General features: G+C 40.0%; 4 protein-coding genes and 1 long non-coding RNA gene across 7 annotated transcripts; 2 read left to right on the top strand and 3 right to left on the bottom strand.

The window, feature by feature from the left end:
* Positions 1-3,424: 3,424 nt before the first annotated feature.
* On the top strand, positions 3,425-6,110 carry si:ch211-222l21.1 (parathymosin). Its single transcript, XM_063472991.1, has 5 exons — positions 3,425-3,619; positions 4,236-4,307; positions 4,718-4,781; positions 5,006-5,079; positions 5,162-6,110. The coding sequence occupies exons 1-5, from the start codon at positions 3,569-3,571 to the stop codon at positions 5,231-5,233; spliced, it is 333 nt and encodes a 110-aa protein (XP_063329061.1). The 5' UTR covers positions 3,425-3,568; the 3' UTR covers positions 5,234-6,110.
* Positions 6,111-6,421: 311 nt separating this feature from the next.
* Positions 6,422-14,510, bottom strand: slc45a1 (solute carrier family 45 member 1). Of its 3 annotated transcripts, none has more exons than XM_063473949.1 (10): positions 14,356-14,510; positions 13,298-13,738; positions 13,096-13,188; positions 11,960-12,184; positions 10,931-11,835; positions 10,674-10,827; positions 10,376-10,552; positions 10,053-10,258; positions 8,320-8,545; positions 6,422-7,143 (listed from the first exon to the last, which is right to left on the bottom strand). In XM_063473949.1, the coding sequence occupies exons 2-10, from the start codon at positions 13,716-13,718 to the stop codon at positions 7,115-7,117; spliced, it is 2,436 nt and encodes an 811-aa protein (XP_063330019.1). In that variant the 5' UTR covers positions 13,719-13,738; positions 14,356-14,510; the 3' UTR covers positions 6,422-7,114. The 3 variants fall into 3 exon arrangements, with proteins under 3 accessions (XP_063330019.1, XP_063330021.1, XP_063330018.1); XM_063473951.1 differs by having other exon boundaries at positions 8,423-8,545; XM_063473948.1 differs by having other exon boundaries at positions 6,422-8,545.
* A 3,082-nt stretch (positions 14,511-17,592) lies between these two features.
* Positions 17,593-35,613, top strand: prxl2b (peroxiredoxin like 2B). The gene is made up of 7 exons (XM_063473947.1): positions 17,593-17,782; positions 18,135-18,339; positions 18,569-18,620; positions 19,675-19,738; positions 19,832-19,907; positions 28,663-28,781; positions 32,358-35,613. The coding sequence occupies exons 1-7, from the start codon at positions 17,720-17,722 to the stop codon at positions 32,382-32,384; spliced, it is 606 nt and encodes a 201-aa protein (XP_063330017.1). The 5' UTR covers positions 17,593-17,719; the 3' UTR covers positions 32,385-35,613.
* On the bottom strand, positions 22,696-27,207 carry LOC134627066 (uncharacterized). The gene is made up of 3 exons (XR_010093867.1): positions 27,046-27,207; positions 26,054-26,234; positions 22,696-23,439 (listed from the first exon to the last, which is right to left on the bottom strand). It is a non-coding gene; the product is annotated as an uncharacterized LOC134627066 (long non-coding RNA).
* A 612-nt stretch (positions 35,614-36,225) lies between the features above and the next one.
* mmel1 (membrane metallo-endopeptidase-like 1) lies at positions 36,226-55,083 on the bottom strand. Its single transcript, XM_063472990.1, has 24 exons — positions 54,964-55,083; positions 50,596-50,772; positions 50,182-50,226; positions 49,813-49,872; positions 49,523-49,684; positions 49,342-49,422; positions 48,822-48,917; positions 48,181-48,299; positions 47,155-47,220; positions 46,634-46,768; positions 46,249-46,338; positions 43,792-43,928; positions 43,596-43,689; positions 43,390-43,518; positions 42,700-42,798; positions 42,534-42,617; positions 42,346-42,449; positions 42,029-42,087; positions 41,758-41,877; positions 41,469-41,602; positions 41,277-41,342; positions 41,077-41,172; positions 40,546-40,622; positions 36,226-39,205 (listed from the first exon to the last, which is right to left on the bottom strand). The coding sequence occupies exons 2-24, from the start codon at positions 50,750-50,752 to the stop codon at positions 39,106-39,108; spliced, it is 2,310 nt and encodes a 769-aa protein (XP_063329060.1). The 5' UTR covers positions 50,753-50,772; positions 54,964-55,083; the 3' UTR covers positions 36,226-39,105.
* Between the last annotated feature and the right edge of the window lie 3,062 nt (positions 55,084-58,145).

Here is a 58,145-nt window from a genome sequence, read left to right as displayed (position 1 = left end):
ACTGGCAACACCTGTACAGTTACCAGGTAATGTTATAGAACAATAAACTTAACATAATTAAAAAAAAATTAAACTTACATGAGACGGAAAATGCATTTTTAAGTAGCAAGCCTGTAGACCAAAGCACAACCCTTTGATCTCTCGCAACGTAATTACACTCTTCATAATTGTGTTTCAGCCGAATGTGAGGTGAATGACAACATAAAGCCTGGAGGCTTCTTTAGAATCAGTGGCTTGAATGTTGGCATGCACAGAGACGATAACTGAGGCAGCATGGGATTAGATTTTGGAAGGTCTTAAAATTAGAGGGTGAACATATAGTTGTGTTGAGATATTCTGCTAGGGTGTGTTGAGACAAGCACAAGACACAAACATTAGTAAGACTTTCTAGAAATGTTTGAAATTCAAATGAAAATTATACATTATGTGAAACACATGCAAATATGGCTTGTGAAATGGCGCAAACGAGTGGAAATGACACCACATTAAACATAATTTAAAAATGAATTCTGAGCAAAGTGGTGAAGGCTGGTGAAGGTTAAACAGCCTCAAAGAGGAGGATTTTTAGCTGTGAGTGTAATGGCACATATGTGGAGATTTTACCTGAGATAAAAATATTTTCCTTTGTATTCAACTGACAGTGAAGCAGTGACCAGATGTAGGCTTAAATTACAGACTTCGAGGCCCACAACGTGGTTTGCTACCACTTCCTTTGGTTTAACTGCTCGATGAGCAACTGCAGTGATGGCAAAGTAAGTTCATCTCAGAAATATTCTGAAGTAGAGCGCGTATAGTTTGGTTGGAGACATCACGCGGCAGTACCAATTTTTTTTTTTCTCTTAGTCAAGAGGAAATATAATTAGAAATTAAAATATAGCACCTCATATCAAACTGCAGACAGTACTATGGCAATACGTGACACCAAAATCCCTCTACATACAGTACTGTATAAAAGTCTCAGGTCACCTCTCTTTGCTATATATTTTTCTTCCAAGGAGTCAGACTTTCTCGTAATTTTTTCAAGTGGTCTTGAACAATAGTTCTCCAGGTTTTCTGAAGGTCTTTCTGAAGTTTTTCTTTGGAAATTGGCTGCTTTTCCACTAATTTTCAGTCCAGTCCTTCTACCTTCACCATTTTCAAAGGAATGTTTTTTGTCTGTTAACACTGACCTATGAATCATTTCAACATAAAAAAAAAATGACATCTAACTAAAGGGATGTGTACATATGACACATATGTGTACATATGGCACTCAGAATTGGGAGATTTTAACACAACCTAGCAAAGAACCCATTATAAATTGAATGTTAGGCACTTTGTTACTAGCAAGCTGTCACAAAACAGTTTGACAGACATATAATAGTATTTTCGCACCAAGCTGATCCCCAAAGAGCTGTTAGTGGAAGGCTTGACATATCTTGGCATTGTATGCATGTCTGTGCCAAAACATATTGGAGAAACTGAACAAGTTGAGCACAGAAGAAGAAGCAGCAGGCCTAAAAAGTTATCTGGAGGTGACAAACAGCATCTGAACGTCAAAAAAGACCAGCAAAGATCTGACGTGGGACCTGAGAGATACCTCTGGAGCTTCAGTTGATCCACCTACTGTTCACTAAAGCTTAAAAATTGCTTCATTCTTTCAATTCTCAAGGAAGGAAAAATGTGGCAAAAAGATGAGGTATGTCAAATTACACAATAACTAGACTGAAAATCAGTCACAACAGGTCTCATGGAGTGATGAATCCAAATTTGGTTTGGGGCTGCATTTCAGGCAATGGAAAACCTCTGATTGGAAATGGCTTCCGTTTTCAGCATAACAGTATTCCCAAGCATGCTGCGCATACCTGGATATAAAACACACAATGGAACACTATCAGTCATGAATTAGACTCCCCAGAGCATGGACCTCAACGTTGTTGAAGCAGTGTGGGATCATGTTGACAGAAAACTTAATAAAAGGCAGCCAGCATCCAAAGAAGAGCTTTGAATGTTCTGCAAAAAGTCTGAAGAACTACTCCTGAAGACTACTTAAAGAAATTAGAAGAAAGCTTGCCCAAGAGAGCTCAGCCCCTGTTGAAGAATAAAGGTGGTCATTACCAAATATTGACTTTCAAGCTTGCTACAGTTGTACAAACTCAGTTTTTGCCTTATATGCTGTATTTCCACATATGTTTGCACATTTCAATAAGTCGCTGCACCTAGCTCCCATTTTCCTAGAAAAATATAAAGAAGATAGGGGTGACTTTTGCAGAGTACTATATAAGCTACTGTATTCATGGGTTGAATGGCATAGCTTTTCATTGTTTGCATTTATAGCCTATGTAATAGCCTATGTAAAATTTTATTTTAAATATGAGCTCATGCTCGCTCTATACTTTCCCACTAAAAAGGAAGTCTGTATTTTTATTTTTATTTTTTGACAGTGTAATAAAGGTTACAAGTTCATGTGACAGCTATAAAGGCTTTCACATAACTGTAGGCACACCACACCCTATTACTATCTTTTATAAGCTCACAAATCACATACCACATACAATGTTTAACTGATCTCCCCTCCTAGCTTTGCAATAAATACATACTGAGGCAGATAGCGGTTTGTACATTTTTTAAAGTACTAATTGATCACCTTCACTGTTTTCAGTAAGAAAAACAAATAAAAAAACAAAACAAATAAAAATGTCACTATTCATTCGATAGTTCGACGAGACATTCAATTATAAATAAATACAGTCCAAATGCACAGCATCTGTGGAAATAATTAAACTTTCATTTTAAGATGTATGTTAGGCTTTAGGGTTGCGGGGCATAGTGTTGCTGTTTAGATTACAGTTGTGGTCTTAATTAATTAAGATGTGTGTTGAAGTTATTGAAACAGAAGTGACTTTGATCGGGTCTTGTAAAGGAAAAAATGAAAGTGTAAGAACACTCAGGCGTGAGCACATTTCGTTAAAAATGTTAAATATAGAAAGGAGGAGTGGCCGTCTGCTTTCAAGCCCGTCACATTATTCCTTTTTGCATGTAATTTGACACCACATCTCTGCGGAGAAAGAGCGCTGAGACAAAAGATATTGCCCTTGGGTCTTTCTGTGTATGAATAAACTTTTACAATCCATCAACTTGAAACAATATTAATAAATAATACATTCTTATTGATTATTATAACTTTCACAGTATTCATTGTTCATATTTAAGTGAAAAAACCAAACGCAAAGTGAAGGGCAGTGGGGGGGGGGGGGCGGGGGGAGAGAATTATGGTGTAGTGCAGCGCTTTAAAAAAATTGACCAATCAACGGTGAGATAGACCAGAGGTGGGATTCGTTTTTCAAGATTGAAAAGATACTCATCCAATCAAACATCCCGGTGGTCGACATTGTCCAATCAGGTGTAGGATGGAGCCGCTGTATCCAACGAGAGTGGATTTTCAACGAGCTCGAGAGAAAAGCGGAGACAGGCAGACATCGTTTCTCTCTCAGCGTCTTTGGACTGCTCACACGGAGGCGAAGAGACAAGAAATAATTATTCTTTAGATCGGGAATATAATTAGCTAAATTAATACACAAAATTAACCATGGCCGACACAGCTGTTGACACAACCGCCACTGCAGAGGTTACAGCCAAGGTGCGTTTCATTCACCTTTTTTTCCCCTTTCTTTTTTTCTTCTCGGCTGAACCGTCGTGTGGAAAGATTTAGAAAACTTGTACAAGTTGTTACAGTGTTTATGTTTCTTTAGCTAACTACGGCTGAACAAGTGAGTTATTTGACGGCAGCAGCAAAGCTTGTAATTAACGTTAGTTCATGTAAGTTAAACCAGTAACTTGTCTTAAATATCACATGGCGAAAGCCATACTTCGTGGAGACGATTCATTTAGCAGTTTTCAGCATCGACGACTAATTGCTGTGACTGGAAACTGAAATGTGTGTGATGTGGTTTGGCTTAAAAATGTCTTGTTAAGCAGACAAAGCGGCACAAACGGTACAGCTGGTGGAGCGGAGCTGCCGCTGTGGGCGGGAAGCCACAGCACGGTTACACTGCTGTGTAACTGCGCGGCATGGGGGTGAAAACGACCAGCATTCCCGCTTAGTTTTAATAAAAGAACACAAGATTAATACTGTTTTCATCGTGTGTGTTTTTTCTTAATCCCAGCTCGTAATCAAACTCGGACGTGGGAGTAACATTTGGCACTTAACTCTTTTTCTTAACTGAACATTGATCAAAGGGGCTTTTATTTTGTAGGAGCTGAAAGAGAAGAAAGAGGCAGAAGTGGAGGAAAAGACCGATAACGGGGACGCACCTGCCAATGGCACAGTAAGTTGGAGCCGAGAGAAGCAGCCTCATGGCCTTTTGTCTTAGCGCCCCTCATCATGCAGGTGTCGCTGCACCCGCCTCCCCCCTCCTGTTCAGCTGCTCTCCACACTGCTTTGTTTGGGTTGTGAAATGGCAGATGTTCGCTAGCAACCCTCTGGACGTCTCCATTGGTTTTTCTCTACTCTGAGGTTTCCCAGAGCTTGGTAGCTAATCCTCTGGGAGTGTAATAACAGCTCACTACACATTGCCTTTTAAAGAATCCCCAAAGGAGCCTGTACATGCAAGTCTGTGGGAGCATTATTTAAAATATGCTCGGGATGCCTTGTTATTCTGCTAATAATTTGTTTACATAATTGAAGGCCAGTCATTGCATACCCTTACCAGACTGATGTTTCCTCTGCTTCATCCAGAACGGTGCTGAACACAGTGACAAAGTGGAAGAAACCACAGAGGAGGAGCACAAGAATGGGGAAGGTAAGTTAATTTTAAGTGCTACTAGTGTTTTCTGAAAGATTGGAATTGCAACTATATGTGTACTGTATTCAGATTTTACTGATTTGCCCTAGAATTGTTTCTCTTGTGTGGTACTGACCTCAAAATCTTCCTTTTTTAATACAAGTGAATCTTGATATGTTTAAAAAAGAAAATGCGCTGGAAGTGAGGGCTGTAATTTCTGAAGTGACAAACTGTCCTTATAGGGAATGCAGAGGAGGCGCCCCCTGCTGAGGAGACTGATGCACAGCCTGTGAAGCGTGCAGCTGAGGAGGAGGAGGTGGGTTGTCTTCGGGCCTTAAGTATGCAAGTTTTAGTCTTGGTTTTGGCCTTGCTAATGTGACTCTTCTTTTTTCCATTAGGAAAAGGTGGAGACAAAAAAGCAGAAGACAGAGGAAAATGGGGATTCGAAAGAGGCAGAAGTGGAGGCTTAGGTCTCTGTCCTGCTACTTGTTTGCAGCACTGTCTTACCAACCTGGTCAACATCGTGTTGTAGAGCTTGTGCTTTTTTGTATCTTTGGAGAGAAATTTCTTTTTGTTTGCTCCCATGTTATCACATTGCACTGGAGTCTTGAAACATAGTGGCCCTGCATCCTTTTTTTTTTTTTTTTTTTTTTTTAATGAAATGTTATTTATTGGTCTTTAAAATGAGCTCTTTTTTCCTACTTGTACAAATCGGGCCATGCCACGAGATCAGTTTTTGTTTTGTTTTTTAAATTTCCTGAGGTTTGATATCAGTATGTTAGAAGCACAATCTCTATTATGTCAGTGCTGACCAGATGATTCATACATACAGGCAGCTGCTCACCTCCAAGGCTCATGTTGACCTCTCAGATACACTTAAAGGACCAAAGATAAGTTTTAAGCAGGGGATAATGGACAGTTGTTAGCATTATTAGTTAAAAGGCATAATATTTTGTGTTTGAGCTGCTACTTAATCTTTGGCTGCCCTGTTAACATAGCAGATGGTGCAAATGAATTAAAGGGGCTCTGTCTTGCACCTCCATGATTAGATAGTTTGACCCCCTGATTCCCCCCAAACTCCCCAGTTCTGTGGAGGCAGGATTTTGCAATGTTAATTAACCCCTCTTAAATCTTAAAGCTTTGGTCATTTGTTCTGTATGCATTCCACGCAAGTTTGTACCATTTATACTTTGTTTCTCTTACATTTTCAATGAGTGTTATGTTATGGTTGGGTAGCTCAGTTTTGTGTACAAGACTGCCTTTTTCAGAACCAGAATGACATTCGGTTACTTCAGCCACTGCTTTGTATATTCTGATTAACAAATAAATTGTCTTTTTACTTAAGAATGTCTTTAGTGTGTGTTTATTATCTGTTAATAGCTCATCATTGGTGCTTTCTTAAAAAAAACAAAACATGGTTTTATAAGTGGATGATGTCACTTGACCTATTTTTTTCTTAACATGGAAAATGGCTGGCTTAGATGCAGGAAAGAGGAATAATTTCACTTGGTAATGGAAAAGGGTGAACAGAATCAATGGATTACTTTCTTGTGTACACTTGCTCCCCCATGTGGTGTAGTTGAGAAGTTCACCCCATCATTAAGGGAAGCTACAACTGATGTGGCCTGCAACAAAATAATTGACACAGGAGTCAAGCGTGGCAAAAAATGATCATTTTAGTTTTAACTTAACCCTGAATAAAAGTAGCTTTTACAGTAGCACTGCTAATACTGAGCAATAGGTGGTACCATGTAACACAAAAACTGTGTTTTAATTCTTTCCCAAGCAAGCTGCAACAGCATGATCCGCACATTTACGGTTTCCTCAGAAACGTTAGCGTGGCGTGCATCTGGTCAGTCCAGCAGGCTTTGATAGTAGGCAATTACAGACATTCTTCTGGGGCACCTGCATGTTGAGGTGCTCAGTCAGTGGAACCAACACAACGAAAAGCTTGTTTGAAGCCCTGAAATCAGGCTTGGTGCCTGTGTTTGGCTGAACAGACAAAGCGTACCGTTTTGCCATGAAAAAATAAACTGCATGTACCAGTTTAGTGATGTAGATGGCTTCTCGATGATGGAAAAAGGAAAGAGGTTTAAAACGTCCAGCTAACAAACGAAAAGTCATCACTATACGTCACTGATGGACTGAGCATAGTGGAGCGGAAGCCTACTACCTTAAGCATGCGCCCTAATGATGACGATAAGCATTCGCCGCCGCTGGCTGTGAACCCCCACAGTCTTTTTTTTGCTTTTGTTAAATGCTGTCCACCTTCAGGGTTACCCATCATTCACATGAGTCTTCTCTCTGTTTTCTCTTCTTCTGTTTTGTTCGGTTTCCGACTGATTGCTGATTCAGACCCCAGTTTCAACTTCTCCTCTTCCTGATAATGACAAGAATCACTGTCATTATTACAATGGTATGGCCAGGAGTAGGGTAACAGCTCACAGGGCTGTCCATGGCTTAGTGAGGGCCCAGACAAGAATTAGCCACCAGTACACATTTCTCTGTGTTTTTTGTACGAGTACGCGTGTCATCCTATTAGACACTGCTCTATGATGATTAAGTAGTTGACATTGTACTCCTATTTGGACTCTTGATTAAGAGTCACCCAGCACCAAACTGAAATTTTGGGGATAGCACACTGGTTAAGTCTCATAATGACTGGATAGTGTGGAAAGTGTTGTTTGTATTTGCTGTTAAAATGTGGAGAATGTGAAGGCCTTCCAGACTGTGATTAGGCATAGTTCGGCTTCACGTGAATATTAAGTATGTGTTTGCTAAATTATGCAATGAGAGATCTTGAATTAATAAAGAGGAATGAACGGTGAGCCTGAATGGCTACTGGCAGCACATTCAATTAGTCAGAAAATCCTGCCTAAGGTGTAGTATACTAACTCAGAGAAACAGGCAGGTAGACATTCCCTTGGCCATATGACCAAAACAAAACGTTAACACAGGGCTTTAAGAGATTACACTGCAGCTCATGCAGACGTTAGGCAACTGATAAAAGGAAGAAAAAGAGAGGGAAAGCAGTGGTTAGCTTGCGCATACTGGTAAACACTTCTATCCTAAAAACACCAACAAATGAGCAAGAAAAATGATGCAAGAGTTTGACAGCAAAGAATCAGACACAAGAACGGCTTATCTATACTCACAGGAGTCACTCAGAGACACACACATTCAGAGAGGTCACACATTCATTTGCAAAAGTTAGGAAAAAATGCATGGGCACACACACTGTATGAACACGCTGGTCATGTATAAACAAAGACTGGAGAGGTGGCCAATGTCTGTCTGTCTGTCTGTCTGTCTAGCTCTGAGAGGAGCAGTGCTAAATTGGTGTAAAACAATATATGAATCTGTGCTGTACAGTGTGCGGCAGGATTTACAGTGCGTCTGTCGCACTGTGAAGGTCAACACAGCAGACACTAAAGCAACAGTGCTGTGGAGTGAGTATGTGTGTGCGTGCGGTTGTGTGTGAGGTAAAAATAAATTTGTAAGAGGCTTTTCTAAATGTGCACCAATAGTGGCTGGGTCTCGCTTTCGGGGGGCTCACCCTCAGGGGGGGGCAGCTGGTACACCACGCAGAGAGAGGAGTACAGGCAGCCCACGAATGACATCAGGCTTGCAAAGTACATGACTCCCTGGGCCCCACCCACCAGGGAGGTCAGAGGTCCCATCGCCACAGAGACCAGGATCTGAGCCAGGAAGTACTGGCAGCTGAGCAGAGAGATGTCCACCCCCATCCCTCGTCTGGTCCCTTCCTCCGATGAGCCGCAAAACTGAAAGACACAATTGGTTTAATTACAGTGTGGGAACAGTCTAAGCACTGCAAGCAAGTACTCAGCAAACATGCTAGCTGGAAGGTGATGTTCTAACATGTACAGCAGTGGACAAAGCAAGAAAGCAACACATTTTACAGGAGAGGAGAAATCAAACACTCTTGTCTTTTTTTTGTAATGATACTATGTAACTATGAAGACAGCTGCATGATGTCAACTCCATGTAAATCAAGTAGAAAAAAGTTTGTTTGTTTGTTTTTTTGAGTCATTTATGGTTATCTACATGTAAATTCTGCCTCATTTGTGTCATGATGAACTTGGACTCTCACAACCACTGCCTCTTTGCTCCCTGAAGAAAAGCATCCAGAGTAAGAGTTAGGAAATCAAGTTATTCTTGTGTTGTATGTATTTTTTTAACTCTTAATAAATAAAGATTTCTTTGTTTTGATTTTTGATCTAATCAGTAAACAGATAATACAAAACAATCACTGAAAACAAAATTTCTCTCCAACAATGATATTCAAGAAGCATCTAGTCTTCTTCCCACTGAAACATTTGCTGGGTAAAGCTGTAAAAGACTTTGACAGTGTGCTCATTTGTTTTCTTCTGACATTGCTAAACTAAATATGAAGCTACAGCCAATACACGTTATACAAAGCTTTGCTTTAGATAGTGCTGTGGGAAAAGGTCCTAAAATCTGAAAATGGACCTTGAGCACTTTTGGGTCCCTTAACTGGAAGTTAGATTCTAGATGCTTACACGGGCTTTTATTCTACAACATAAAATACATAGCTAAATACTCAACTTCTTCTTCTTTTATCTGTCTCAGAGAAGGCGTTTCCTAAAAAAATAGCTAAATGAAACTCCAGAACTTAACTTGATCACAGCAAAATATGAGAGCTTTGTGGCATAATGAGTTTATAGTAAAATCTACGCATTTTACAGCTTTTAAAAAATCCTAAACTTTGCGTTAATTGGGAAAAATGATCTCCCTGAACAAAACTCATGTTCATTTCCCAGAAAGGTTATTTTCTGCAGTAATTCAAAAGGCCTAAAAATTAAATTGGCTCTTTGATGAATGAACCAGGGTGATGCTAATGTCTGGCAAAAAGTACCCAGAAAAGCACTCTACTGTAGAACGTCCAAGAAACAGTGAGACAGCAAATCTGGCTCTATGCAAAGCTAACATAATAGGACTTCCTGCAACTCTAGAGCTTAAAAAAAGCTGCTTCACAACAATAAAGTTTTATTTTTATATTTCATTTTTGTATGATTTGGAATAAAACCTCTAGTTATTCAGCTCAGAGGCAGATTTTATTACCCCCCTTTCTTTAACATTAAGCTAAATTAACTGGCTGATGGCTGTGGCTTCATAGCCATCAAACAAACACGATAATGGTAAGGTGATCATATAAATTTTGATCTATTCTTTTACGTTCACACAGGAAAAATATCGTCCAGCAACTATAATTAGGTAATTGCTGCACTTATATATATCGATACTGACCTGAGGGCTCTGGTAGTATTCACACAGCAGAGAGTAAGGCAGCGTACATAAAGAGGAGAAGAGCACCCCGTAGGTGACACAGAGAGAAAGTACCACGTAGAGGTTGGTGGATAGTGTGGCAAGGCCGGTGCCCAAACCAAATGCCAAGTAGGCGAAAAAATATAGCGTGCGAAGAGAGAAACGCTCCTCTAGTTTCTCCAATATGGCTGAAAGTTGAAGAAGGGAAAGCAGAGAGAGGTTCAGTGTAAGACGAAGCAGTGCACAAATCCAACCAGGGTAAGGAATCACACCTGCCAGATGTGATGTGATGTGTGAGTACTTACCTGAGTAGAAAGCAGCACTGAATGCATAGATGCACATGCCCCAGCAGCCCATGCTGACACCAGCATTGTAGCGTTGGTAAGCCTCGGAGTCGTGGGGTGCTTTGGGATCTCCTTCAAACACAACCTCCCCCATGAAGTCAGTGTAGAAGAGCAGCATCCCTTCAAAGGACAACCAGCCTAAAGCACAGATTGAAAAAAAATCACGCTTTTATGAAATTAAATGCAAAACAGGTTGATTTTAAGGTTCGGCAGTGTAGAAAAAGAGATACATTTCAATTAAGTTTTTTTTTTTACTCACCTAAAAAATGATTAGTGCATAAACTCCGCAAAGAGGGAGGCATCCTGTAGATGGCTATACACAGCAGCTTCATTGACATTTGGGATTCTCCACTCTCCACATTCTCACTTAGATCACTCTCATAGCGCACTCCATTGAGCAAAATGTTCGCAACCTTCATTGGAGGAGAAGAAAAAAACACATGACATCATGTTTAAAAAGCTCTGTTCTGGCTTCTCACAAAACACCTTCTGTCAAATTCAAAACATGCATCTGACCTGCTGGCTGAAAGTCACTGTCCTCCTACGTCCATTCTCCAGCCCAACAATCTGTGTCGCCATGGGCTCTTCCATCAGCGCGAGACTCTGAGGTCGCTTCAGGATGCCAGCCGTGGAGCCCCGGTGTGACCCCGCAGCAGTCTGAGCCCCAGCTGTGACCTGAGATGCTCCGTGAGATTGTGCATCTCCAGCAGGCTGAGGCCCTTCTGCATCGTGTGCGTCCCCAACTGGATGAGACACCACATTGGCCTGGGTCTGTCCTGCACCTGCAGGGTGGTTCCCTGGCCCCTGCGTGAGCCCGTCTGGGGGAGGGGAGTCCCCTGGAGGCAGTGGCACAGTGGTGGAGCTGGGGGGCAGAGCTTGTGGTGTCTGCTGACCTGTGTAGCAGTCTATGAGCACACTGTCGATGTATGAGGTTCCTAATGAAGAGGCAAACTCATTAATGCCAGTGAGAGAGCTGTCCCTACTAATAAAGCTGCCATACTTTGGAGTGAGGGGGCTTAGGGGCGATATGGGGCTATTGAGGCCCGCACAAAGACGCGCACTTGCACTGCAAGAATGGGCCAAGGGGTCAGGATTACATGGGTGAGACTTTAAAAAATTGTAGCTGTAGAGACCGTCCTCGTCTTCCTCATCTAGTCCCAAATCTGGTCCAGGGTGGACGGGTGGGGAGGGGGGAAGAGGGAGGCTAGGGCTTTTCAGGCTGTTTTTGCTTGAGTTCTTGTTCGGCTGGCTCTTTGGTAAGGGCCGTTCAGGGATGCTCATTAGAGTCATGGTTGTGGCGATCACCAAAGTGACGCTCGTAAACAGGTATATGACCCGGAGTTGACCTCCCATTGACCTTCCAAACTGTGTCTGGTCCCAGTTGATGCCACCTACAATGTAGCCAAATCCACCTCCTAGTCCTGAGTAGAGAAATGAAACCACAAAATACTTGTAAAGCTACATTTCTAATGTTTTCTGCAAAATTATCTCAAAAGGACACATGTTACAGCTTCAGCTTTCAAGGCTACAGAAGTATTTTCCTACCTGCCAGTAACGCGTGGATGTTCAGTCCCCGATCTTGGTCCTCTGGGCTGCACACATCCATCATATAAGCATGGCTTGGGTTGTCAGCTGAATCAGCACTGAAGTCCATTAGAACCACACCACACACTGTCAGGACTATTCCCCACTTGTGATTTGATGCTGTGTCAGCCAGGACGCTCCCAATATCCCGTCCATTGAGAACCAGAGTAAGACCAATCAGTGCTCCTACAATGCAGAGCAGAAGAAGTGGCAAAAAATTAACATGAGCACCAAAGCTAGATGAACTAGATGAGAGCTAGATGAAGGTGGAAGACCTGAATGTCTCCTGAACTCTGGGTTTTCCAATTTTTTGATGTAGAGCATAACAAATGGTTACATGTTTTTACTGGCTGTGTATAATCTTTGGCCATCAAAATGATGTGGCTATATATTTAAAATAAAATTGTGATCTTGCAGTCAATATGGAGAAACAGTACAAGTTCCCAGGTGGATTGATTCTGAATTACATTCAACACAGAGACACAGCCAATTATCTTATAACCATTGAATCTGAACTGTCTGGGAGTTTACTTGAGCTCTTTACTGAAAACCAGATGAAGAGTTGCGCCTTATGGTGGGATGTTTTTCACAGTGGTTTTATTTAAAATGTATCTGAGATGTTGTATGTCACACTGTACTAGCATGGCATGTATAGAGTGTAACAGAAAAGCAGTAGACTGAGTAGGTATGTGTATAAGTTCCCCTGTGTTATGCAACCACACTTAGGTGCTTAGGTGGAGCACATGTATTTTGGTGGACCTGTGGCCAAGTTCCTATCTATGGTCTTTAGTTATGATTATCCAACCATGGTTTTATTTGAGCATTTTACAGGAATGAACTGCTTATTGATTGAGCTGCATCAGAGGAAATGCAGGATTTGCTTTGAGGCCACAGCTGCTATGATTTTGACCATTCTTCTAAATAACAGCAATAAGAAACATGTTGTAATGCACTTCACAAAAGTGCTAACATTTGAGGTAACGATACCATATAATTGCAGATTATTTACCATTTGATCAACACTGTCACTTGCAAGCTACGCAGCTTCACATAATTGCATTTCAAAAACACTATGGTACTGCTTTAACTCGTCTTACCTATTGCCAAGGCAAAAATAAAAGGTCGTCTTCGCCCAAACCGGGATGTACAACGATCACTCCATGCTCCTATGAGAGGCTGAACGAGGAATCCTTCAAGTCAAAACGAAATGCAAAGTTAGAATCCATACAACTAGGATTCTTATTATACATTACATATGCCTGTACAGCAGCTAGTCTTCTACCTCTGCTGCTTACTTACCGAGAATGGGGCTAATAAACCACACCAAGCTGTAGAATTGATCAGGCAGGCCCATCTGTAAAAGCACTGGAGTCACATAAGCTGTTTCCATGGCGTAGCTGAATTCAATCCCGAACAATATGCAGCCATTGAAGAGCAGCTCCTGGAAGGTACGTCTCGGGGGAAGCTCACTGAGGTCCAGCTGGTCCAGGGGACAAGGTGTGTTGGGTGGCGGAGGAGGCGAAGGTCTTATCAGCTTCCTCCGCTTTGGCTGTCTTTGGAAGTTGTTGGCTCTGTGACTGAGGTGCCGAGTGGTGGAAGTTGGAAAGCTGGCAGTTTTGGGAAGTGAGCTCCTCCAGATACCTTCCTGAGCTGTGGAAAACCTCCCTCCTGGACTGGCCAAGAGGGGGTCACTGGGGGTGCCCATTCCTGGAGATGACATCTCTCTCAAGCCAGCAGCAACTGGAACATATTAAAGGGTGATGCCAGTGATGAATTACAAGTCAGACATGCGCAAAAGTTTGTTTGGACTTGATTCAAGATCAGCACGGTCTAGCACAGCATTAACTTGGTGATGCTAATGGTTATGTAGTGCGACCAAGAGGACACTGCAGTCATGTGCAGACACCGTCGGTGGGCACGACGCACTGCAACCAGTGCGCATGCTGTGCGCAAAGCCCATGTGCTCTGCGTGGCTGACTACAGCAGTGTACTATGCGGCAGCGCTCATGACGCCTGTTTCCATTTTAATTTTTCATGTAGGAAGCTCAAACAGGACACAATGTAAGCGGTGTGGATGTCAATGACGGCTTTCAGGACACTCACAAGGATAACGCATCATTATCGCTCACATTTAATAGAAATACTTGACTGATAGCCTGCCGACCCAGAGCCTTTTTTGCTTTTTAAAAAAAAAAAAAAATTTTTAGAGACATGATCCTCGATGTTTTCTTCTGTTTGCAATAGACTCTTACGGTGACGATTAGGCAATCGATCTACTGTGTAAGAGGATGCACAGAAATTTAAATAAATAAATAAATAAAAAGCGTGCAAATTACGACGTGAAAGAGGATAATTACCTTTTCGGGGCGGCTCGTCATTTATTGCGGCATACTGTGTAGATAACCACAGCAACCTTTGTGATGTATAGAAACCGTAGTATGAATTACAGGAGTCATGATTGTTTTTTTGTTTTCCTTTGATGCAGTCATCCCCCCGCTCTCTCCTTCGTCCCTTCTCCTTTCCCCTCTCCTCATCCCCCTCCGTCCCCCCTCCCTTCGCGTCTTCCTCCCGGTCTCTCCCGTGACGTCACGCCCCTCCCTGCAACATCAGCACAGAGGACCCATCTATCTGCATACAGCACTACTCCAGTATGAGCCTAGTACTTAGCAGCAATATTAATGTAATAATTACATTCCAAAGTCAGGTAAACAGGTTAAATAAATTGCACTCATTTTTCTTTTATAGGAAAAGAAATTCACACCTTTATTTTATCATATTGGTTAATCTTTGTTTAATTATGCATCCTTGAACTACTTTTTTATGTCTTTCCTGCTTTTTAACTGAAACTTTGACTTGCTAAATAGTTTTTATTTTATTCAACTGTGACTTTTCCGATAAGAAAGCAGCAGGAAATCCTAACTAACCCACACATATAAATGCAGACAGCTCAGCTTTTTTCAGTTTTCTGTGTGCATCGTGAATGTGCTTGTATACTGTTTTCCTGTCCACGATGTTTGTGCAGATCTTTCGCCTTTTTTTTCAGTCAGATAGTCAAATGGTGTTGCATTGCTTCCTGTCCCTATAGCACGTATCCACAGCGCATCAGGGTGTGGCCCATTGTGTGCACTGCCTTTTTAGTATGGCATGTTTATGAAGGCTTCACATTGCCGCCGGTTGGGTAATACATGTGACACACCCACCAGAGCTAGAGTGAAATCCTAGGCTACATCAAAGAGTGTTGCATGGCCTTTCAAACTGTCTATAAAACATGTCTTTCAGTCTAGAAAATGTGCAACCCCCCCACCCCGAGGTGCTGCTGGCACAGTTAGACCCCTCATTAGCAGTGAGTGAGAGGACTGTGTTAAAGGAAAGGTCAAATAGCTGCAGAACCTTTTGCTAGGAGACACGTAGAGCTGTCATATCAAGAAAACTCAGGTCAACTGTAGCTGGCCTAAAGTCTCGTGCAAATTCACACTTTTTTGCATTATGACATTTGAAAATGCCTGTTTTGTAAAACAGTACTTGTTCTGCATGAGCAGTCCCACCTGAATTAGATGTTTGGCACTGACAGAGGGAAATAACAGCAGATGGGGGTTTCAGTTTGGTGTGTCGTTGAGGCCGCTCCCAGATCAGCAGGTGGATGTAAGGCTGCTTTCTTTAACAGCTCCTTCAAGATTTAAGGAGTCGACCGCCCTTTATTTAAAATGGCAGCACGAAAGATAGCACTGGTCCCTGCAGAAATACTAAAGTGGTTTTAGGGCCACCTCTGATAGCAAGCTCATTATGTCTAATTGACTTGTAGCAGGTTAATCTGGCCTGCCGGATGTTCACCTTGGTACATGAGAGATGGAAACACCCCCGTAGGTATAGTGTATTAAATTTATTGTTACTGAGGTTGATATCTTTTTAATGAAATGGTTTCTATTTGGGGAAATGTTAGATTGAAGGCTGATTTATTTATATAATCATTTCCCAGCAACAGTTGTTTCAAGTTGGTTTATATTGTAAGCTAAAGATCTTAAAAGAGAGAAAGAACCCCCAATGACCTAATGAGCAAATTGGCAACAGCAGGAAGGAAGAACTTTTTTTTTTAACAGGAAGAGACCTTCAGCAGAACAGACTTAGGCAGGGGCAGCCATCTGCCTTGACCAGCCTGAGCAGTGAGCAGAAAGAGACCGCAAATATTATACATCTTACACACATCCCATCGATATAGAAACAGATTTTTTTTTGTTTAAGGTAGCAAGTAACATAGTCAGTGATGTCTCATAACACAATGAAGTAGAAAGAATAGAAAATGTTACTTTCCTGGTCACAAGAGAGAACAGTCTGAAAAGAATAATATTTTTTCTCTACATTTAAGACATGAGCAACTGAGAAATATACAGAGGAAAAAGGTTTTGTTACATTGTGTAATTGGGCTGATCTACAGTAAGTAGAGAAACTATTTTCTTCTAAAAATCAGTAAAATAAGCAGCAGAAAGTGAAGACAATAGCATCTTAAATGTGTGCATAGGAATTTAATCATTTCAGATTTTTTTTCCCACCTTTGTCAAAAGTATCTCTGCAGTGGGGTCAACCACACCAGCCAAGACCCCAGGTGCAGGCTCTGCAAAGATGTCCCTTGGACAATCTAGCACATAACAGCAGGGCGCAAGATGCCAGCAAGCAGGGGATACATGGAACACCATAAGCAAGTGTCTGGCATAGTATACAAAAATATCTGTGCCGAATATGGCCTCGAAGTCTGGAGGTCAAAATAGCACATCCCCCCTAGGGTGGTTGAGAATGACCGAGTTAAGATCCTGTGGGACTTCCAGATACAAAGGGACAAACTGGTGATGGGTATCTAATCAGACGTGGCAGAGGAAGAGGGCTATAGTGCTAGATGTAGCTATACCAAGTGATAGCAACATCAGGAAGAAGAAACATAAGAAGCTCGAGAAATACCAGAGATGAGAGAAGAGCTCGAAAAGATGTGGAGGGTGAAGGCAACAGTGGTCTCGGTGGTAATCTGAGCACTCAGACAGGGACCCCCAAACTAGGCGGGTGGCTCCAGCAGATCCCAGGAACGACATCGGAGATCTCTGTTCACAAGGGTAGAGGACGGATAAAGACCGCCCACAGGGCCTGAGGTGATTTCAGATGGAGTGGCACAACTTGCTGTGGAGTTAATAGAAAACAGAAGGCTGGGACATGGGATGAACTTAAAGAGCTGTAAAATTGATATGTAATTGACCGAAGAGAGTAAACAGAGACCATGCAATAAAATCCCACCTTTGAGCTCACCTGTGCTGAGCCTTACACAACATATAGATATTACCAGGACTGTAGGCACAGAGCATGGGTTCAGCTTAAAATTGTTCCTCCTATGCTTCACGTGTGCATCAACAGATATCTTAAAACAACAACTACTACACTGTGTTGCAAAAAAAAGAAAGAAAGAAAAGGAAAAAGAAAAAAAAAAGCTGTTTGTAGTACTCTCTGCACGTGCTGAAAGCGACTCGTAGCACGCCCCTTGATTGGCTATGTTTTCTGTTCCAGCTGAGTATGATTGGAGGTTCGTGTTGAGTGGGCGTATACGGATGTAGATGTTTTGCAACAGTTTATGCGGGTGTAACAGACGTCTTTACTGTACAGTCACTCACTCCCGAAGCTTGTCACCTTGATCTGTGAACTTAATTCGTGGTTTTTTGGACTCTTTTACCCGGCTCGGAGAAAATGGCGTCAGTCGACCTTGCTAAAGTTGGAAAAAACTTACTGAAGAGCGGTGAAAGCGAGGAGGTGAGTTACGTAGATGGGCGGCTGCTGAGGGTTACAGCTGTGGGCTTTATTTTCGTTTCGGATATACTTGCTTCGCTTTTAAAGCCTCCCCCCCTTTTTTTATTTTTTTAAATGAAGCTGTGATATGAAGTAGCAGACTTGTTACCCCGCCGAGGCAGCTAAATTAAACCTGTGTATCCCCCCCTTCCCCAGCACTGAAACAACTGCTGAGTAACGAGGCCTCTAGAGTGACATAATGATGATGTTCACTTGTGACATAACGTTTCATTTGCACATATAACAGACTGGGCCAGCTCCTTATATGTTTATTGTGTGTGTGTGTTTTTGCTGTTTCTTTCGGCTTGTCTTTCAGAAAGTAGAGCTCCAGTCTCTGTGGCAGGACCAGCCGGTGGTCCTCTTCTTCCTGCGCAGGTTTGGCTGTCAGGTATGTCGGTGGACGGCATCAGAGATCAGCAAACTGGAGCCAGACCTGAGGGCCAACGGGGTAGCGCTAGTGGGAGTCGGACCAGAAGAATTTGGACTCCAGGAGTTCAAGCAAGGAGGCTTTTTAAAAGGACGTAAGCATCCTTAATCATTCAATGCAGTGCATACTAATTTATTTATAAAAGCTGTCGAAAAATTAGGTTACACCAGACTAGAGTGTCAAAGAAAAAAATGGCCTTCTATAACTGACTAGAGCTTCCCTGCTGAGAGCATTCAAAATTGTCAGCAGCCACTCCTGCTGTGTGATTGTGAATAATCATTAATCAGCTTCCTTTTTTTTTTTTTTTTTTTTTTTTTTTTTAGCCCTTTATGTGGATGAACAAAAGAAATGTTACAAGGATCTGGGCTTCAAACGGTGAGTGCAATAAATGTAGAGAGCTAATGTCAGGACACCAAGAAGGTTCTGGGTCAAGGGTGTCAAACACAAGGCACAAAGACTCCAATCTGGCCCACTGAACATCTTTGGAAAAAAATTGAGGACATAAATTTTTGAGTTTTAACTGTATTTTCATAAGTTTTGTATGTTTTCCTACTGATAAAGACCCCCCGAAGAGACAACACCAAAGTAAATATGTAATACTTGAACGAATAAATAATTAATAGAAACTTGTGATTTTTATAGTGGGTTCACAGTAAAAAAAGAATCAACAAAATGTTTCCATTTTATAACTAAAGGGCAGTCTGTGCAATGAGCTAACAGAATTTTCTTCTGCAATATTACATATTTATTTCTTTCAATTCAAGCCCAAAGCAGCATTTTTTTTAATCATGTAGAAAAACAGAGATGTAATGTTTAAATTACACTTCTTGCATTAAAAGATCTCGGGAATTAAATGTATAGTTAAATCTCTTTACACTAACAGAAAGAAGAGTTTCACCCATTCTGACCCACTTAGGATTAAAGTGACAACCTTGTTCTGGGTTTTAACCTGCTGGGGCCTTTATGTGTGGGGTTTACATGCTATTCTTTGTTTTGCATGGGTTTTATTACAATCAGTGTTAAATTAACTAGCTGTTGTAAATTAGCCAAGCACCCCGGCAGGCGATTGTCTGCATGAGCTGTTGTCTTCGTATTTGTTACCCAGGGTGTACAGTGCTTCTTGCCCTATGACAGCTGGGGTAGTTTTCAGCACTACCTCTTGCAAACCTAAAATGGATAAGCTCCTAATGCTTTGACCAGGATGTGATTTGCTTTAAATTGTCAAACTTACTAATAAAGGAGTAACTTAAACAGTATTGATCTTGACTCAATTAATTCATTATAGTAAACAAATTTCACCAACCCAATCATTTTAAAACCTCATCTTGGGATGTCATAACAGCAATCAAGAAAACATTTATCAAATCAAATCAAATGCACAAATATTTAATGATCTGTAATGGAAAAGCTGTATTCTTTTCCCATTCAGGTACAACGCTTTAAGTGTGGTTCCTGCAGCATTGGGGAAAAAAGTACGAGATGTAGCAGCAAAGGTAGACATATTTGTCACTTTCAAAAATGAATTAAAAATAAAAGAGCAGTGGTACACGGTGACTTTTTCAAGCTGATTATTTTGCTTTTTTCAGGCCAGTGCTGAAGGAATCCAGGGAAACTTCTCAGGAGATCTGCTCCAGAGTGGAGGCATGCTCATTGTGGCCAAAGGTAAACTGGGTGGACACCAGTGGGGTGGAGGGGTGCAAGGTTCCATTTTAAGATTATATAAAAGTAAGTGGAAAGGCACTGATTGTTTAAACCTTTACCAAATAAAGATGACATTATGACCACCTCCTCTGTACCCCTAATTACAAGTTTTGTTACCTCAGTCTATATCAATAAAGATGTGGTTTGACAACTATTAGCACAGGTTCCAGGTTTTAGGGGCATCCATAGTAAGCTGTATAGGCAGAGATCACCCTCGCTAACTTCTGAGGAAAACCCAGGTATTTTGTTCTGGAAGCAGGCCTGAAGTATGACAGAAATGGCTCAGTTCAGTTCAGTTCAGAGGTTACCCCTAGTACCCATTCAGGAGATAAGGAGTTAAAACATATGACAAATTAGAGGATTTTCCTCATAATTCACCTTGTGGTATGGCACTGAGTACAGAAAAGGTGTTCTGTCATTTTAAGTTGCATTTTTGTGGTGTGTCCTCTAGAGGGCAGTGCAGCATCACATTATGGTGATGCAGTCAGGAGCCGCATTTACTTCTAAATCCAGCTTTCCACTATGGAGGACCACAAGAGCCACGCGCATCGAAATAAAAATTTCTGTGCTTTAATAATGAATTGTAGAATAAATTCTGCAATTGTAAATTCATTTTTGAATTCCAATTTAATAAACTGCATTTCAAAATCCTTTTTCCAATTGCATTTCAAAATCCTTTTTCCAATTGCACTTTAATAAACTGCATTTTAAAATCCTTTTTTCAGTTGCACTTTAATAAACTGCAGTTCAAAATCCTTTTTCCACTTGCAATTTAATAAACTGCAGTTCAAAATCCTTTTTCCACCTGCAATTTAATAAACTGCAGTTCTAAATCCTTTTTCCACTTGCAATTTAATAAACTGCAGTTCAAAATCCTTTTTCCACCTGCAATTTAATAAACTGCAGTTCAAAATCCTTTTTCCACTTGCACTTTAATAAACTGCAGTTCAAAATCCTTTTTCCACCTGCAATTTAATAAACTGCAGTTCAAAATCCTTTTTCCACTTGCAATTTAATAAACTGCAGTTCAAAATCCCTTTTCCACCTGCAATTTAATAAACTGCAGTTCAAAATCCATTTCCCTTTCCTGTTCGCTCCGGGATTAGCTGCTGGATTAGCTGCTGGATTAGCTGCTGGATTAGCTCTTCGATTAACAACTTGCTGGAGGCTATTCAAATTAGCCACACCGTGGGATGTAAGGAGCTCTCTGATTGGTTGGTCAGACACAGGCTGTCTGCCAGCCTGGATTTTTCTAGCTCATAGCTTCGCCCTGCTAAGAAGCGTGTGTGCTTGTACAAAGGCCGTTCAGCCTCGGGATTTACACTCGGCTCGACACGGATATGTGAAGAATGAAGGGACCCTGCAGCGAAACGGAGAGCGCAACCTCTGACTGAGTGCCTGTCTACACAGTCTGACCACCTGTTGAAGGTAAGGTGCTAACATGGCTAACGCTAGCATCACCGCACGTAGCCCCGTTATTTTAAGGACATCTTAGTTTATGAAAGTTTTACGTCGCAGCTGTACGAGCTAGCTACGTGTTTTGTAAGCTGCTGTGCTCTTCACAAATAAAGCTGGAAGCAGCTCAGACTGTTAGAACCAGCACTGAGCCCTGTTACATTTATACAGTGTTAGAGCAATGGCTGCAACCTACAGCCTTTAAACTAGCGATTAAAATGCTGACAGTAAACTCGTCAGTCCAGATGTTACCACATTACTTTGTGATACTTAAAACAACTGAGACAGGCTGATTAAAATAACAGCTGTCAGTTCTCTCATTCCTTATATCAAGACTGGAGATCACACTACTGATTTCAGTTCATTTAATATGTGAGTGCACAGATTCATTCTCAACTGGACATAAATGATGATCAAAGGTTGTATATATGATGAATTCATCAAATCCCAGCCTCTAACACAGTGCGCTGAATCTTAGCTTTGAATGTCCAGTATATTCTAATCAGTGCAATGTAAGCATTCACTGAACCTACAGTATCTACACCTGTGTGGCAAATGTGTGGTAAAGATACAGATAATGAAATTTAATTATTAATACAATATACATCATGAAAAATGAAAGCTGAAATTGATTCAGTTTAGTACTTTTCTCTCTATGCTCTGTGATTATAAAGGCCTTAAATTCTGTGATATATACTGTAAATGATTTTCACAGAGGTCTTAAAGTACTTAAATCACTGCTGATAGTCTGGTTGTTTATATTTTCACATGTTTTTGTGTCTGTAGGGCTGTTTGATGACGATTTGGACTCCTCTGGGAGATGAGGACACACCCACATCTGTTCCATACTGCAGCTATGGATGGTGTTACAGCTCCGAGTCAGCTTTAGGCCATCAGACGCACACACTGGAAAAGCAGCACCTGGACTTCATGCAGGAGAGACGGCCTCAGTGATGATGGACTCTGCATCCTCTACCTCACCTCCTAATCTCTTTCTTCTTTAACACATAATTAAAATCACTCCAAAAGAGTGTAAACTTACTGAGGAAGTCTCTAACTTGTACACATTTGTACTTTTACTTGTTTTATGAGTTATTTTTAAGAAGAGTAAAGTTATTCACATAAAGTTTTTATTCTTCTGTATTTATTCTTTTGTATCATGTACCACAGTCATACTGAACTTTACAGACCTGGTGAATTGGAGAAAAAACACACACACACACACACACACACACACACACACACATATATATATTATATATATATATATATATATATATATATATATATATATATATATATCAGCTTCAGCAGTATTTCGATTTATCTTATGAATTCCAGTCTAATGTCAATTCACTGAGTTCAGTTTTGGTCTTAAACTCCAGAGAATACCACCTGGTTCAACAATCTTTTTATCTGATTATTGGCAAAATGTTTTCTTCTGAGAGATGCTCCTGAGGCTGAAATTGAGCCCAGAGAAACAACAACAAAGTTTAGTTCCTCTGGATTTTCCATGGAAAATTGTTTTATCACTCATCCAGGTGACTTCTCCAGTGTCACGGATGAGTGATGAATGTATCTCCCACTGGAAACCATTGTGTCCAGTTAAAGTCATTCGGTTTTTTTAAGGAGAGTTGTTAGATGCTGTGCTCGTGAGGACAATGGGTTTTAACTTGCTGCACAACACAAAGCTGCTATACTGGATCAACGATCAAAACACTTAATTGAGCAGAATTAAGTCAAAATGTAATATCCTCATATGATGACACATCACACACGACCCAGCATTGTTCTAAGAATGCAAACTTTCTTATTGGAAGTTTCCACAGCTGCCAAAAAGGGACAGATTTCTGTCTGGTCTTAATGAGTGGTCGTTGCTCTCTCGTTTTCTCTGGAATTGCTGCACGGAGGATGTAACACCCATGATAAGCGCTGAGGTGTGTGTCCTTGTCAGAAATCAGCCATCCTCAGCTTCCAGGTTAGGAAAAGTGGAACCAGAAGATATTCAAATGCATCTCTTCACAGCTGCTGATGAATTCTACAAAAAACAAAGTTTGTTAAAAACATTTGCAGGTGAATCACCACTGATTTATCAGTGCCATCCATTTACTCAAAAATTACTGACAAGTGGATAACTAGAATATATAGTTTATAATTTCAAAAATGTCCTGTACAAAATCAGGGCTCGCAAAATTTCAAAATCCCTGGTAGCCCTTCGGGCAGGGACTCTTCAGTTTTTGGTAGCCCAAAATAAATTTAAGTAGCCCGAATAAATAAGGGAGCAATTTTTTTTATGTTTTGTTTCCTGTTTTGTTTCCGTAACGGAAAAAAAACATTAATCAAAAAATTGTTGAAACACAAATTACAATATTGTATAAAAATTACAATCATCAACTCAAATACTTGGTTGTAATTGAACAGAAATTTCTATGAACTTGTAAGAACTGTACAACAGGAATCAGTCTGTGTCAGATCCTGAATTTGAAATTTCCACTGGAGTCACGGGTAAGAGGCAAGTGGAACCAAGATCTAGGCCATTTGCTTTTTGAAGTTTGCAAAGACTGCTAAATTTTGCCAGTGGTAGTTCACTCTTTGCAACATAGTAGGCTGTTCTTAACAGATTTTTCAGGTTGATTTTTAGTATGTTATTTGCAGACTGAGCAATAATCAATTTCTTGCATTTCTCATGGGCTCTAATGGGGGCCTTTCTTAAAATTACTGGTCCCAGTAACAAAGGCACTTGTCGACTCAGAAATCGAGGGAAACCAACAACACACCCGGCAGAACATTATGTTATTTACACGGGTGCACATAAGTGGTCCGCATGTGCGCATTCGCTGTCAAAATAAAAGACGCGCACCAGATAAGAAGTTGCAACGCGCGTTTGCGTCCATATAAAAGGCAGTGTTTTTGTCTGCTAGAGTGGGATTTTCACGGCACATTCTGCACCAAATCTCTGTTCATCATTTGTTTAAAGCCAGCTCACCTCCTGCAACCACTTTTCCTAGAATACGCGCTTCTTTTGTGGTTCGGACTCCATCTGACATTTCTTTGGAGGTGGAGGAACACCAAAGTAATTGCTTAAAGGAGCTTCTTCGACATCTTTAAGAGTTCTAAACAAATGTCTGTCCTCCTCCAGAAAATCTTATGGACGCAAACACGCGTTGCAACTTCTTATCTTGTGCGCGTATTTTATTTTGACAGCGAATGCGCACCTGCGGACCACTTATGTGCACCCCTGGTTATTTAGCTTGTCATATTCCAGCCACAGAAATTCTTTTGTCCATGAAACCATAAAGCTGCACTTTCTTTTTGCCTTATAGTCTGATTTGTCATAACTTTTCCGTTTTGTGGTAAGCTTTTCTTTGGCTGTCACTTCTTCACCCTGACTGGTCTTATTTGGCTCAGCAGAACTAAAATATATATCCTGCTGCCTTTACACACGCACTCACATAACGCTCAGCGATTCTCTGCGCGATCAACCTCTCACATGTTTAAGCTTCCTGCGGGAGATTTCACTTGTCATGTTTGATAGCAAACTAACGATTGATAAGACGATGTCAGAGGAATTGGTGCGCAAATTATCGTCACTCACCAATCAGTACTGTCGCTCTCTATACGCAGTTCGCGCGATTGCAAAGTGAAAGCAAAAAACAAGCGCAAATTCAAATGCGATTTCAATATGTCACATATAGGGCTGCTCGATTATGGCAAAAATGATAATCACGATTATTTTCACTGAAATTGAGATCTCGATTATTTGATGATATTTATTTAACAATAACAATGTATTGAATAATGGCTTTAAAGATTGTCAAAAATAGTATAAAATAGTGTGCAAATACTGATAACAGTGCAAATGTTTGCAATATAAAAAATAAAATGTAAACATCTATGTTTAGTGAACTTTGCCATGTCGCTCTGTGGTGCAGCTACAACACCAAAGTTTACACACTATGTCTACTTGATCCACGTCTGACTCCGCGAACCCATAATGTTTCCACACCACTGAAGGGTTTTTTTTTTAACCTCTTTTCAACCAACGGCAGTCACTCTCCTCTCCAAATAACTTCTGCTTAGCTTTCCGAGCTTCGCTCTGTTAGCTCCTCTTAATTGTTGTGAGGCGTGTTCGAAACGCAGAGAGGTGCGCTCGATTTGCCACACGGAGCAGCGCGAGAGTAAAGCACGAGGGAGGTGCTAATAATCGGCTCAGTCATTTTTAATGATCGTTGAAAGCCCAGATCGTAATTTAGATTAAAATTCGATTAATTGAGCAGCCCTAGTCACATATTGACAGTGGTTCACCGATGCCAATGACATATTTACCCAGCTACATTTCCGAAAGAATGCAAAAGCATTGACATATATTTTTCCTTCCTATGATAGCCCGACGGGCAGGGCAGGGATAGATTCTGGTAGCCCGACTGGAAAAATCGCTAGCCCCGGGACGTCGGGCTAGCGATTTTGCGAGCCCTGAAAATGAACTATATATGACAAATGTGGTGCTTGTGGAATTTTTAACAAGGACCCTACAAAACTTTACTCATGCTGCCAAACTTTTGACAGCTAGGTGTGCAGTTCCTGCTTTAAATGCATCCACTTTTAAGATTAAGGAATCTAAGTGATAAGAGGCCAGAAATGTTTGAACTCACTTATGAACCTACATCACTGAGGCCATCTCTCCTGCATGAAGTCCAGGTGCTGGTTTTCCAGTGTGTGCGTCTGATGGCCCAAAGCTGACTCGGAGCTGTAACACCATCCATGGCTGCAGTATGGAACAGATGTGGGTGTGTCCTCATCTCCCAGAGGAGTCCAAATCGTCATCAAACAGCCCTACAGACACAAAAACGTGAAAATATAAACAACCAGACTATCAGCAGTGATTTAAGTACTTTAAGACCTCTGTGAAAATCATTTACAGTATATATCACAGAATTTAAGGCCTTTATAATCACAGAGCATAGAGAGAAAAGTACTAAACTGAATCAATTTCAGCTTTCATTTTTCATGATGTATATTGTATTAATAATTAAATTTCATTATCTGTATCTTTACCACACATTTGCCACACAGGTGTAGATACTGTAGGTTCAGTGAATGCTTACATTGCACTGATTAGAATATACTGGACATTCAAAGCTAAGATTCAGCGCACTGTGTTAGAGGCTGGGATTTGATGAATTCATCATATATACAACCTTTGATCATCATTTATGTCCAGTTGAGAATGAATCTGTGCACTCACATATTAAATGAACTGAAATCAGTAGTGTGATCTCCAGTCTTGATATAAGGAATGAGAGAACTGACAGCTGTTATTTTAATCAGCCTGTCTCAGTTGTTTTAAGTATCACAAAGTAATGTGGTAACATCTGGACTGACGAGTTTACTGTCAGCATTTTAATCGCTAGTTTAAAGGCTGTAGGTTGCAGCCATTGCTCTAACACTGTATAAATGTAACAGGGCTCAGTGCTGGTTCTAACAGTCTGAGCTGCTTCCAGCTTTATTTGTGAAGAGCACAGCAGCTTACAAAACACGTAGCTAGCTCGTACAGCTGCGACGTAAAACTTTCATAAACTAAGATGTCCTTAAAATAACGGGGCTACGTGCGGTGATGCTAGCGTTAGCCATGTTAGCACCTTACCTTCAACAGGTGGTCAGACTGTGTAGACAGGCACTCAGTCAGAGGTTGCGCTCTCCGTTTCGCTGCAGGGTCCCTTCATTCTTCACATATCCGTGTCGAGCCGAGTGTAAATCCCGAGGCTGAACGGCCTTTGTACAAGCACACACGCTTCTTAGCAGGGCGAAGCTATGAGCTAGAAAAATCCAGGCTGGCAGACAGCCTGTGTCTGACCAACCAATCAGAGAGCTCCTTACATCCCACGGTGTGGCTAATTTGAATAGCCTCCAGCAAGTTGTTAATCGAAGAGCTAATCCAGCAGCTAATCCAGCAGCTAATCCAGCAGCTAATCCCGGAGCGAACAGGAAAGGGAAATGGATTTTGAACTGCAGTTTATTAAATTGCAGGTGGAAAAGGGATTTTGAACTGCAGTTTATTAAATTGCAAGTGGAAAAAGGATTTTGAACTGCAGTTTATTAAATTGCAGGTGGAAAAAGGATTTTGAACTGCAGTTTATTAAAGTGCAAGTGGAAAAAGGATTTTGAACTGCAGTTTATTAAATTGCAGGTGGAAAAAGGATTTTGAACTGCAGTTTATTAAATTGCAAGTGGAAAAAGGATTTAGAACTGCAGTTTATTAAATTGCAGGTGGAAAAAGGATTTTGAACTGCAGTTTATTAAATTGCAAGTGGAAAAAGGATTTTGAACTGCAGTTTATTAAAGTGCAACTGAAAAAAGGATTTTAAAATGCAGTTTATTAAAGTGCAATTGGAAAAAGGATTTTGAAATGCAATTGGAAAAAGGATTTTGAAATGCAGTTTATTAAATTGGAATTCAAAAATGAATTTACAATTGCAGAATTTATTCTACAATTCATTATTAAAGCACAGAAATTTTTATTTCGATGCGCGTGGCTCTTGTGGTCCTCCATACTCCACAGGTCTGCTGACTATTCTTGCTTATTTACATGAAGTATAGGATTATTTTTCAATTGTTAGAATATATTAAGGTTAAATTCTTAGCCATATTTAAACATATAAAAGCGAATATGCTCACCAAATAAAAAGGCACAGTCCTAAATACATTACATAAATACATTATAGCACAATACTAGGAAAACTAAGACTATATTGAAAGGGCTTTTTGACAGTATTCAATTAATTTTACAATAGAAATAAAATATTTGGTCACTCTAATTCTCCCTCAAAGTCTTTTTACGGTGCAGTAGAACAGTTTGTCCTTATGGAAAAAGGCATCTGGTGGAGTAGGTAGTGGGTCACTTTGTCTGGTGTGTCTCCCAGTGTAAAAGCCAAAGACCAAAAGTCCTTCAACACCTACTCAGTAAACCATTTGAAGTTTTATTTCTGTAATATCATTTTAACATTTTTCTGTGTTTGGAAGTAGTTTAGTTGTTTATCAAACAGAAGCTTTGTGTTAAACCAAATTGCACTATACATACATGTTTGAAATACTGTTCTGTGTGTGCCGTAGCATTTTTTTAGTTTCATGTATTTTCCTTTTAATAAATGATCCCTAGTGAGGCAAACCAAAGCAAAATTACATTGTTATATTGTAATAAACAGGGCCAGCAAGTTGTTTATATGATGAAAGTATCTAAGTGATTTATTTTTGCACTGCAAAGGTGGAGAAAAGGTCCTACTACACTTTATCCAAGATTCACCGGGAGACTACCTGCCTTTGGAGGAGATTACCAAGGCTCTGGGTATCTCAGCCACAATAAAAGCAGGACAGAGGCCAGTGGTAAGGCATACCATGCATGTCCATGTTATAATTGATGCTACGAACTGAGCTGTAAAGCAAAGGGTTAAATGGGATAGAGCCAACTGGTGTCATTGTGTGTGTGAAAACACTGGACTGATCTAATCATCAGTTTCTTTCAACAGAGTTCGTTTTACGTCAGTAGAGACAAATGCATCAGAGTATCCTCTTCACAGGCAATTTCACACTTATTACAGCATCTTCATGGTCTGTCAGTGTCTGTGTCAAAGGCCCCGAAACCTTTTAAACTTGACTGAAGATGATCTCTGTACTTGAAAACACAGCAGTTATTTTACAGATCCATGTAATAGCGGTGCTGTAGTGCAAGCTGAAAAGCACAAGTGCTCTGCACATTGAAATTATCACTATATTATGGAGGAATTCATATTTTTTTAGCAAGTCTTTGATTAATACCATCATTGTGTGTGTGTGTGTGTATTATTCATACCGCACAGCAGAAATGGGACTTGTCTAGTAAGAGGACATGGGAATGACTGGCAGTACTGGGTGCGGTGACCATTTCTGTTGAGGTCATTGTTACCTCATGTGGTTTCCACCCTAATCATTTTGCCCTGTTTACATCCTTTTTCTTTTTTTTAAACCCTCTGGTAGAGGCGACTCAGAATTTTCTTACCTAATGTGCACAGTGGGATTTTAAGAAGCTGGAAGGTCAGTGTTGTCATGACAGTGTCATAAATTGGTTACCACTGAGAGACAAATAATAAACAGCCTGTGGCAGGCAAACATGTTGTGAATGAAAAACAGAAACTACAGATATTTAATATTAAAACTACAACAGATTTAAAGTGTAAAACTGAGAAAAGTATCTTATTAGAGCACTATTGCCTTTTCAAAAATGGTTATACTGAGGATTTGTTTTCTACAAAATGTCCTGACTCAACCTTATTGTGTAGCGAGCTCATAATCGTCGCTTCTCCTCCACCATGCAACCGGCAATAGGCTCACTAGAGGCTCGCTGTAGCATCCATGTGATTCTCCTCATGGATGACCACCACTGTGATGAAGCGCTGCTTAGATTTCAGATACTTCAAATTTGAAGTTGAGCACTTACTGGGGAATTATGCTTCAGCAGTAACTTCAAACCCTTCTGAAACCCTACATCGTAAATTACAGTGTAACCTGACTTGGATTTTCCTAGAAATGTAAAAAGAGGACAGGGCCAATGATTCCAGTCAGCAGTAAATCTACAACAATGACTGCTGCAAAGAGAGAGGATCAAAATTCCTCCATAATCATCAACCTTTTAAATCATGGGATGTATTTTTTTTTGGAGGGGGGCTATGTAGTATTAAGTAGTCTGCTTGCATAGGGATTTTTTTTTAACAATAACATAAGTTCCTGTTTTGCTTACTGCACTACCATCATTATGTTTATATGCAAAGTCTCAGCACTTAACAAATTTTTAGTGACAGATTGTGCCTGCTTTTTAACAGTTTGCTTACTGCAAACAGGAATTTAGTATCTATTGCAAAACCACTAGTTTATGTTAACGTACAAGACCCAACAACACTATTTACTCTTACATCTTTTGAGAGATGCTTTCTGGCTAGGGGCATCGCAAGAATATTGAAACAGGACTGTAATATAAAGCTACAGCCAGGCTAAAATTAGCTTAATACAACACAAAGAATGGAAATGGCTTGCTGTATCCAAACTTAAAAAAAGGTTTTGCACGTCTTATTCTGAGGTGATATTTATTATGTTCCCACAGAGCCAGGCTAGTCACTTGTTAGATAAGCTAACCAGCTGCTGATTGTGGTCTTGTGTATATAATAAAAACATCCACGGGAGTAACACTATGGAGTATGTAATATGTTCTGTTTGTCTGTTTGTTAGCAGTCTAGCATTCAGAGGTTTCAAGACATATTCACATTTTGTGTGATGGCAGATAACAATAATGAGTTGATTTCATTTAGGTGAAAATGGGGTCAAGGTTAGGCCAAAATCAGTAAAAACTTTATATTACTCACATTTGTTTTGTTTTTGGATCGTCTTTCAACTTCACAACAATATACTTGGGTGACAGGAGTACCTAGGTTGGCTAAGCATTTGACCTTGACTTTCACAGTTAGCACCCAAGGTCAAGGATGACCTCTAAAAAAGTTTCAAGAAGCCATATCGAGTAATGTATATGATGCCATAACAGGCTGACATCAGCATGTCATAATAAAAACATTATAAAACATCAAAGCTTCAGTATTGCTTCACTCTTCAGGGTGAGTTGCGCTGGCTTTGTGTTCTTGATAAGAAAGAGAATAATGTCAGGATTAAGTGTTCATATTATTACACTTACAAATTTGTTTTGCAAAATCAGAGCATTTGTTGTGTTTAATGAAAATGGTAACACGTATGCAGCCTATTTCACCTATTCAGGCTACAAAAAATCTGTCTTTTTAACATCAGTTAAGCACAGCAGTTTATATGTTATCAGTTTGTAAATGCAGGCATTGCACAGGTCTCAGACAGAAAGTGCAGTGTTTTATTTTTCTTTCCGTCTTTCTTCACAAGCTTAAAAAAAAAAAAAAAAAAGCCCCACACCTGTCAGTTTTTATCAGTCATTGACAACAATAAATCTGAACTTTAGTGAAGTAAAGGTCAGATCAGCAAACTGTTGTTTATCTCCTGTACAACCATTTTCATTCAACTTAGATCCCCCCCCCCCCAGTCATCCGCACCCTGATCGCTGGAGCTCTGAGAACCTTAGATATACTTTGAGTAACTCTGCGTCAGAGAATGAGCCGCATTGATTGCTGTGTTGAGATTGTCTTAAGATTTAAGATTTCAGTTTGATTTATAAGATTTTAAAAATAAATGTGGCCTAGGTTTATGTTAGTGTATTCACAAAACAAACTGCTCACAGATCATGGGCCTAACATTTTAAGTTCTGCAGGGTTTGTCCTGTGATCGTCAGGGCTTTCGACATGCCCATCACATCCAGCACATGCTCTTCAACCACTTTGCCTCTGAGCGCTATTGCTCGCTTCCCACAGAATCCACCGTGTCGAAACTATTGCACCATGTCCCCATGATCTCTGACGACCAGCCGATGTCATCTCTGCAACCCACAACAGAATAGACCTTGTTATCTCTGAGGGGTCAAAATGTGTCAGGAACGAGTAAAGTCACAAGCTGAATGTCTGGTTTGGAAAGGCCCGGGCAATGTTTTGTTAACAGAGAGAGGTCACAGGCTGGTCCCGATAAAACCACTAAGACCACTCATGGGTTTAGAAGTAATGTCTCTCCTCAAACCTTTCTGTTTACTTTGGAGGTTCTTCTATCTGTGCCCAGGTTTGGGAACTCTCAAACTAGATTTCCCACAAGAATGACTCGTGTTCTAACTTGAGCAATCACTCTGAGGGACCGCAAACAAGACGCGGTGTTTAGACAAACAAGGCTTCCTATTGATGGAGCTTTATCCACAAAAGGTGATCGGTGAGCGGCATCTTTATCTATGAGCTGCTGCTTCTCCTAAATACATGGTTGAGGCTCATTATTTATTGTTCTCATTGTTTAATGCAACTTTGTCATCTGTTGCAGTGCAACGATGACGTTTGTACACGATGATGACGGAGCTGCTCTTCGTACCTGAACTGCACGTCTCGCCTCTTTGGAAGATTCATGAAGTGGGATACCATTTAAAATGATTTACAATGAAGTATTAAATCACTACTAATATTCCAGTGCCACAGTTTTTAATCTATTGTTTGTTGTAATGGTTTATGGTACAAATAGAGTGCTCTAATCTTTGTTTTTACAACAGCTGGTATTTTAAATTTAACTTGGAGTAAATTGTGTTTACATCACTGTGATTGTCTTTTTTTAATATCCAGTTTATGAAGAACATGCTTTACTTTGTATGTGTCTAACAATATCTGCTCATTAAAAAGCATTTGACTTCATTTAAAGACTTTCAAAATGGGTCAGGAGGTATTTGACTTCTTGATATGAGAGAAGAATTGTTTTCATTAATAATTCAACACTCTAGAGGCTGTTTTAGCTCACTGGGTACAGCAGGTGACCCATATGTCGTAAAGGTAATGCAGAGGTCTGGGTTTGACTCTGCTCTGACACTGTTCACTGCATGTCTGTCTCCTCTCTTCTGTCTTTTCTTCACTGTCGTCTCAGGAGAAAAGATAAAAATCCACAAAAATTTACTTTAAAAACAAAATCTAAACTCACAGGGCTCAAATATTAACACCTACAGCCTACCTTCCTGTCCACAAATGGCCTTTCCTGGCTTCAGAAAGAGAGATAGGGACGGCCTTAAGCTAGCCATGAGGTTTATAAAGGTAGTGCACAAACCGATGGATGATGCAGTTGTGGCTGTGTCCATCTTTTACAGTCTTTTGCAGTTCGAGAATGGTTTCTAAAAGATTTAGTCATGTTTTATGTTAAAAAAAAAAATTGCATTTTTAAAGCTGAGACTTGAGATTGCGCCAGTTGAGACAGTCACTTTAATGGCAATAATAACATATCTGAGTCACAAAAATAGCAGTCTAGATAATTACATAGCAGCAGGAACATTCATAAAACATCTTAAACATCTGGAATCTTGCAAAGCAATAACATTTCATAAATATTCATTTAGCTAAATAAACTCTAAATGGGTATACAGGTTGAAACATGTTCATATATAGCAAAAAATGCATTTCTAGTTGGTAATTTCAAAACGACACAATTTCACAATTTAGGTAAACGTGGTGCTAAAACTAAGTGAAGACACACTTTCTTCTGTACCCGATTTTCCTCCGTGGAGAACATCAAGCATCTACAATAACACGTTTTATTTGATATACCCTTGTTCAGTTAACAACTTGTTGCACAAAACATGAAGTTTAAACTGTTTGTCTTCTAACCATCTCCCAGCATCGCTTTAAAATGTGCGATGTTGTTCAAAGGAAACATCTGACATTTTGAGAAAGTTAGCAGAGGGCTGATACCTCACTGGGCTCGGCATAAAAAACTTGAAACAGAAGGAAATCGCTAATCAGTCCAAAGGGAACTAAAATTGCCTAAAGCTATAGAAAGAAAACGCCCACTCTAGTAGTTAAAAATGCACCTGTCGGTCACTCTGATTTTGTGACCCTCTACTGCTCTTGGTTTAAATTATGCTTACAGTCTGACATGTTCAAATGCTATCACACAGTTTCTCTTGCATGTGCAAATAATCTAAGCTTCACTATTTTCTCTGTATTATTGTAGGCTCTTTACCTTTGATGCTATATAAATAAAACGTAATTAAAATTGACCAGAATCTGTCATGATTCTTTCCTACTTCACAATCCATGTTGATTCACAGTTTCATTTGTACTCATATTTGTTGGTGACATACAGAAGCTCATCAGCTCGCACTTCCAGGACTTTAACAAACTTTGGGAGAGACCGTTCACCGTATGTCCATCCATGTACCTTTGTTTTTCTGCTGGAAGCTTTCCGGTAAAGAAAGAACAGAAGATGCTAACAACTGTGAACTGACAGCTGTCGAGCTTGCTCTGGAGGAGCACAGAGATTGGTTGAGAGTAGCCTTTTTTTGGTTTTTGACTGGAGTGCATGGTCTTCACCAAATACCTGAACTCCTGCCAGTGTAGTTGACGTTCTCCTCTGTCTTTTATCCTGTCTTCCTTCTCTCACCCCAACCGGTCGCGGCAGATGGCCGCCCCTCCCTGAGCCTGGTTCTGCCGGAGGTTTCTTCCCAATGTCGCCAAAGTGCTTGCGCATAAGGGGTCATATGATTGTTGGGTTTTTCTCTGTATGTGTTATTATCAGTGATGGGAATAACGGCGTTACAAGTAACGGTGTTACTAACGGCGTTACTTTTTTCAGTAACGAGTAATCTAACTAATTACTATTTCTATCGTTACAACGCCGTTACCGTTACTAACAAGAAAATGCGGTGCGGTCGCGTTACTATTTTTCAACAGACGGCTGAAGCTGTGTTCAACTTACCACATCTTATATCAGTTGCGCGGAAGTAGCTGTCTATGTAAGTAATCTGGGCGCTACAGCTTTAAGCAGCTGCGCGCGCTCCCGCGGACGGCAATCACTTTCTGGCCGATGATCATTTTCTAGCACAACACCTGGAGCTAAGGGGCAAAACCATCGCATGAGTGCTGCTGTTTGACTGAGGAAGAATAAAGTAGTCGTGGTAAGCCAATCACATGACCACTTCAACATGACAAAGCAACAAGTTGATATATACCAGTTTTTAAATTGTGTTGATAGGCCACGTAAAACCAGAGTCATGATAAACAATATATACCCGTGTTTTTCCTGAATAGTTTCGTCACGTTTAACGTCTAAGGACAGCGCTAGCACGCACTCTCTGCTTATGACCAAAAAATAAAAAAACAAAACAAAAAACAGCCCGTTCGTGTTCGTGGAAAAATGTACCATGTCGACCAATCAAAAAAATGATATGGCAACATGACATTTGGTTGTTAAGAAAGAGGGAGAAGTTTTAGGAGTGACGGCGAGAGAGAGAGAGAGCAGAAAAAGAGAGAGAGCGAGTTTTGAGATGTGAGAGATTTGTGACGTTTAGCGTGTTTGGAGTGTGTAGTTAATGTGTTGTCTTGTGTAGTTAGTGTGTAGTGTTGTAGATAGTTTTGTGTTGTGTGTCAGAACAGTGAGGTGTCTCCAAGTAGAAAACAGGAGTGATACACCTGCTGTCTTGCCTGCAGGTATCAGGCTGTGATGTTCTCCTTTATAGTGGACAGAAATATTTGGAGTGGCACAAATAATTTGTGTGGCATCTTATTGAATGCAGAACACCTGATTGTTCTGTAAACAGTTTGAATGGCTATTAAAAAAAAAGGGGGGGGGGGGGGTAAAAGGTAAATGGCTACAAATAACTTTGTTGTTTGCAAAACTTGTACATAGGATTTTAAAATTGACAATTTATATTTGCATTTAAAGTTATGAAATATGATTCAATAAACATGTTTGTGGTTGTTACAGTAAAAAATATAACTTTTTCTACTCGGATTTTATGTTTTTTGTCTGATTTTAGATCAATTGTGTTAATACAGTATGTCAACATGAAAACATGACTGTAAATTCAGACACGTGAGGTTGTGCTGAAAAGGATGATACCAAACAAGGCAAAGTAAATAGTTTTTAAAGGTAAAATGTGGAGGGAAAATCAAAAGTGGTTAAAAATGACCAATTATACCCTGGACCCCAGAGGGTTAAACATTATTTTTTAAAGTAACGCAATAGTTACTTTTCAAGTAATTAATTACTTTTAGAATCTTGTAACTCAGTTACTAACTCAGTTACTTTTTTGAAGAAGTAACTAGTAACTATAATTAATTACTTTTTCAAAGTAACTTGCCCAACACTGGTTATTGTAGGGTCTACCTTACAATATAAAGTGCCTTCAGGCAACTGTTGTTGTGATTTGGCGCTGTATAAATAAAATTGAATTGAATTGAACTATCAGTATTTTATCTCTCTGGTTCAAAAACACTGAGAACTGAGGAATGAAAAAGACATTATCCTCACATCAGGTGACATCAGGTTCAAGCTAAAATAGCTGCACAGTGGCGAGTAGGTATCCTGCTCTGAGCAACTGTCCTGTCTCTTTGTCCCAGCTCTGCTTTCAACTTCTCCAGCAGGACCATTTGTCCCTCCTGCCTCTCCGCCCGCACCCTTTATCTTCTACATGACTGCTCCTGGTGGTCCACTATGGGTTGGCTGTGTTAGTTTCTGGCCTCTGTTGGGAGAAGATTCTGTCACAGCTTATTCAAACTCTAACCCTCCTGTCATTTCAGATCATGCTATTACCACCTGCCCTAGGATAACCCCTGCCTTTCCCGCCCTTGCAGTTACCAGTTCACTCAACAAAGTTATTTGCATCTTTCTCAGCGCGTATATATAGTAGATTGCAACTATTGCGATTATAGTTGATTTTGAACCACATTGCTAGCTGATTTTCAGACATTTTTTTTTTACCCCCCAGTTGTGCCTCTTTTTGATTCTTTGGCAGGTTTTGGTTTTTTAATGAACTTTTGCTAAACTTGACTTAGAGGTCTGCATCCTAATTTCATGTTGTTTAGAAAATTCTGTCAGAAGATTTTTAAAAAAAAAAAATAATTTACTGGTAACTATTTCGTGTTTCAGGGTTTATGGGGTTAAGAGACTTTAACTATTTTGTCCTTTGCTTTTTTTACCCAGCTGTGATAAAGTTGGGTCTGGCTTAATTAAAATATAATACATAATGATTTTAGATACAGGGTTATTAACCGTAGCCAAGTGATTGTTGTTCTCTGGGAAAATTTTAAATATATACAGTAGCTGTAATTTCTAGTAGACATTCTTGTGATTAATAAACGACAAAGGTGCTGAAAGGTGAATTTTGTTACCATTAGTCAGATGTAACTATTTCCTCTTTGTTATTAAATGGGCAAATGTGAAAATGAATACCTACATGTATATATTTTTTTAAATGCATTTCCCAAAATGTCAAACATTTGTCTTTGAGATGGCAGCACACTGTCATCACTTAGATTCTGGGGAAAAATCTCTCAGTAATATTTCCTCTCCCCCCCTGCGTGAAACAACAGTTTTTGCCAGTATGCGAAGACTGAGACTGACTGACTGAAAGTATAAAGCTTCAATATGCACATTCAATTTAGCAGCCTCTGTTGAGACCTAACAGTCGTCTTCAGTTAACCAAGGCCACCCTAAATGTGACCAGTGACAGCAAACATTCAAAACCGTCTGTGTGTGTGTGTGTGTTGTTTGTGTTTGAAAGCTCTCTCCAGCACAAAAATGTCGGCTTACTGCAGCCAGTGTCTCCATCCTCTTTGATTCTCCTGTCATTACTTGTTAATAAAGGTAGAAAATAACAGTCCTGGCCCTGGCCATCTTGTTAATGACAAGCCCCATTCTTCAGTGCGAGCTTGTGGATCAGCTACAGCGGTCACCGCGCTCCATCCTTTCATCTCATACGACACTGATCAATGCAAGATCAGAAGAAAACCACTTCATCTGCTGCCTGTCCAAGTGTATCTGAGGGGGTTTTCTCCTCATTTCAGTACAGCATGTAATTGGCTACGCCCCAGAGGCTAAATGTCTGTGTGAGTTTTCACTCATGTCGGAAAGAAAGCGCACAAATCTAAAAACCCAAGCACTATTTTGGGTTAAATGTGAACTTACAGATCTCACACGAGTAACATTATTTTATAAAATGAATGTAGGTTCGCGTCATGTTAGGAATTTTGAGCTCAGCTCTTTAACCTCTCGGCTTCAGAAACACATAACAACTGGGGTCTAAAACAGATTACAGTCAAAAGTGGGAGTAACCAATAATGCAGCTAATATCAGTGTCACATCACTCTACCTCAAACAAGTCCTGTTTTTTTTTTCTCACAATCTAAAAAGGAACAGGCCACAGCAATGTGTCATGACATACAGTACATGTATATAGTACATTTCTGTGGTAGAGTATTGAGTAACAATCATTTGCAAAATGGCAAAGAAACTTAGAAAACTGCTTAGCTAGCTTTGAAAATGTTAAATATTTATCCATGCCGTAAGTGTAAAAATGCTAAACGCAGCAGCTCCCTCAGAGTGTTAATTTAAGGTTAAAGCTGCAAAGATTTAACAGTCTTAAAGTCTTTAAGCAATTTGTTTTCACGTAACAGTGAATGACCAAACTCTCAGAGTGTGACTAATTCTTTTGTAGCTTTGCATCAGCAAAGCCGTAAGTTCTCATTTATTTCATGCTCTTCAGCCAGAGTCAGATTCGCTCACCATTATTCCTTCTGAAGTGGCACGATGTCTTAAAAACAGTACATCAGATGAAAGGCTACACATTAAATTACAAAAATCCACTTAAGAGATATAAGAAGAATTTGTTCAACAAATGCTCGCTGGGCATTTAAAGTGAACCTCATTAAGCCTTTCAAAAAGTCTCATCTTTTCCATGTAGCCTTTCCATTCATGTGCCCTGATGTGGGACATTAAAAAAATACAAATAAAAACAAAACAAAAGGGAACAACTGACCTCCTCATCCACTGACAATAATTCAAACTTGATAAGATACTCAAGCAAGTTTCTCTTTTACAATCTGCGTGCTTTAAATTTAAGAACCTATGGAGTACTGAGGACGCCAGCCGTTTAAAAAACACCTACGGTACCATATATGCACGTGTCTGCGTCATCACTCGGCCCCAAACATATTGGAATAAGTCATGAGCAGGATATCTCTGTGGGTTTTAAAGTACAACTTATTCTTTTGATTTGACTTGCCCATGCTAAGAAAACCAACAAATCTCAGGAGTTCTACCAGACCCGACATTTCAGCTCAGGGTTCATTGGACTGCCTTTTTGGCACTGAAAGGCTTCTGAGAAAGCTTCAAAATTCTGGAGCGATCCAAGGACCCTAAGGAGAAAAGAAAAACAGAACATCAAGGATAATAAAAGCTAAAGTATGTTGACGGTGTTAGAGGAGCACCGCTGAGTGTTAGTCCAGTCTCCAAGTACTCATTTGGATCAACAAACTGAGCTACACTGCACCAGTACTTCACGGATATATCCTTTGTCATGACAAGTGGGTGTATCAGGCTTATATTTTCAGTATGGAGAATCTTTAAATTGAATAAGGCAAAGCAGAGCTGTTCAGCTGAGGAGTGCAGCTGCACTCAGACGGGAGGAAAGGGAAAGGTGATCCAGTCATAAAAGCACAACTATGAATTACAAACTGAAGTGTAAATAAGTGATAATTATACTCACAGTACCTCATTTTTTGAGCCACTTCCACACTTACCCGCAAGCTTTAACCATGTAACACCGAGTGTATCATGTTTAATACATTTTTGAGACTTCTACGTCATCAGTGTGAGCCCATGCTCAAAGCTGATTATGGAAAAACATCATGCTGACACTTGGAGTGGGTGTATGATTTGGTTGTGGTTTTTAACAGCTTAAATGTGTCTGAAAACTTCACGTGGGTATGTGCTGTACTTAAGAAGTCATGAGGGCTCATAACTGTTGGAAAGAATGACGTGCAATAAAAAAAAGCTTTGATCCACCCCTATGTACTGAGAGCATCTGTACGTCTGAGAACATTCATACTATTAAGGTAAGGTAAATTTTTACATGCCTTAAGTGAATAAACTAAAGTTATTGTGAATTTTAAAAATAGATGAAACTCAAAACACTTTATATAAGTGTTAATACATTAGATTTGTTTGATTTTATATAAAATACCCCTGCTGAATGAATTTCCAGTGTTGTAAATGTCTAAAATTTCCAACAAACATGCTTAAAAAAATGAAGGACTGCTGCTTGTACAAAGTCGGGGGGTTTTCAGCATAGCTGCACTAACATTCTGCAGCAATTATTTTGCATCCAAATCTTTATTTAGTCAGTAAGATTTCTTCATTGGGTCATTATATAAAACAAAACATAATATTAATTCTGTTTTATTCAGTTTCATTTTTCCTCTTTCTGCTTTTCAGAGCTACATTATCATGCACTATATATATATATGTGTGTGTGTGTGTGTGTGTGTGTGTGTATTCTTTTCATATATACACATTTACTTCAGTGCTTTCTATAAAAATTTGATCCTAAAGTACTTTTTCTCAGTGCAGAGAAATGACACTGCACAGATCTCACATTTGAGTGGAGAGGAAGGACTTAAGGGTACGTCTGAGGTTCTGACAAAAATAAAATGTTATTAGTGTACCTCTGAAATTATTCCACACTAAAGCTTCTTACCTGTATTCTAAAGGACTGTGTGAGTCAGTCTTAATGGACTGGCTGGCATACTCAGGCCGATAAGCACCACACCATACCTGGAAAAAAATAATGCATTAGTGCTTTACTCGATTTTTTGCAGACTTTGATTATTGCACAGGCTTTTCTTTGTATTAAACCAACCAAATATACTTCTGAATACTTTGTGTATTTAAAGTATTAGTATTAGTAAAAAATTAGTATTATTTTTTTAATCTCCTTATCTCAGTGAGGAGCAGATTTTTTTTTTAAATTATTTGTACTGTTTTATTGTCAGTGACAGCTTTCTGCCTTTGCTTTATGTTCTGTGGCACCAAGATGCTCTTTACTTTGGCAACTGCTCTCATCCCCTGCGTGTGTTGCTCAACAGTGATTTGCTTTGGGATTGCTTCACCCTCTGAACCCCTGAACCTCTCCTTCTGCTGCTCTGTTTACTTCACAGCGCAAAGTATCCACTGAAAGAAATGCTCCTTGTGAGCGTTGGGTTTTAGCTCATGTTCCCTCATTACTTACTTGGGCAAAGTTAAGAAAGAAAAGCTGCTTGTGATCCATGTCTAGACCAGGTAGACGAGGCTCTTCACCCTCCATCTCCACCCACTTAAGATAAGCCTGTAAACACACATCCACACACAGAAAGTTTATTATAAGCCTTCTGGAGTTTGTCACTGCTGCTGAAATAGTAACATGTGGGTTTTGTGCGTCTAACATCCAACCTTGTATGCTTGACGAACCCCTCCATTGTCTGCAATATTCTCCCCCAAAGTGCTGATTCCACTGATCTGCAATCACACGGACAAAACCATTCACACACAGCAGTGTGAAAACACTCATTGTGGTGCTCGCTTAATAAACGGTATTACAGCCAAGACAAAACATGCTATTTCGTGCGTGCTGCAACTGCTTACATTTTGTCCGCCTGCTAGCTTCCAGTTGAAGTTGCCATATTGTTGCACCATGCACTGCGACTGCTCTTTGAAGTGCTCAGCAGAGTAATTACTCCACCAGTTCAGCATATTACCATCTTTGTCAAAATTACGCCCTGCACGGAGACACTGCATCAAGTACTGTTTGCTCTAACTCATCATTGTCATTAGCTAGCAATAACAAATTTGAAATAAAAGGTTACTTAAAAACAAACTGCCTTCATCATTTCAGGTTCCTAAAAATATGACTTATCAGTCACCAGCGTCTCACCGTTGTCATCAAATCCATGCGTGATCTCATGTCCGATAACCATCCCTATTCCGCCGAAGTTAAGAGCTTGGTGCTGATGCTTGCTAAAGAACGGCGGCTGCAGGATTCCTGCAGGGAACACTGGATGGATACAGGCCAAGAGGGAGTGAAATCACAAGTACTAGCAGTGCTGAACAGGCATGTGATTAGGAGCGAGAGTTACTATAAAAAACATCTTTAATGTGTTAGAGAGGCTGCCGTTGGCCTTGTGTGATTCTTGTAAAGCTCTTACCAATCTGATTTCTGTTGGGTGAGTAGAATGCATTAACCACAGCAGCACCAATGATCCACCTGAGGAGTGACAGGCTTTATTAAGGCACATTTATACTTAATACAGCAGCTGTACAGCTCATGCGCAGAGCTCATTTTGCACCATGAAAAATGAATTTTAACCTTCACTTTCAGTATCCTTTGAGTTATTTTATGAGGACATGGAGAACTCTGAGAGCAGCAGCAGTACATTCAGTGCACCCAGTACATTTTTAGATAGACAGAACTACATCTGTGTTTACTACTTCTGAAACAGGACAAATTGTATCAGTCACTTACAAGTCAGGATCCACGGGCTCTCTGAGCTTCTTCAGACTCTTGTGGGCTTCTGACTTGAGGTTCTCCAGGATGTTCTCAAAGTAGTGTTCTTCACTGAAATTTAGCTAAAAAGAGAAATGTGACACATCAGTGATGAGATAATCTTTCAGTTGTTTAGAATGCAAACTAGAAACTAGGCTTTTACTTACATGGGCATACTCTTGGTCAAGCTTTTGGTTGCTCTCCTGCAGGATATGATCTGGATAGCCGATATGTTCCTTGATTGCCATGGCCTTGAAGTGATGCAGAGCAGTCAGTATGATAATGCCAATTACCCTCTGAGGAAAGCAACAAAAACTTTTATTTATATTATACCTTTTCTCTTGCCTTCTCCTTTGAGGGAGTGTCCATCCAGCTTAACTCCTCCAGTGTTTCTACGTACGCTGCTTGGATCTTGCTGATGAGGTCACTCACCTGTGAACAAATGACAAAGACTGAGAATCTGAGTCCTGTCCTAAAGGAGAAACTCAGAAAAAAATATGCCAAAAAATATGTTTTGAGTTTACAAATAGGTCTGACTAGTGTGATAAAAATGTTGAGCATGGCATAATGGAAAATTCCATCCTATTGGCTTCCTAATTTTGTGGCACTGCAGCTCAAAAATACTGCTAAAAAAGTTCAGGCCTAGACCGTAGAGCAAATTATCCATGTCTTTATCTTTTCCTGCATTAATCATTGTAACCTGCACCCCCTTTTTATTTTTCTGTTTTAAGTAAAGCTGCATTTAATTAACTCAGCTGACTCAGAATGTATTAAAACCTGCGATAAATTCTAAATAAAGAAGGCAAGTTATCTCCATACTGTCAAATTCTTCCAAAGCATCAGTGCTAATAAATGATATGTACTTTTTTTAATACAATTTGGCATTTGGAAGGTAGCCATATGTTGCACATATGCTACAAATACGTAACAACAAAGCAGAATTTGTGTTTCACTTGAATTTAAACTCATTTTCAAACTTCTTTCTGCTATGTTCGAAGCGGTTTCGGGGCCAAAAGCACTCACCATTCGTTTACTTTCTCCTGCAAAAGTCTCACGCACGTACAGAGCTCCCACTGCGTTCTCCATGCTGCTTTGGACATAACGGACACATTCTCGCCACCAAGCATCCTCGACAGTGGTCCCATAGAGAGTCTAACCACGCACACAAATACAGTTATTTTGTCTTCAAATAAGCTCGCATTAGCATATGTTGTTCTGTTATGTCAAACCTTTCTGTATCGCGCTCTGGCATCTTTAAAGCGGCGGCTCAAGCTGTTAACTCTGTCAATGATGAGTTGCCAGGTGAGGTAGTTCTGCATAGTTCTGCAAAGATTAATAGTTTTTGTTAAGCTGTGTTGCAGTGTATATTTTCAGTTATAATATAATCTTTACAGACTCCTTCTTGGATGATGGTCCAGGATTGACCTGATACTGTGTCTGGAGAGAACATCGTTCATCTTCTCAAGATAGGGAGAGCTATACACGACCACCTCCTCGTCCAACTGGATATCAATGGACACACTCGACAGCACACCTTGAATAAATCGTGTCCAGTTGAAACCCTGCAAGACAAATATATTATATTTTTAACATATTTAGTTTTATTTGTGTATAGTTATAATTTAATATGGTTACATGTTGTAGGCCTTCCAGCTCTCAGTTAATTTAGAGGGTGAGGGGACACTCATAGGTACAAACTTTAAATCTTTAAAGTTTTACATCTCATTGGATTCAACTAAGATGGTTTTCAACACCTCCTTTGTTTAAAATAAGGTTGAACAATGGCTGATAAACAGTATTTCTTAAAGAAACATGATAATTACTTATTGATTTTTGCTTTTTGACCAAAGCCATACAAACACTGTGAATTAACTGCATTTATATGGCACTTTTTAATGAAAGAGCCACATGTAAGTATACACACAAAGCTTTTCTTTCCTATCACACACACACACACACACACAATGTGAAGGAAAGAACAGGAACTTTCCTGGGATTCAGTATCTCGGCTAAAGAGTCAGGCAGATTAGAGGAGCCATGAATCAAACCACTGACTTTCCAATAAGTCAGTGTGCTCTTTTCTTATGTGAGTATTTGGGGGATGCTTATGAAATGTTCTTTTTTAACTGAATAACATTATTTTTTTCAGCCATTTTTTTGTAACATTTCTAATTTCAGCTATCAAATATGGCCCCCGTGTCGGTCGCTGTGTCCAAAATAGCCACCATGCACAACAAGTTAAAGTGGTACCATCAATTACAATGTGCAAGGTGTAAACATTGTACAAGGTGTCATTACTCACAAAAATAACACGGCAGATTTCGAACACTGGCCGCTTGTTGTGCACAGGAACCAAGAGATTTTTCCAAAGGTCTCTTTTTCTGTAAATATTTTCTTTGCAGCTACATAAGTATCACATGTAAGAGCCAAAAGCATTAACTTGAATAATTCAGAAGCGATGCTGCCTTATTAACCAGCAGTCTCGTGCTTGTTAACTGTCATATGGGCTTCTTGTTGCAGATTTTTGGAGAAATATTTTGCATTTTGGGAACTTTTTATGCAAAGCTGACCTAACTAGTTGCCGGTTATATCTTCATATTTCCTGTACAGGAAAAGGGTCATCGATCTTCTTCCTAACTCTTAATAATAAAAAGAATAAGGTGATTTTGCAAAATTTAAAACAAGGCATATAAACTGCATTTACATTTCAGAAACTGATGTTTTCTCATAAACAGTACATGGAGTCATGTGAAAAAGAAAGTTTTCACAGGGTTTTTTGCAGTCCTATAAACAGCTAACCACACCCCATGATTCAGTAGCGTGTACAATCGTTTTTAGCAGCAATAACCTGAAGTAATATTTTCTGGATGGTTTTATCTGTCTCTCACATAACTGCGGGGAAATTTTGACCCACTCTTCTTTACAACTTTGCTTCAGTTTATTGAGGTTTGGAGGTAGTTGTTCATGTACAAACACATCATTTCATTCGGGTTGAGGTCTGTACTTTGAGTCACTGCAACACTGTGATTTTTTTTCCATGTTCAGTTATTTTGCTGGGGATTTGCTGCTGTGTTTGGGATCACTGTTCTGTTTCATGGCACAAAGCTTTAGCTTTCAGTAACTTGACACTACAATACTTTGGTGTTCAGTCAGCTCAGTGACCGCAAGGTGTCCAGGACCTGTGGCTGCAGAACAAGCCCAAATCATCATCCCTCCCCTGTGCTGACAGTTCATATGAGGTGTTTGGTTTTTACCAAATGTGGTGGTTTGATCCCATCTGTCCATTGTTGCATTCTTGAAATTGGGCTTTGTCCATTCTGGACATTGTCCGAGAAGTCTTGTGGTTCATTCAGATGCTGCTTTGCAAACCTAAGCTGTGCTGTCATGCTCTTTTTAGAGAGAAAAGGTTTTCTCTTGGCAACCCTTCCAAAGTCTTTTTGCTGATCTTACTATCATGGATTTAAACATTTTACATGCTAACTGAGTCCTAGTAGTTATTATGAGGTCATCCATTTTTAGTGAAGTCCTATTCTGAAGCCTTAAACCGAGCATATTGGGTGTCAACGTCTTGGTAAATTGGAGAGAAGAAGAGAGGAAGGGAATCTGAGTGGAATCTCACCCTAAAGCACACCCTGCTTTATCCCATTTTTAACTACAATGAGCGCCAAAATATACAAAAATAAAGTCAGGCTTTATAAAGTAAGGCATTAAAATTGTGAATGAGACCAAAGAGTCATCAGGAAAGGTTTTAGTGAGTTTATACATCATGCGAGCAGTACGATCATTTTCTTATAGAGACTTCTATGCAATCTGACTTTTTGTAACCAATCAGAGTGACCTGCCTGCACCATAATAACGATAATGAAGTGAAATAATTCTTACATTAAAGGTGTATGTGCTCTGCAGTTCACCAAGTGCCATCTTGTTGTAAAGAACGGTGACATCTTGGCGTTCCTCTGCTGGTGATGTAGCCTGTCAAGAAACAGGAAGGAAAAACAAAAAATCTAAACTGATTTGTTTTTTTCTGTTATATAGTCACATTTTGCTATCCTTTCATCAGCAGAGTCTCATTTGTTATGCTCCTAGGAGGCATGAATTTGAAAAAAGGATGGTTAAGAGCTTGGCTGATCTCCTGGTTCCAATATGTATTTGTCTGGTTCTCTCATTTACTGGAAGCAGAGAGGAGGTGCTCATTTTTCATCTTGTCATTGTTAATTTTCCTGAACCTCGTTTCACAGTTCCATTTCCTGTTGCAGCTGGCACTCACATTGGCGATGTCTGTCTCCAGCTCCAGCACTTGCATCATTTCCTCCCACACTCGGTCGTCATCTTGAGTCAAATTCCTGTCCTCTCGGGTTATCTTCGCAATGGAAACCATGAAGTGTAGGTAGGCCTCTCGAACCTGTGCCATAGATTAAATAAAATTTTGAATATATTCATTTTATTTTAACAAAAGCTTAGAACAAATATTTTAAGTATTATATGAGTAAAAAAACTGCAAAAGTGAAACTCAACAGCTCAACATTTTTTTCCCAAACCAAACTGGCTGTTATTCAAGATAAGATCTCACTATGAGGAGTTTTCATTGGACTGCAGGTTCCAATAGATCTGTAGTCAGATACTAGATTTTAATGTTAATCCTTTTCACTTCCACTGAACTGTGGTGCAGGCAGATATCTCATGCATTCATTTTTCAAAATCAAATACAAGAGAAGACATCCACATGATTTCATGAAGATAACAGTATGTTTTTTTTAATCAGGATTTGAGTGAAATGTTGTGTATCACCTTTTTGTAGTTTCCATCATTGAAGTAATAGTCTCTAGATGGCATCCCAAGCCCGGGCTGGTCAATCTAAACAAAATATAAGAATAAGGACAGCAATTAAACACTTTTTCATACCAATAATCCAGAAAATACTTGCAGAGATGTGTTTTTAACAGAATGATAATCAAAAATCCGCATGCTAAACTCAATTATCTGTCTGATTGTCAGATCTGAAGACGTTTCAGAGTTCAAGATGTTAAGTCTCTCACTGGGAGTGACCAGAGCGGACAGAATTAGAAATGAGTACATCAAAGTGATGGCTCAGGCTGAGTGGTTTGGAAACAAAAGTATGTTGGACAAAAGATGTCAAATATGAAGCTGCCAGGCAGAAGGATAAGAGAATGACCACAAAGAAGATTTGTGGATGTAGTAGAAGGAGATGCCGAGGATCGATGTAACAGAGGAAGATGTTAGAGATAGGGTGATCTGCTGTGGTGACGCCTAGAAAGACCAGCTGAACAAAGAAGAGAGAGGTCTGTCTAATTTATTGGGTACCATTAATTTCATAGCAATCCATGAGCAATGAGCTGTTGAGATGTTTTAATTTTAAGTGAAAGGATGGACTGACTGACAGAACAGTGCTGCCATGCTTCTGAACAATGCTCTCTAATGTCTCTGTAAACACTGAAACACATTAATGGGACACACTGTTGGACTGGGAGACATGTGTCTTCATTACGGTGAGTGAGTGATACACTGTCCTTCAGTGCAGAGCACTAAATCCTGCTGAAAACCTACCCCTGTTGGAGTACCGTTTGCCAAAAAGTGGCCAGTCAATTCAGAATGTTATTTATCCTTCTTAAGAAAAGAAACCAGACAAATGTCTGAGTACGTGTGATTAGGATTGAGTCAATGAAGGAAGTTGGACAGATTGTTCGTTTCATTAGTTTACGGACCTTGTTGACAGCAGCAAATGTCAGGCTTATCTGTAGTAGTTGTATAACAGCTGTCATGTACTAATTGTGCCCGGACAAAGTGTTTTCTCACATAGATAATATGGCGCTGAGAGTCCCGGTCGTCCGTCCACACATACATGTCCAGCACAACCTTCTTGTGGAAATGAGCAGTAAGTGTTGCCAGTGTGTCCTCAAAGCTCCACGCTTCCTCTGCAAAATAAAAAAGAGAAATTTGTACTCAGTTTAAGAACATTTATCTAGCTGTAAGGAGCTATTCAGCATACCTGGCTGCAGAAATCTCTATGCCTCTGCTGCACATTTTCTGGGCTCGCTGTGTAAATCGTTGTGCGCGGATGCAGCTATGCGTGGCTAATTCTGTTTGAGCCACCATCCATGATTACATTTAATTAAAGTGGCAAGAGCCAGGAGCACGGGGAAGAGCGGACTATTTAAAGCATCCTTCACAGTCCTGATTGAGGACTTGCTCTTCTGCCCACGCATCACCCTCCCAAACCCCACACCTGACTGCTCGACTGAAAAGCCTCGACCGGCCTCTTGATCCCACCAACAAAGCTTATACGCAGCTATTCACTGAGAGCAAATATAGCTGCACAGGCTCTGCGTGATGTTTTTGAGAAAGAACAGCACTTGTTTGCGTGCCGGTGTTACATGTGCACACGTGCTTGTTTGTATAGAACAGGCAGGAGGCATTAATCAGAGTGTGATTTGTACCTGTGGTGGTGTTCCAGTCCTCTGACGCCACAGGCCAGTCACCGATACTCTCAATGAGCTTCATGAGGGGCTGCGAGTCACGCTGCTCTATGAGGCCTGCAGGGAAAAAAGAACAATCTCAGGTTGTAGAACATAACAGGAACATTATGGTCTCACTACTAAAAGAAATCACGCCATGTTGAGTTCAGACCAGTGGCAGGCACCTACACTGCTCTGAGATACAAAGCTATTTATTCACTGACTCAAAAGGCAAGTTTTCTTAAATAAATTGCCCAGTGACTCTAACAGGTTACTCTAGCAAACGATTTTATGCAATTTAGCCAGACCCAGGTTGCATAGCAGAAATTACTGGTATGCACAGCTGGTAAGTATTAAATATTAAAGTCTTAAAAAGTCTTCAGTTCAAGCTGGGGAACCCTGCTGATACCCCGGCTGTGGAAGGCTGACTGATATAATAAACAGCAAACAGTTTTTTGTCAGTATATCTTGTGCTCTCTTGCCCCTTTGTAGACAGCCTTACTTTCATTCATGCAGGAGCTGTAAAGGATTTTGGCCTTCTTGATGGCATCTCTGTCCTCTTCACTGACTGTCTCGAGAACACCTGCAACAACCAAACACACACAAACATTTTCTGTCTGAAAATGTCTCACCGAAATACTGCAGCCCACACTGACCCACACTGAAGATTTCACCCAGCTGACCTTTGAGGACAATCTCCAGCTTGTCTCGCAGAATGTCAAAGACGCTGTGACGGGAACTGGTCTCCGGAATAACATGTCGCTCCAGCCAACCCCCACAGGCATACTGGTAAAAGTTATCACAAGGCTTCACGGACTCATCCATGTTTTGCAAGAGCCGGGCAGCTTTAAGATGTCGACGAGGAAAGAGAGACATAAGAACAGTGCGGTGAAAATCTCACGAGGCAACTGAGGGAGGATGATAGTTTAAAAATTGTAACAGCAGGAGAAAAAAGAAAAAGCAGATTTCTCACCTGCAGTAACACAGTCTGCAGTTGTACACACATTGCTGGGGTTGGAGCGTAACAGCTGGCCTGGAAAAATCAGTGCGAATAATTACGAGAGAACTCTTTGACTAACTGTGCCCCAGCTGAGAGGGAGGATGTTGTTGTGTGAAGTTCAGACCCAATTTTAAGTAGCCTAGATCTGTAGTCTGTGCGAGAGAGGAAATGTCTGTGTCAGCAGTGACTGTGTTCTTTCACTTTTGTGTGGCTCTGCTGATCAGGCAGTAAAGGGACTTCCAGTATTACAGTGTCTTTCAGAGGTGCAGGCTCAAATATGACACATGCCATCCCGCTCATCCCGCAGTGTATTCTGTGTTGAGCTTAGAAGATTACACTTACCCTCACCTGTTGAGCTCCTGGACACACTCGGCCTGTTAGATTTTTCTGAGTCGGATGCAAGAAAAAAGATCAAAACATCAGACAAACTCTGCAATCATTTATCATGACTTTAATAACTGGGTTGAGTGAGTTGAATGATATTTTTAAACAAAAGAAAATATGACACACAAGGCCATCAGACACTTAAAGTTTAAATTTTTGTGAGAGACATTAAACATTAAACTTTCTACCAAGGATATCTAAAAACATACACACATCATTATTGCATAAAGATGACCATTTTGAAAGATACTTCCAGGATTATTTCATGTGTCAGTTTTGCCTTAATGTTACAAACAAACAGAGTAGGGAGACACATGCCATTACTGCTGTAATATCTGGATTTTTCCACGGTGATCGTAGCAGAGCATTTACCTTTCATAGCTGACGTGTAGAGGACTACAAGCCCGGCCAAGGCACAGCTGACTAACAGGAGCAGCACAGACAGACCAATTTCCGCAACAGTCCAGCGACGCTTTCCGGGTTTACTTGATTTCTCCATGATATCCATTTGGCTTTCGGATTTTCCCATATTCCTCCTAACTGCCGGCTCTGTAGGAAAGACACCGTTGGAGTGTGGGATGGTCCAGGCAGAGAGCTACCGTCGTGTGTTTTTGCGTGTGTATGTGTGTGTGGGCTGTGCAGTGATCCATCGGTAAACTGTGCCAGCTGACCTGCAGTGAGTGAGCTTCAACTGCCGAACACCTACAACAACTTCACTGACAGGAGTTTCACTGACAGTGAAACTGTTGGTCTTGATGCACGATGCAATTTATTTTTCTTTTATAAAGTGACATAAAATGTTTTAGCTCAGGTTTCAATCTGTAGTCTTTCATTAAGACTTCTGAACCTGTTCAATCCACAAATAAGGTTTTGAGATTTTCTTTACACAGCTTAACAAAATATTATAAAGTTAATAAAATCCAAGTAGCTGGAGAGGTTAAAGTGCCTTCAATCTTTTTATTTTATTAGAGGAGGAGGAATGCTGAATTATAAATATGGAGAAATATAAATATGGAGAAATTACTCTGCTGTTAATATTTAAACTGAAAAGGTCACCATGTGGGTAATGAGTTTTCATCATGCAGACGGATGGGGGGAAAAGTTCTGGTCTGATTTAAGGGACAGTAACTATGAAAAAAATGTTGAAATTATGTTTCCATTTTTGGGTACTTTTGTGCGCCAAAAATGGAAACATTTTTCAGTGAAACTGGTGGATATCTTTATCTCTTAAGTCCTTCAGAAAAAAGTTGGCGGCACAGTCCAAAACAGTAGGTGCTTCAATTTAAGCAACCATGTGCCAAAATGGAGAGGAACCACAGGCATAGGTCACACATCGTTGCTATAAAAAATGAACAGACAGATAGGATAACTGTGCTCGAGGCATCTTGGCCTTCCAGTAGAGCGAAATGTTTACCTGGACACCTTAGATACACAGGTGTAAATGATTATGTGTCTCAGCTGTCCACTTGTGGGGCCCATCACCCCCGACACATTTTAAGGCCAAGTGTGAAGGTCAAAGACTTTTTTGCAGCAGGCGTGTGGATGTGTTGTTGTTGTCTGTAATTTGGATTACACAATGGATTTCTGTAGCTTTAATATGTCAGCGGGGTACGGGAATGTTTGGTTGTTAAATATTTTTCTATAATACTGATGATTCTACAGAGGTTGGTCTACATGTTTTAATACTTACTATATTCAGTATATTTTGTACTCTGTAGAAGGTCATTTCACTGGCGCACCTTTATCGCTAAGGTCCATATGTTATTAATCTGGCAAGAAAAGAGTCACCATGCATCGAATGCGATGCTCAAGCTGAAAACAATTTAACAAACAGTTGAACATTAAACTTGCCTACTCTGTTCATTGGTTTTTTTTTTTAATACAAGTATTTGGCCCCACCTTACAGCCCCACACACATACACATGCACACTGAGCCATGCTTTACTTCAAGAGAGCTAATTTCTATGCACAATAATTATGCATTTGTGAGCACAATATTGCAAATGAGCATTTGTGCAAGGGACAAAACAACAATCACCCGTGGCTTTCAGCAGCATTGCTTTGCATCTATTCACTCTGCAGCACCTGTTTCTTCCATAACCATTCCCATTGCCCTATCATTAGGCCTGACAGGGACGGGCTGTAAATCAGAGGTTCACACTGCTGTGGCCCATTAGCCCTTCCTGATGAATACTCATGGGCACATATCTGGCTCTATAGTGATGAAGAGCAGGCAGGGGCTTGTTAAAGCTTCACTACCAGCCGCAGACTGTATCAGCATCAGACCGCATAGAAACACCCTCTGAGGCTCAATCCTGACATAAAGCATTAAAGACCGACCTCATATTATAGAAAACTGTCCGGGAATAATGTTCAGTCTGTTGTGACTCACTACAGGGACTTATTTACATATTTCAAATGTTCTCAGACAGTCTCACTGAATATTAAATCCAAGGTTCATTTCCAACTAATGCAAAACTGAGTTGGCATAAAGAAATGGACAATAAAGAAGCAACATTCATTATTCTTTACAGAACTCCCTTTTCTAATAAGACAAGAAACCTTTAAAACCATCATGTATTATTTTTGACTGGTCATTTTTGGAAAAGCTGGTTAAAAGTTGAACACAAGGATGTCACTTTTAATTTGTACTTCACGCCATTACCTAAACTGAGATATTTCTCAGTGCTGATTTGTTTGAATTAGTGCATTTGAGATTTTAAATTTTATCTTATAGATGGAAATGAACAACAAGCAGATGAGTGTGTGCAAACGCATGTGCTTCACATGCACTAAAATTAAATCAGTGTTGATTCACACAGCATCTGAACCGTGCTCTGCCAAGATGTAGCCTTCTGAAGACACCTGTAATTGGCAAGCGTTTCCTATCATAAATTAGATTTTCTAAATCCTATAACCAGACCCCAGAGCTGGTTCAGGAGTCCAATTCCTTCTCAGACCGCTTTCTTTATCATGTGGGAAAAAGTTGTCATTTATTTTTATGTCCAGTGAAGCCAAAAACATATTGCCTACCCCCAGCTTCCATCTTTATTCCTCAACATGACCAAGCAGATGGTTAGGACAGGCTCTTTGTAGCCTGAGAGACACAACTCGGGATAAAAGAGGACCGAAAACACTCATCATTGTCAGTCCAGCGTATTGATTTATCTGCATTTTACCAACTATAAAGCTGGCAACACTTTTAAGAGACGGCATGGGCACCATGCTTGAGGTGTTCAGATGTTCAGCAGATTGAAAAAAGACATGTTAAACACATGCTTTCAAAGTGAGATGAATCAGCATTGTCACTGACTCAATCACGAGCTTTTAGCAGTGGAGGACAACTTGTGTCAGCTGTAGCTGAGATCCACGGGGTTTTACTTGCTTTTTAAAAGAAAGGCAAAAAAGCACAGAAGTAATATGGGTGCTGAAATTTAGGTGGCTGCTGAGTTGATAACCTTGATAACCTTTACTGAAGTAGGGCTCAAAAAGACATAAGTGAGCAAAGACAAAAATTTTAATCAGCCAAGAGAGTAAATATTTCCAACTCTATCATCAGGATCACTGATCAAGATTGTTACGGAGTTTCCTTCTCTCGTTGTTGGTTCAAATTTGTTTAGCTGAGTTCAAAGGCTCACATGGCTACCTGGCAGGTAATCATATTGCTGCTCATAACACTGTGAGATTACTGTGCTCAATGTAGCATAACGCTAAGCCTTTATAAGCACCATTTAAAGGACTCACAGCTCTGAAACTCCCTAACTGCAGCAGGCTTGTCACATCTTCAATATTCCTGAGTCCATCACAGTCTGTCAGTAAGCTTTTAGCAAGGCAGGGTAACACTGTCTGTCACAGCTGAGATGGCATTTCTATTTCTAGCCTCCTTTGTTTGATCAGTTAAAAGCCATGCTGAAATTACGATATCATATTTGAAGATATTTGGCCAAAGAGGGTAGGAGAATAGACAAGAGCGAAGATAATAAATGGTATAGCTTATTTAAAATATATTTAAAATGACAAATTACAAGTGCAAACAACTTCTACAGGCTATTGTGTTAATTTCTACACATGTATATAAAAAGATATGGGAGAACCAACAGAGATTAATGTGTTTAAGTTAGTGGTACATTCTGTCAACAGTGAGATGAGCATTCAAGCAAAAACCAACTCATTTGTTGAGTGACATTGCAGATCGAAAGTTAGAATTCTGCTAAACACTTTCAGATTGATTTTAAATCATTTCCGAAGGTATTCACAGCAGCTTTGACATTAAATGCTAGAAAAAAATAAAACCCAAAAATATCAAACACAATCTAACAGTCGGAGATTCAGGGTCTCCAAAATAAGAGCCTTTCTCTGTAAGTGAGATCAATCAGTACTAAATGTCCTATGGAGTCTTTGTTTTAAGCATGTTAAGATTATATGCGGCTTTGTTCAGTGACTGGTACTGTACTTCGCCGAACTTTGTCTTACAAACAAAACAAGGATTATCAGGTCAGCCAGAGATCTGCACACTTTCACTGGCGTTCAGTCTCATTCCCTTATTTTGCCCTAAACTGTGTGACAGTGCCATCTACGTTTTCCACACAGCAATGTCTGAACAGCTTTAAATCTGTCCTGGGACCACTCCGCTGCTGACCTGATACCTGAAGGCTGCAGCTTCACAGGGTAACTTTAACCACTTTCACTTTGGCACGTGACAGCAAACAGGAATGCAATCTAGAGGACCCGGAGGCTTACCTTTGTATGTGGATGGCAGAAGTCCCTGAGCCGTTCCCCCACAGCGTGCTAATATCTCAAACACCCCTGCTGAGCATCCACTCAGAGCTGGTGTGTAGAGAAATGAGTCTGTGCTGCGGGTTGAAGGAGACGTTATCCAGTTCAGTGTGCTGCTCAGGGAATGAGTGAGGCAGCCGAGAGGGAGGGAGAATAAAAGAAGGAGAGGATAGAGGGAGGGAGAAAGAGGAGGCAGATGGGAGGTGATAGTACTAGATTGTTTTTGATTGCATGACTGTGATAAGAAAAAAAAACACACATCAGGAACAAGTGTGTGTGTTATGAAGAGCTGAGGTGTGTAGCTGAGGGGTCAAAAGGATATTGGTTGTGTTACAGTGAGCATCAATTTCTTTTCCTCACTGTGGAGTGTGCCCAGCTGCTGAGCGGAAAGACCAGAAAAATCTGGAAAGCTCTCAGAGAGATAAGACAAACACGTCCTCAAAGCCCTCTGCTAACAAATAATCCGGCACGCACCGTGTGTTTAAACCTATTTTAGCTGTTTTGTTCTCATCCCAGCAGCCACAAACATATGGATCTATACTACTCCAGTCATCATCAGCACAAGCACCACTCACTGCTGATTCTCCTGTCACACCTCTCTCCCCTAGTGTCCAGGAAAACTTGTCTTCAGGGAGCTCTTAGATGCCTATGGAGAGCCTGATGGGGATCTGAACCCTGGCCTGGTGTCAAATCTAAATGGCATGGCGCCTGGGCTCATTATCAGCCTGATTAACCACACTAATTAGCTGATAATAAAGAGAAAGTAATGTGTTTGGCTGATGTTCATAGACTCCCAGTCAGGTGTTGTTGCTACCCAAGAAATTGACAACAAATTTAAGGGATCTTGATCAAAACTAAAAAATATAAAAATAAAGAGCATGTGTTGCTGAAGATGCACTCGTGTGTTTATTACTCACATGCAGCATCATTTACATTTAGAAAAAGGAATTGCGCAGAGATGTTTACAAGTGCAAAAGCTGCAGTCATTTAGCATGACTGATGGAGTGAAACGCAGCAGGGAGTGGAGATTTGAAACTGAGTTAATAATTTATTCATAGATTTTATTTAGCAGGAGAATGTTTCCTCTCCTATAATGTTTCTGCAAGACTGCAATCAATTTATTTCAGTGTTGATCCTGAATTTGGTCATCAGTCCACTGATTTCACTGATTTCATGTAATTAAGGCTTACAGTGATAGGAAATGATCAGACTAACTTTAATAACTACTAAAAAGTAGAATAACTTGTTACAATACAAAAAAGAAAACTACACATGGATTTTAAATACAGTTTGAAACATATTCCCAAGACATCATCATTATTATTTGTTAATACTTTAATGTCGGCTCTACAGAGAGATGTGTCTTATTGCATGGTCCACGTATAATTCCTGCAGGGGAGTGCTGAGATGTATTTCTTACTCACAGAAACAGGAACATGCAATCAGGCATAAAAGTGTTAGGTCATCGCTCTCTGCTTCTGAACTATGAAGTCATCCCACAAGGACCGAGCTAAATACACACAAAAGCAGAGGACTTGCACAGATGCTCATTTAAGTGTTACAAAGAGCTGTGAAATTACTTTTTAGGCAATAAAAATATTGCTGCTTTAAAAGAAAGGACTTCTATTTTGTTTTTATGTGTTTCAACATATACGAGCTTTAATTCGGAGTAGGCAAACAAAAAGCGTTGGTTAATTTGGTTGACCTTTCTTTTTCTTCTGTTCCCTCTGTTTTGAATACTCTGCTTTTTCTATTTTGTCATGATTCAAACAAGCTGCTCTGCTCGCATCAAGTCTTTACTTTTTTCAACTTACTTTTTACAATTCCACGTATTGCATGTCATATACTGAAGTGCAGAGTTTACCTGCGGTTTTGCAAGAGTCTTATAGCGTTTAAGTAGGCAACCTGAAATTAGATTATCGGAGATTTATTTGCTGTAAGACCGTTTGTTCTCGCGCAGGCCATAAACAAATACTGGACTGTCTTGGTGATTAGTGGATCTGAAAAACAAGCTTGAAAGCTTTTTAATTAGGCTATTGTTGATGAATGCTACTGTACGTATTTGATGGAGAAGGCTGATCTACTTTGCTAAAAAGCTTTTGCCAGAAAATGTAATGTGTGCTCAGAAACTCTCAGAGTGAGGCTAGAAGGATGTTGTTGTTGTGGGAAGACAGTTTGTATATTTAGACCCCGTAACTAAGAATGATAATAGATTATGTGTTATGCAATTTGGAAAAAATTGAAATTTTATTTAATTTTTTTCATTAGACAAAGTAGACAAGAAAACAGCATGTTCTAACTGTAATTAATAAACATTTAAAAAACAGTTTTTCATTTCTGCTTGTTGCGGTTTTGCCTATTTTAGAGCTTGGTGCTCGACAATAGCAGCAATCATGGCTTTGCATTCTCATCTCCCTATTAATTACGTCCTGTGGGTTGTTGGATTAGGCCTGCAGTCAGTGTGAGCTTAAAAAGCTCAGAATATTTCAACTCCAACAATTAAAACCATGCCATTTTACAAAAAGCTCATTTATTGGGACTTTCTGATGAGGTGATATGAACTTATATTTGTCTCTTCTTTCAAAAACCACTATAGTCTCTTGGTTATGTAAGAGTGGTTTGCTGAAAGAGGCAGAGATTGCATGAAACAGTGGCATTGAATCTTGTTAGAAGCAGGTGGATGTTGAGGATGTCTGTCTGTCTGACAGTGTATGTTGTGCTGACACTCTTTGTCAGCTTGGTGGCATTCAGTTAGAGTCATTGTCTTCCCTCAGCCCGAAAGAAAGGCTGTGATTAACTGGTCTGTTCCTCCTCTGTTGATTTACTGCATGTGTTTAATAGGCCTCGGAGAAGGCACACAGGCCATTAAGCACAGAGCTAACATAAAAGCTCCAAAATGAGGTCCCGCTGCAGACTAACTCTGAGGAACCAAATGGGAAGCAAACCTCATGGTCTCTGTCCTCATCTCACAAATCAGCATTCATTAGATCACAGTTTGCAGGTGTAATGTGTTGAAATACAAGTGGCCGCTGGTATATTCATTCCTCAAATGCAGCATAAGCATGGCTGAGCATAATTGCTTTGGGGATAACTTCTTTGGAAAAGAAAGTATACTTCTTTAGACGATTTTGCCATACAGAAAGATT

This window comes from Pelmatolapia mariae, linkage group LG5 (assembly GCF_036321145.2).
Source record: "Pelmatolapia mariae isolate MD_Pm_ZW linkage group LG5, Pm_UMD_F_2, whole genome shotgun sequence".
In the NCBI taxonomy this organism is placed as follows: domain Eukaryota; kingdom Metazoa; phylum Chordata; class Actinopteri; order Cichliformes; family Cichlidae; genus Pelmatolapia; species Pelmatolapia mariae.
The sequence above is the reverse complement of the archived record's forward strand: the minus strand, read 5'-3'. Positions and strand labels throughout refer to the sequence as shown.

Coding starts and splice junctions, on each gene's coding strand:
- slc45a1 (XM_063473948.1), bottom strand. CDS start 13,718: ATGTCATCTCCAGGAATGGGCACCCCCAGTGACCCCCTCTTGGCCAGT. Junction 10,553..10,673: donor ATGCACTAATCATTTTTTAG/GTGAGTAAAAAA, acceptor TCTGTGCTTTAG/GCTGGTTGTCCTTTGAAGGG. Junction 10,259..10,375: donor CAGTGCTGCTTTCTACTCAG/GTAAGTACTCAC, acceptor TTCAACTTTCAG/CCATATTGGAGAAACTAGAG.
- prxl2b (XM_063473947.1), top strand. CDS start 17,720: ATGGCGTCAGTCGACCTTGCTAAAGTTGGAAAAAACTTACTGAAGAGC. Junction 18,340..18,568: donor AGGAGGCTTTTTAAAAGGAC/GTAAGCATCCTT, acceptor TTTTTTTTTTAG/CCCTTTATGTGGATGAACAA. Junction 28,782..32,357: donor AAGCAGGACAGAGGCCAGTG/GTAAGGCATACC, acceptor CATCTGTTGCAG/TGCAACGATGACGTTTGTAC.
- si:ch211-222l21.1 (XM_063472991.1), top strand. CDS start 3,569: ATGGCCGACACAGCTGTTGACACAACCGCCACTGCAGAGGTTACAGCC. Junction 3,620..4,235: donor CTGCAGAGGTTACAGCCAAG/GTGCGTTTCATT, acceptor TTTATTTTGTAG/GAGCTGAAAGAGAAGAAAGA. Junction 4,308..4,717: donor ACGCACCTGCCAATGGCACA/GTAAGTTGGAGC, acceptor TGCTTCATCCAG/AACGGTGCTGAACACAGTGA.
- mmel1 (XM_063472990.1), bottom strand. CDS start 50,752: ATGGGAAAATCCGAAAGCCAAATGGATATCATGGAGAAATCAAGTAAA. Junction 47,221..48,180: donor CTCAGCGCCATATTATCTAT/GTGAGAAAACAC, acceptor TATTTTGTTTAG/ATTGACCAGCCCGGGCTTGG. Junction 42,618..42,699: donor AGGAGAAGGCAAGAGAAAAG/GTATAATATAAA, acceptor CATCACTTCAAG/GCCATGGCAATCAAGGAACA.